At 56.6% G+C, this 66,065-nt stretch overlaps 6 protein-coding genes across 8 annotated transcripts; 3 read left to right on the top strand and 3 right to left on the bottom strand.

Annotated features, from left to right (window-relative positions):
• Positions 1-7,376: 7,376 nt before the first annotated feature.
• On the top strand, positions 7,377-11,578 carry LOC126643242 (homeobox protein not2-like). The gene is made up of 3 exons (XM_050321499.1): positions 7,377-7,662; positions 10,417-10,625; positions 11,420-11,578. Exons 1-3 carry the CDS (start codon positions 7,377-7,379, stop codon positions 11,576-11,578), a joined length of 654 nt encoding a protein of 217 aa, XP_050177456.1.
• A 3,263-nt stretch (positions 11,579-14,841) lies between these two features.
• On the top strand, positions 14,842-20,803 carry SMYD5 (SMYD family member 5). Its single transcript, XM_050321067.1, has 13 exons — positions 14,842-14,979; positions 15,142-15,250; positions 15,680-15,819; positions 16,015-16,136; positions 16,731-16,800; positions 16,979-17,083; positions 17,477-17,539; positions 17,691-17,761; positions 18,070-18,176; positions 18,429-18,485; positions 18,829-18,923; positions 19,147-19,217; positions 19,452-20,803. Exons 1-13 carry the CDS (start codon positions 14,914-14,916, stop codon positions 19,588-19,590), a joined length of 1,215 nt encoding a protein of 404 aa, XP_050177024.1. The 5' UTR covers positions 14,842-14,913; the 3' UTR covers positions 19,591-20,803.
• Positions 20,804-21,117: 314 nt separating this feature from the next.
• On the bottom strand, positions 21,118-24,562 carry PRADC1 (protease associated domain containing 1). Its single transcript, XM_050321082.1, has 5 exons — positions 24,498-24,562; positions 23,507-23,607; positions 22,719-22,828; positions 21,897-22,064; positions 21,118-21,616 (listed from the first exon to the last, which is right to left on the bottom strand). Exons 1-5 carry the CDS (start codon positions 24,547-24,549, stop codon positions 21,496-21,498), a joined length of 552 nt encoding a protein of 183 aa, XP_050177039.1. The 5' UTR covers positions 24,550-24,562; the 3' UTR covers positions 21,118-21,495.
• A 198-nt stretch (positions 24,563-24,760) lies between these two features.
• Positions 24,761-36,439, top strand: CCT7 (chaperonin containing TCP1 subunit 7). Its single transcript, XM_050321055.1, has 12 exons — positions 24,761-24,807; positions 26,339-26,492; positions 27,337-27,443; positions 27,908-28,033; positions 28,581-28,633; positions 30,137-30,308; positions 31,404-31,568; positions 31,890-32,078; positions 32,625-32,722; positions 33,393-33,525; positions 34,480-34,686; positions 35,867-36,439. The coding sequence occupies exons 1-12, from the start codon at positions 24,802-24,804 to the stop codon at positions 36,089-36,091; spliced, it is 1,635 nt and encodes a 544-aa protein (XP_050177012.1). The 5' UTR covers positions 24,761-24,801; the 3' UTR covers positions 36,092-36,439.
• A 1,923-nt stretch (positions 36,440-38,362) lies between these two features.
• Positions 38,363-58,867, bottom strand: FBXO41 (F-box protein 41). 3 transcript variants are annotated; one of them, XM_050321043.1, is made up of 13 exons: positions 58,246-58,863; positions 54,992-55,889; positions 51,292-51,520; positions 50,887-50,966; positions 50,087-50,397; positions 48,325-48,593; positions 47,991-48,106; positions 47,290-47,442; positions 45,355-45,450; positions 43,997-44,115; positions 43,483-43,641; positions 42,693-42,808; positions 38,363-42,048 (listed from the first exon to the last, which is right to left on the bottom strand). In XM_050321043.1, exons 2-13 carry the CDS (start codon positions 55,705-55,707, stop codon positions 41,986-41,988), a joined length of 2,427 nt encoding a protein of 808 aa, XP_050177000.1. In that variant the 5' UTR covers positions 55,708-55,889; positions 58,246-58,863; the 3' UTR covers positions 38,363-41,985. The 3 variants fall into 3 exon arrangements, with proteins under 3 accessions (XP_050177000.1, XP_050177001.1, XP_050177002.1); XM_050321044.1 differs by having other exon boundaries at positions 51,310-51,520; XM_050321045.1 differs by lacking the exons at positions 43,483-43,641; positions 43,997-44,115 and having other exon boundaries at positions 58,246-58,867.
• Positions 58,868-61,893: 3,026 nt separating this feature from the next.
• On the bottom strand, positions 61,894-64,834 carry EGR4 (early growth response 4). The gene is given in 5 exon segments (XM_050321050.1): positions 61,894-63,844; positions 64,157-64,405; positions 64,408-64,552; positions 64,554-64,804; positions 64,807-64,834. Coding segments are annotated over 5 exon segments (2,010 nt in total). The 3' UTR covers positions 61,894-62,507.
• Positions 64,835-66,065: the final 1,231 nt, after the last annotated feature.

Genomic DNA, 66,065 nt, shown 5'->3' with positions numbered 1-66,065 from the left:
CCAAAGGTGCAGCGCTGAGCCCTTCCCGGCAAATCTCCTCCCTGCTCCATAGATTAAGTAGGAGTCTCCTAGGACAGGTAGGATGCGGGATGGGTGTGTGGATGGATCAGGGAGAAGTGTTTCCCCAGAGGAACAGCCCGCAAAGCGGATAAGATGGATGGGTGGAGGGCTGGGGATGAACGCAGGGAGCTGCTGAAGAGGTGCAAATGAGCGTCTGGCTAAATGCGATGGGATATGGATGGAGATACAGGAGAAGGGATAACCAGGTGGAGCTGTAGCCCGCAGGTCCTTCGGGTCCCCCTCCCCGCTCTCCTTCCTGCCAGGATTATTCCTGCTGAGCACATGGCGACGGATTTGTTTGCAGGATGGGGCGTTTGGACGCGGGACCCCTCCAGCCCCACAATGACAGTGATCCAGCCCCTTTCCCAGGCACCTTCCCGGAGCTGGGAGCCCCATCCCGGAGCTGGGAGCCCCATCCCCTCGGCCGATTGCCCCTGTTTGGAGTGTGTGGGGGTTGTTAAATGGGATTACTGTGTGGAAGGGCCGGGATTTTGGGAAGGACAGCGTGCCGCTGGCAGAGGTTCAAGGCAAAGCCGGGACACACGGGATGCCGGGGTCGCTCCCGTGCATGTTTCCAGGCTCCATCCCCTCGTGTAATCTTGTTAAATGGTCAGGGAGCATTTCCCCTGCTTCTCCCTCCCTTTTAATTCCCGATTGAAACATCAAATAAGTTTCCCGAGGCTGCTTTGAGTGGTTTCAGTGGAAATTAAAAAGGCATCACTGGCAAGGGGAGGAAATACCACCACATTCCATATTTTGCAGGCTCTCTGGGATGAATTTGCCCCACGTTGCCTCGCACACAGAGCAAAGGCATCAAATTTTTACATTAAATTCTCTTCTGGATCCATGAAAATAAGGATGGAATGGGATGACCTGCCTGGAAATGCAGCAGGAAAACCGGGAAACTAAGGACACCCCTCTTATGGGGTGAGCATTCCAGTGGCCAAAATCTCGGGGTTTAAAAATCGTGGATCTCAACCAGTTCTGGTGACATGAGCTGTTACAAAAAAAGAGGTGAAAAGAAGATGAAAATTGCACCATTTCCCTCTTTGCAAATGGTTTGTGGCACAAAATGCCTTGTCCGCCTGTCATCTCAGTATGGACAGGTTGGAATTTCACTGGAGGTGCGGCTCTGGCACCTCTGAACGGCGTGATTTTATTTTAGGAGTTGATTAAATCGTTAACTCGAGCAATGCAGGGATGCTGATGGGAGGTGTGGGATCGGCAGTCAGATAAACCCAGCTCTGCCGAAACCTCCTCCCGGGGGGTTATTTAGGCTGGGACACTCCCGTGCCTCAGTTTCCCCGGCCGCAGGAGCTGGGCGAGCAAATCCTTGGATAACACACGTGGCGCTGAGCAGGTCTGATCCCGCTCCCACCCTGCACCCCCGCGGAGATTCGAGCCGGATCCAACCCTCGGATCTGCCCCGTCCTTCCCCCACTCCATCTCTATTGATTTAATAAGATGGAGGGGAATTAACGGGGCCGGAGCATTGGAATAATGAAAGATGAACAAAGGGGCAGCGCTAGCAAAGATGCTGCCAGCTTTTAATGATGAGGCCGGGCAGATCCCCCGCCAGTTGTCCCTTTGGAGTGGCGATTAAGAACATACTGTTATTGTTAAGGCCGAGAGATAAATCCCCCACCGTTTCTGATGTGATCAGCCGGGGCTTCTCCCTGCAATTTGTGATCCTATTGTGGACGGTGTTTGCCCTGGGCAAGGAGAGTCTGGGAACCACTTATGAACCATCCTTTGGTCATTAGTCTCCTCATTAGGGGAGAACAATGTGGGAGAAAAAAGATAATTGAAGGGAGCAGCGGGCTGATGGTGCGCTCAGGCCCGGCCCAGCGCTGCCTCAATGCTTAGTTTGTTTATAATTCCCAATTAATTTCAAATGCGTGGGTTTGGGATGCTCATAATACCTGGAATTGCAACGTCTGTGAGCGGGGTCTGCGGGTCTGTCCGTGAAGGGAAGGCCACGGAGCATCCTCTGAGAACTTGGGCTTTGGTCGCTTTTGTGGGGGTCACCCAGGCTTTGCTGCCAGCTGGGTGTAGCCCCACGGAATCATGGAATTATAGGGTTGGGATGGACTTTGGAAGGTCGTTTAGTCCAACCACACCGTGGGCTCCACTCACGGGCTCAAGCCACGCTGTATTTGGAGGGACCCCGGGCAGGTGGATGAGCCCCCAGGAGCCGGGAAGGGTGAGGGTGGTGGGATGCAGCAGGTCCCGCTCCCCCATTTCACATCTGGCTGAGACGTGAGGCCAGATGTGACACCGGGGAACGGGACACCGAGGAACGACCCCGCTTGGATCGGGGATATCACCCCGTCGAAAGGCCCGGGCAGAATCCCGTCCTGCTGAGCCTCATTCCAGCGTGGCCTTCCTTGGGATCCTGCCTGGACATGCCAAGCCTGGGTGATAAATCAGCGCGGCCCGGGTGAAGGACTCCGTGCCCTGGGGAGGAGGAGGAGAAGGAAAAGCCGTAATTCCTCAGGATGCTCGATATTATCAAGTGCTAATGAGACCTGGATGGGGCTGAGGTGCTTTGCAGGCCATTATCCCAAATTAACCTGACAATGAAGCCGGGGAGCGGTGTCTGAAGGGCGGCCGGGGTGTGTATTGACTGTCTGGAGCCGGGAGAGAAGAGCAGGATGTCCTCTGCCTCCCCCCTGGAGCACAAAGCAAGGGCCTTGCCTTTTCCAGAGGTAGTTTTCCATTGCGTTAACACAGAAATATGGAATGGTTTGGGCTGGAAGGGACCTTAATGGTAATCCAGTCCCATCCCCTGCCATGGGCAGGGACACCTTCCACTAGCCCAGGTTGTTCCAAGCACCATCCAGCCTGGCCTTGGACATGTTGAATCAGCTCCTGGAGATGTTTGACAAGCAGGAGCCAAAATAAAGTGACAGGGGTGGAGAGAATCGGGACGGTCTCCTCTGCAGGCCAACCTTTGGGATAACACCCTTCTAGGAAATTCCTGTGTTTCCAAGTTCTCCTGTTCATCTCAGGCTTCTGCTGACACTGAGCTCTCGCAGGGCGATGTTTGAGGGTGGCCTTGCTCTTGTCACCTGCAGCCAGGTCTCCCCTTGCTCTGTGACACCCTCAGAGTGCAGGGTGGTGCCATCCCCCCTGTCCTCATCCCGGTTTGGGTCTGTCAATGGGACCCTGGGAGGTGCCAAGGATCCAGAAGGCAGCTTGGATCCCCCAGCAGAGAGGGCAGGCAGGGTTTTCCAAGAGCAAAGCACACCAGCACCTTGTTCTGGAGGTCCCTGAAGCTCCCTGAGACCTGGCTGAAGGTGGGAGAGCCAAGGCAGGGTGGCATCTTGGCACCCACTTCCAGGTGCTCCCTAGAAGCAGTGCAAGGAGAACCCACAGTAGCTTAGTGATAGCCAAAAAATTGTTTTCCAAGGAACGTGATCCATGATCCTCCTTGGAGAAACCCCGTGCTCCTCTTTTCACTGGTGAATCCTCATTCTCCTCCCCCTGGAAGATCCAGTGGGATCCAGCTTGGAAAGGGGCAAATGACCAGCTCGAGGAGCCACATTTGAAGACATTCCTAATTGCCTACTGCTGGTTTATGGATCATCATTTATTTTTACTATGGGTTATTATTTATTATTACTATGGATTATTGTTTATAATTACTATGGATTGTTTATTATTACTATGGATTGTTGTTTATTATTACTATGGATTATCACAGCAGAAACGGTTTAAAAAATATGACACGATGCCAAAAGCTAAATTTAGCGTTCAGAATCCCATTTTTAAGCGAATTTTTACTGTTTTAAGAATAAAAGACACGAGTTCATGATTTCAGCCTCCTCGGGTTGGCGATGCCGGCTTGTTATCCTAATGAGCGCGAGCAGACGCCTGTCTAATCACCACCCTGGATCCATCTTCTCCCGGATAGGATGCTCCCGACCCGGGAGACTCAGGAGGACTCACAGCCCGGGATTAGAGATGCACCAAATCCCCGTCACGTTTTCGCGTGTGCTCGCTGTGGGTTTTGGGCAAGTTTCCGCCCCCGCTGGGCCGGTTTTTGCGGCTGGAAGGAGGGATGGAAATGGAGCCGGGCTCTCCCCACCGACGGAGAGGAGAGGTGTGAAATTTCTCATGGGCAAACAAGTGAGAGCCGCGGGGTGCCCAGAGAAAGGGGGGACAGAAAAGATGAAGAGGGGGGGAGCGTGGAGGAGGAGGGGAAAGCAACAGCCAGGGAGGAACAAAAATCCCTAAAGCACCAACCTGGCTTGAAGAGCGGGGCGTTTTCTATGGGGGGATTGTAAAATGCGCTCTCTCTTTCCCCTTGGCAGGGGGGAAAAGGGCCCCCCCCTCTATCTGATAGTCATTAGCATCAATTAGCCCCGTTTGAAGTGGGCAACATCTTTGTCTCTTTGCAAAAAAAAGAAATAAAAAAACCTTTCAGGGAGCCCATAATAACATCTGGAGCGAGGGGAGGCTGAACTCAAGTTCCCCACTTTCATCTCTTGTCGAGGGACTTGGAATGTTAATGCAGCCTCATTCTTTAATGGAGTTATCAGGAAATGCTTTTCACCTCCTTCCCTTTGCTCAGGGGGGATGTTTACAAAGGGCTGGGGGCTTTTTTGGGGGGGCTTTTTGGGTTGTTGTTTTGTTGTTGGAATTTTTTTCTTTCTTTTTTTTTTTTTTTTTTTACCCCTTCCCTAAGAAACTCCCCCTCCCCACCACCTTCCCCTTTTCTTTTCTAGGCGCTCGAAAATCAAAACTGGAATAAAATATAACTAAGAGAATATAGTGAATTTTAAAAAAATAAATAAATAATTTAAAATAAAATGGAATAATTAAAATAACCACCACTAAACAAAAAAAAAAAACACACACACACAAAAAAAGGGAAAAAAAAGAGTATCAGATCCCATCCTTTCATCTCTCCACCTCGGAGGGGCTGGAGCTGGTGCGGGTGGAGGGGTGGGGGGGTTCTGCTGCTGGGTGCTACATTTCCCAAGTCATTACCAGCGAGTGAAAATTTCCAGCTTTCCCACCAAAATGCATTAGCTGAGCACACAGTACTAATGGGAAACAGGACGCGTCGTTAGGCAGCGGATTTGGCCGAGCGGCAGAAGGCGAAAGGGAAAAGTCAGCCCGTGGTTTTGCTGCTTGCCCATCCCGGTGGCTCCCCCTCCCTTCCTCCCTCCATCCATCCTGGATCATCACCCCACAGCTCTCGCAGGATCCTGAACGTGGATCTGCTCCTTTCATAACCGGGGCGGCTCCGACATCACCTCTCACGGGAATCACAGTCACGACTTATCATGAATTTATTATAATTTATTTAACAACCTTGTAATAAAACAACCCAAACCCCCGCCTAATGACACCCATATTCAATCCCACGCTCCCTCCGTGCCAGCAAAGCCGGGAGCTGTGAATCTCCATGGATTTTTTTTTTTTTTCCCCTCCCCGGTGGCTCTTTTTTTTTGGGGGGGGTGGGGGGAGAGGCTTCGGCACTTGCCCAACTTTGAACGTGTGATTCCAATTAAGGCCGTGGTTCCACGGCGGCGGGATCGGGGCTGCCTGTTTGGATAAGGAGCAATAAAGCAGCAGCTGTATTTATCCACTTATTTGGAAGCTCCTGTGGAAGACAGGATGCTAAAAGGCAGGGGGAAAAAAAAAAAAGTGTTTTAAAGGCAAACTTGATGGACTCTTTTGTCTCCTGCAGGCATCCTCTTCCCTGAGGATCCTGTAGCCATCACCAGGGTGCTTCCTCACAAGCGGGATAATCCTACCCCTGCATTCCCATCTTTTTCCATCTGCTTTGAAATGCTCAAAAATATGGAGATTTTCATAACAATTTCTATGGACTGGGCAGGGAAAAGAAATTTAAACGGCGTGAATCCCTCTCTAAGGCAGGATTTATGGAATATGGACTGGGAGCCTGTGCATGCAGAGATGGTTAATGCCGGGTTATTAAACCACGGGGGATTTTTGCTCCATGTTTATTAACCTGGAAGCTCTGGGATTTCTCCGTGTTTGTACATGGAGTGAATTTTCGGTGTGAATTTGGTGAGATCTGAGTGGGAATCACACCTGGGAGAGGTGTCTGTGCCATCCACGGCTCCCTGTTGGACCATGAGGGTGCACTTGGGGGTGTCAAGCAGGGATGGCACTGAAACCAGCTCAGTTTTCACAGCACAGTCACCTCATGTCCTGTGAGAGCTCCTGAGATGCTCATCCCACATCCTAGATATACTACACACTCCAGCATTCCTGGACAGGTACACACTGACACATTCCTCTGGGAACAGTGGCAGGATGGGCTGGCACTGCCGGTCCTGGGGTCTGTCCATGCCATGTGGGGTGAGTGCCCTGAGGACTGTGGCCAGGGGATGGGGTGGGTGCTCCTGGGAGGCCTGGGGATGTCACAGGGAATTGGGAAGTGGAGCAGGAGCTGTAGGTGTCCATGTGAGTGTCCATGGAGAAGGTGAGAGTCCCAGCAAGGCTTTGAGGTGGAAGGTTTGGGGCCATGAGGAAGGGAGGAGGTGGTGGAAGGAGCAAGTTTCCATGTGGGGGTCTATCCGGAGTGGGTATGGTGAGGGTGTCCATGGAGTAGAAGATGTCCATGGGGAAGGAGCAGGTGTCAGTGTGGGGGTCCATGAGGAGGGAGCACAGCTGTTTGTGGGGGAAGATACAGGCGGTCAGGTGGGTGACAGCAGAGGTGACAGCAGGGAAAGAGGGGTGTCCATGGGGGCATCAGTGTGGAACTGGGGGTGTCCGTGGAGGGGTTGGCAGGGAAGGAGAGAGGTGTCTGTGGGGTTGTTGGCACGGAATCCAGGGTGTCCGTGGGGCTGCCAGTGGGCAAGGAGGGCTGTCCATGGAGGAACCTGGTGGAAGGAGGGGTGTTGGTGGGGAAGGAGAGGTATCCCTAAGGATGTTGGTGTGGAAGGAGGGGTGTCCATGGGGAAGGAGGGGTGCCCATGGAGGAGCCTGAAGGTAGAAAGGAGTGTTGGTGGGGAAGCAGGGGTGTCTATGGGGATGTCCACGGAGGTGTTGTGGGTTAGAGAGGGTGCCTGTGGGAAGAAGGGGTGTCCATGTGGAAGGTGGGGTGTCCCTGGGGATATCGATGGGGAAGCAGGCATGTCGGTAGGGAAGCAGAGGTGTCGTGTGGGTGTCAGTAGGGAAGCAGGGGCGTCAGCGGAGGTGCCGCTGGAGGCCAGGGGGGTGTGGGCAGCGCCCTCCGCCCCCCCGGCGCCGCTTTGCATAGGAGCGCGGCTCGTCCCGGCCCCCCCGCCCTCCATAAAAGCCGGCGGGGCCGCGGTGGCCGCACCGGCCCGGCCATGCTGCAGAGCCCGCCGTGCCCCCGGCCCGGCCCGCCGCCCTCCAAGACCCCCTTCCACATCGAAGCGCTCCTCGCCCGGGACCCGCCGCGCCGCGGCCCCACCGCCTCCATCGCATCCATCCCGTCCATCACCTCCATCCCGTCCATCCCGCCGGCCCCGCGCTGGCCCGCGGCGGGACCCGCTCCGGGAGCGGCAGCGGGAGCGGCAGCAGGAGCCGGCCCGGGAGCGGGGCTGGGGCCGCTGCCCGGCGGGTGGGGCTGGGGCTGGGGCTGGGGCGGTGCAGGTGAGCGGAGGGGGCCCGGCTGGGGCGGGGGGTGCGTGTTCGGGATACGGAGCGGGGATGCTGCGGATGGAACGAGGATGTGGGGAGACCTTCGCGCAGGAGTCTCGGCTGGCAATGGGGAATAACGCGGTCTGGGTCACCCCAAATCGCTTTGTACCCCCCGCTGCGGTTGTATTTTAATTCCCCGCGGTCTCTGGACCAGCGCCGAGGTGAAGCGTTGAGCTGGGGCTGTGGGAAGTGGAGGAGGGAGAGGGAAAACTTTCCTCAGAGTTATTTTTCCCCGCTGTAAGTGATGGGTACAGCGAGAGCAGAAATGAACATTTTAATCTGTTGTTTTGTTTTGTTTTGTTTTTTTTTCTTTTATGCTGCAAGGCAATTTCTAACAAGCCTGATTTCTCTTGATAAAGAGCCTGTGCTTAATTCCTAAAAGACGCTACAGGATTTTACTAATCCATCGGCCAGCCCCGAGTCGGAAACCCGTGCAGAATATCCAAACGCACTGTTTACATTTGAAATGGAGACATAAACTTGGCAGAATTTTAATAATAAATATAAAATGACATAGCTGAAAAGAATATGTACCTGGACTAGTGGAAGGTGTCTCTGCCCATGGCAGGGGCTTGGAAGTGGATGATCCTTAAGGTCCCTTCCAACCCAAACCAGTCTGTGATTCTGTGATATTTCAATTTATCCCCAAGATTAAATGTTTGGGTGCAGTGAGACCCCAGAGACACCATTTACATCCCTCAGGCTTGGAAGGTTTCAGGTTGGGAACAGTCCTCCCGTGGCCACGTGTGCCCCCACCTGTATTTTATAAGAGTGGCTTTTATTTATCTTTCCACACCGGATTATATTTCTCTTTTCATATATCAGAAAGGCACTTCACTGCCTTTGTCTTCATCACACCTCCAAAAACCTGCTGTGATCTCCCAAAGCCTCACCCTCAAAATTCATTTCTCTACTTCTGTTGCTGCGTGGGTCCCCTTCTCCAAAAATCTGCCCTCATCCCTCCCTAAATTCGCTTTCCCTTCGATTTTTCAAGCACAGAAGTGAAAATGTAGAGTGTCTGGGAGCACCTGGCCCTAAAACTTCATATGTTTAGCACAAAAGTGTTTAAGGATACAGGTTTTATTGTTCTGTGGGTAAAATTTGCACAGTGGTGATGGGTAATACTCAGTGATCCATCAAGCTCTATTTTCACTGTAACTTTATAAGCAAAGTGACTATTTTAACAAAATACCTCTGTTCAGAATATTTTTCATGAAATTAATTAGGTTTTTTTAACATTCAGAGTGTAACCTTGCTGTTGTCCAGGTAAAACCTGCAGCCAGGCCTGCATTTTCTGTATATGGGGAACTCCTGATTTTGGTCTTGATTCTAAAATATTTAGACACCAAAAATATTTTAAATATTTTTTTTAACCTATTTAACAGAACTGTTTAATACATTATTTCTTTCACGAGGCAGCATGTGCACAACTGCATCAATCTCTATTATATCAAATATACAGGTATGAAAACACTGTTAAACAATCGGCAAAGCTATTTCCACACAGCATTTCAAGTTGGAAATTACACTTGCTATTATCCCAGTATGAAAATAGAGGGGGTAAAAAAACAAAAAAAAAAAAAAAAAGTGACGGGTGAAATGATTTTAATGATGAAAATAGTTTTAAGTGCAATTACAGCTGTTAAGCTGTCAGGTCTCCATCCCACAAATCCTTAAACACACGCAGAACTTGCACCTAATTAATGGAAATAAGTAGGTCAAGGTGCTGGTTTGTGCCTGGAGAACGTGACAATATCAGTCATTAAAGGAGAGATAAGTAGCAGGGTGTGAATTGGGATCATTATGTGTGCAGCATTTCCATAAAGGTTGAAGAAACTTGGCTTGCCACAATATTTGGAACAGCACTGATGGGGAGCATTAATGGCCCGATCCTGCCAATCGATCCGGTGCTTTCCACGTGGAAATTCCCCTTGGTTGTTACTCGGTGGGTTATTTTAAAGCTAATCCAGTGGAATCACCTGGGCAGGCAGGTCATGGGATCACAGAATGGTTCGGGTTGGAAGGGATTGGATCAACCCCTCTGCAGTGAGCAGGGACCTCAATTGGATCAGGATGAGGGAGTTAGAAAGGAGAGAAGCCACCGCTCTCAGTCAGGTGCCAGCTGGTCCCCTGGTGTTGTATTGTATGTTAATTTATGGTAATTATAATTATCCTCAGGCCACTGCTAGACAGGAGACGAGAGACCAGATCCACTAATTCCTCTGCACACTGGGAACTTTTCTGGGACCAGGGGGGCAGGATGTGGTCCTGCCTGAGAGCTGGTCCCTGGACACTGACTCCCTGTGCCAAGGGAAGGGTAAAAGCAGGGGCCAGTCTGGAGTAAATTCCCCCAAACTTCTGACCTTTGTGATTTGGGGCTTCTTGAGGCAGAGATGGGATTTTTGTCTTCTGCAGCTCTTGATGGATTTTACTATCCCGTTACAAAACTCCTCTGTGGGTGGAGGTCAAATCCTGCTCCCCTCATTGAGAGTTGATTTCTTTGGGTCTGGCTGCATGTCCAGGTGGTACCTGAGAGTAAAATCACAGGTCCCCAAAAGATCATCTGCTCCAACCTTTCATGGGAAAGGGAGCCCAGATGAAATTATTTGGGCTGGGACAGGGCAGGGACATCCCTGCTTTTTTTGGTGCTATTTTCTCCCAGTCCCTTCAGTGCAGATCCCTTCAATTTTCGCTGCTTTCTTGCAGGTCTGGAGTTGTCTCACTGTGTCGGGACCAACTCTCTTGGCCCTGTGGGGCCTTGGAGGTCGGGGGGGCCCTGCAAGATGAAGAGGGTCCGCACTGTCTTCAAACCAGAGCAGCTGGAGAGGCTGGAGCAGGAATTCCTCAAGCAGCAGTACATGGTGGGCACGGAGCGAGTGGACCTGGCTGCAACTCTGCACCTCACGGAGACGCAGGTGAGGAATGGGTGGCACCAATCCTGGGTCTGCTCTGTGATGGTTTTCCTGCTGGGAAGTGCAGCAGGGGGGAGGACATGATGCAAAGTGACCTGTGGGACTGCCTGCTGCAAGATGGCATGGAAGGGATGTGCCTGGAGGGATGGGTCTGGATGGTTTATGGATGAGATTTCTTAATCCATGAAGTGGAACAAAAACCACAAACCTGCATGGCTTTCGAGTTGGAGATGGGTTGGACTCTGTGGATCTGTGTTGTTTTAGTCCTCTGGGGACAATTTGTGCTTTGAGTGTCCTTTTATTTAGTATTATTATTATTATTTTCCTGCTCTTCCCAATAAGTTCCCACCCTTCCCAAAGCAAGCTGCTTGTTTATTGTGGAAAGAAAGAGGCAGGGGATCTTCTGTGGTGGGGTCTAAATTCAGCTGGGGAAAAGGGAGAGCAAAATAACGGCAATTCTGGGGGGACAGGGGATGTTTTGGGGTCTCATCATGCCCTCTGGCAGCTGCAGTCCCAGGTATGGGTTCAGTGGCTCCTTAGGGAGCTGCTTCCTTCACTCTTCTGGCCAGAATTTCCTCAGTGCAGCTGCATCCCCATCTCTCCTGATCCTTTTCCCAGCACTGCTCTGCCCTCCACAGTGTCACCTCCTCCTGTTCTCCCTCACTATTCCCTGAGCAGAGAAAGGGCATGTCCCCACTTTGAAGGAACTCTTTTTGGGGACATCTTCCTTGGAAGCACGTGGCATTGGGAACGTGCTCCTGGAGACCTCGGATTAAGCTGTTCCATGTCCCTGCCAGGTGAAAGTCTGGTTCCAGAACCGGAGGATCAAGTGGAGGAAGCAGAGCATGGAGCAGAAGGCGGCAAAGCTGTCCCAGTTTGGGGTGATCCAGCCCGCGAGCGCCGACTCCACGGACATCAAGGACCATGAGGAGGACACCGTGGACGTGGAGCTTTGAGCAGCTGAGGCTGAGCTGCCACTGTTGGGTTTTGATGTTGGGTTTCTGTGCTGCTTTGGCCCAAGAGAGACATTACCCTCTCGATCCGAGAGCTGGAGCTACAGGACTAAGATGCAGCTGTTGGGGAGGAACCCCTCCCAGATTTGTTTGGCTGCTCTTTGGTAGCCATTTGCAGTAATTCCTGGGGCTTCTTCACCAGGCTGGTTGTGCTTGATGGCAGGTGATCTCCTGTTTGTTCTTGGAGCACCAGGACACAGTTTCGAGCAGAGAGTGACAATCAGAGGGTGTCTCTGATGGTTGGGTGACAAATGGTGTCTCTGGTGTTGGGGTGACATTCCTCCCTGACGGCTCTTCCTGGTTAACTTGACTCCCCCGTTTGATGCTTAGATCATAACCAAAAATGGCCCCGAATTGGAAAGCCCTTTGCTCCCACCCACAATGCTCCTGCCATAAGATGATCAGGGTCTTTCCAGGGTCTTTCTACCCCTGGAGCAGAAGTGCCTCCTCTTGTCAGTGCCTTGGTGTACCTGTGCCTTTTTTTTGGCTTCCCAAACCCGGAGGGAGAACCCGGTGGTCTCTCCATCTCCTGGCACTGCCTTCCTTGGCCAAGGTGTCCGTGTGCTGCTGCAGCAGGGAATGAGGCACTGGAGCCCTGGCCAAGGTGTGGGGATGGAGGCTGCTGTAAAAAGCAGCTTTCCAACACCTCTGGTGCCTCAGACGACCCCCTGCCCCTCGTCCAGATGTGCTGACTCTGCCCAGACGGCAACTGCTCTGTTCTCTCCTCATTATCCACCCAGGTGCCATGGGAAACAGCACCTGGAGCGTTGGGTGAGCACATCTGTAAATGCCCGATGTAGTTAACAGCTGCATTTCTGTGGCTGGGAGGGCTTGGAGGGGTCAGGACTGAGGTCTGCCCAGGGTACCAACCACGTCCAGTCAGCTCAGGATAATTTATTCCTTCTCTTTCTGTCCCTGAACACTGTATATCACTTTACTCTTCTATTGTTATTTATAAAAGACTTTGTTTTTTCCCCTTTCCTTAATAAGTGCCATTTATTTATTTGCTTTGTTTCTTAATAAAAATCGAGCGTGTTTTAAAAAGAGAGATGGAAGGGGTGTCAAAAACCACATCTCCAACTACTCACTTTAATTTTCAACTGAAATTATTACCAAAAAAGTTAAAACCCAATGTATTTTCATCCTTCTCAGAAATGTTTGAGGGTTTTTTCCTTAATAAACTGTTTTGAACAAAACACATGGTAAAGAATTTTTTCTTTAATTGGGTGATGACCCCATATTATGGGTGAAAGTAATTAACATAAGTTATCACTTCTGGGCTAGTTCCTGCAGAGATGAAACTACATTTTCAGTAAGAAAGGTAGTGTTTGGTGAGCTTGGGGGCTCAGGTTGTAGCTGTGACTCCTGGAGAACAAGGACCCACGTCTGCAGATGGATGTGGTCAAACCTTCCCTGCAGCTCCTGCTCTGCTGAGGGGCTGGAGAATGTTCAGAGAAGGGCAGTGGAGCTGGAAAAAGGGTCTGGAGAACAAGAAGCAGCTGAAGGAGATGGAGGAGCTCAGCCTGGAGAAAAGGAGGCTCAGGAGGGACCTTCTTACTCTACAATTCCCTGTCAGGAAGGTGGAGCCCGGTGGGGGTTGGGCTCTGCTCCCAGGGAACAAGGGACAGGACAAGAGTAATCACAGAATTATTTAGGTTGGAAAAGACCTCCAAGATCATCGAGTCCAACTGGTGACTGATCCTTGTCAACTAGATCAGACCACTGAGTGCCACATTCCTTGAACCCTTCCACGATGGTGACTCGACCACATCCCTGGGCAGCCCCTTCCAATGCCTGACCATCCTTTCCATGAATAAATCACCGAGGAAACAGTCTCAGATTGTGCTAGGGAAGGTTTAGAGTGGATATTGAGGAAAATTCCTTCATGGAAAAGGTTGTCCATCCCTGGCACAGCTGCCCAGGGCAGTGACGAAGTCCCCATCTCTAGAGGGATTTAAAATCCCTACGGATGTGGCACTTGGAGACATGGGTTAGTGGCAGCCTTGGCAGTGCTGAGGGAATGACTGGACTCGACGATCTTAGAAGGCTTTTCCCACACAAATATCCTCTGATTCTATGAAAATATAATTACAGCAGGAATCAACAGCAGCACTGATCCACCCGTGGCTCGGTCCTTGTAGCCCGCTGCAATGGGCACTGTGAGAGGGAGCTGTGGCTGGCACAGCCCACCGCTGGCTTCACTGGGACCAGATCCCACACTACAGCCAGGAAAGGTGTCCCTGGCAGCCGGACTGTCCCTGTTTGTCCCTTGTCACCCGGCCGGGTGGCCGGAGCGGTGTCATGGGGACAACGGGACAGTGTCCAGCCCAGCTGCTGCCGTGCTGGGCAGGGAGGTGGCAGCTCCAGCCTTGCCACCCGCTGTCGTGTCCCGGCCACGAGCCGACAGTGACATCTAGTGACACGAAAACGCTCCAAAAAGCCCCGAGTATGGGTGGAATCATCCCAAATTCCCCGCCCGGTTCCCGCCACCCGGTCCTTGAGGAGCGGGGCAAAGCCTGAGCGGCGTGAATTAGTAAATACAACCAGACCCGCGTTTTTGTGGATTTTAGGCTTTGCAGACCACCAAGCAGGAGGCAGCAGGGGGAGAATGGCCACTTTAGCGTGTTTTGAAGGGGTTTTTTTTAGAGGAAAATCGTGCCAATTTTGGGTGCGCAGGGCAGTGGGCGATTCCTCCCCTCTCTATGAGAGGGCATCTCCTCCTGTGAGCGGGGACCTTGTGTTCCTGCCTGATAGAGCTGTGATGGCTATTCCTCTGCCATTAAATAATAATAATAATTAATAGAGGCGGCATTAAAGGTTTTTTTTGGGGGAAAGTCTGGTCAGTTCTGTGTGCGCAAAGCAGCGGGAGATTCCTTCTCTGCCTGTGAGGGGGCAACCTCCTCCTGTGAGGGGGCACCTCGCGTTCCCACCTGACAGAGCTACGATGGCTCTTCCTCTACCACTAAACATTAATAATTAATAAGGGAGAGGCAGCAAAACTCTTTTACGATTTGGGGTGGCTGTGGAAGCGCCCCGGCGCCGTTTCGGAGTGTTTTGGCGGTGTTTTTAGAGCGTGGCTGTGGGCTGAGGGAAGGGGAGGGGGGGACTAACATGGCCGCCGGCCCTCGCCCGCCCCGGGGCTGAGGCGGGCGATGGCGGGAGCGGACCCCTGAGGGGCGGAGGAGGAGAAGGAGGAGGAAGAGGAGGAGGAGGAAGAAGAGGAGGAAGAGGAAGAGGCGCTGCCCGGCGGGTCAGGGCGGGGAAGTCGCCGCCCGAAGATGGCGGCCGCGGCGGGGGGACACGCCGGGGCTGCGGCGGAGGCGCGGTTCATCAGCAGCGCCAAGGTGAGTCTCCCCTCCGTGGGGATCCTTCCCTTCCTTCCCAGTTTTAGGGGGGCAAAGGGGGCAGAAGCCCACAGGGTCCGCTTGGGATGGCGGGATACCCTCAGCCCCCGGGTATGACTCGGCTCCGGGCGCGTCCCTTGACCCACGGCTGTGCCTCGGCAGGGAAAGGGCTTGTTCGCCACCAAGAACATCCGCAAAGGGGAAACTGTCTTCGTGGAGAGGCCGGTGGTGTCTTCCCAGTTCCTCTGGAATGCCCTGTACAACTACCGAGGTGAGCGGCTGGTACTGGTGCCATGTCCCTGTCACTTATCCCAGTGATTACGGGATCCCAAAGGAGCTGCCCGGTGTCAGGGAAAGGTTTGGGTTTGCCTTTGCAACGCTATAAAGCCCCTGCTGCCTTTTCTGCCTCTGCACTGAACTGTTGGCAAGTTGAGGTGTCATTTGAGGGATGAGGTGACTTCCATCAGCTCCTGAGGGATGCACCAGGTGCCACTATGGAATCCCACAATGGTTTGTGTTGGAAGGGACCTTAAGAATCCACTCATTCCACCACCGTGCCGTGGGCAGGGACACCTTCCGCTAGCCCACTTTGCCCCAAGCTCCATCCCCTTGTTCATCTCTGATGGTGGTACCAGTGGCATTATCCTTCCCAAAGGCTTCCCTGTGCCATCTATCCGTCCATCCTTCTTCTCTCCCCCAGCCTGCGATCACTGCCTGCGGGCTCTGGAGACGGCGGAGGAGAATGCCCAGCGCCTGCTGGGGAAGAGCTCGCTGGTGCTGCCTCACCCGGAGCAGTGCAGCATCCGGAAAGACCTGCACCAGCAGTGCCCCCGATGCCAGGTACGGCACTGCCGGGAGGGAATGCCATCCTTCTGGGATCACCCAGTCCTTTACACCCAGCCAGGCGCCCGCCCTGCCCAAGATGGGTGTCTGCCTTTCCGCTGGTCAGGGAGGGGGCACAGCAGGCACAGCTGGATGTAGGATCCCGTTTTCCTGCTGCCAGAGCCAATGCTGGGCGCTGTCCCCCCGCTCTAGGTGACGTACTGCAGCGCAGAGTGCAGGCAGGCAGCCCTGGAGCAGTACCACCAGGTCCTCTGCCTCGGCCCGTCCCGGGATGACCCCACGCACCCCCTCAACAAGCTGCAGGAGGCATGGAGGTAGGGCACCCACCTGCCTGTTGCTCCACGGGCAAAGGAGGCGGTTCTCCTCGCTTTGCATCCCTGCATGGGGTGGCTGGAGGGTGGGAATGCCTGTGGGACGCTGCCTTGGTCTCCCTGCTGGTCGGGTGAGTTGGTGTGGGCAGTTGCACACAGCTGAGTAGTCCTTGGTTTTCTCCCTGTAAAATGCTACAGAGCTCACTCCTGCAGTTTTATAGCACTCCTGCAGATCTCCAGCCTCTGGGGATCCTCCGTGCAGGTCGATAAATTGCTGTCCCTGCTTGCAAAAAAAAAAAAAGTGGTCCCAGAGGGGAAAAGCGACATCCCTGACCCAAATCTTCTCCCAAACCCCAGCTGGACCAGTGGGACCCAGGGTGAACAGGATGGAAGGGGATTGTTTATCTGGTTGGAGCAGGAAGGTGGATGCAGGTTTCTCTGCTGGATCCCCACACAGTGATGCTGCAATGGCCACTTTGTTGTGATGGATTAATGCAGGCCTGACCACACAGACAGCAGCTGCCTCTGCCTCCTTCCAGCCTTTTATTTCCATACCAGCCCTGCTCTGCTCATCTCTTCCTTGTTTTTATTCCACAGGAACATGCATTATCCCCCAGAGACTTCCAGCATCATGTTGATGGCCAGGATGGTTGCTACCATCAAACAGGTACGTCAGCACTTTGGAGCTGCAGCTGCCCGTGTGTGGTTTCGTTATCCCACTGTGGATGTTATTCCCAAGGCTCTAGTTCTTTAGCCTGGCTTCCTCAGTGTTTTTTCTCTCTCTCTCTCTGGGCTGGGGAGGAGAGCAGGGTTGGTGCAATGCCTCTGCTTGATTCCTTTGTCAGGCTAAAGACAAGGAGTGGTGGATCAAGGCCTTCTCCCAGTTCTGCAGCAAGACAGCAAATGAAGAAGAGGAGATTGTGCACAAGCTGCTGGGGGACAAATTTAAGGTAAGACCCTGGCAGCTCTTGAATTCCCAAGCCTGCCCTCTCCCACCTGTGTCTGTGAGCCCACAGGTGCAGAAGCCCTGTGGAAATGAGTTGCTTAGAGGGCTTTGGGCTCGTGGTGCTTCCATGGGATGTGCTGCTCCTTCCTGTGGGGGAGATGCTTCTGCTGTGGGCTGGCCCAGGGTGATATTTAGCTGCTGAGTAGGTGGCTTTTGCTGCTAAAATGAGTGGCTTTTGCTGCTGTGAGGGCAGCAGCCTCCAGCCCTGCAGGGAGGGATGAGGAGCTTGAGTCCTTGCTGAGCCCTGTGGCCTGTGCTGGGCTGGGCCCTCAGCCTGGGGCTGGCAGGCAGTGACAGTGACACCTCCCCACCCTGACTGTGCCCCTTGTCCTGCCAGGGCCAGCTGGAGCTGCTGCGCTTGCTCTTCACCGAAGCCCTTTATGATGAGTATCTCAGCAGGGTGAGTGGATCTGCCTCCCAAACAGCCTGTGGGAATCTGCCCATCAATCCTTGCTTCCCCCAAAGCTCCCTGTGGGATCTGGGGCACTGCAGAATGGGGTGCTGCAGCAGGCTGGCCTGGACTCAGTTCCTTTCCCCTCTCCCTCCTGCAGTGGTTCACTCCAGAAGGCTTTCGATCCCTCTTTGCCCTCGTTGGGACCAATGGCCAGGGCATAGGAACCAGGTAATTGGGCTTTGTGGAACTGGGTAGTGGGTGTTCCTTGCAGGGCAGCAGAGATGTGGAATGTAAATCCACACTCTCCCGGGTAAGGCTGGGTTTAAGAGAGGGGAATGGAGGGGGAGACTTGAAAACTTTGTCTTGGCTGTGTCCAACCCTTCTGCATCCCTCTCCCACCTTGGCCGCTCAGAGCCACCTTGGATCCCCCCTGTGAGGTCCCACTGTGTGCTGACAGCACTGTGGGACTGTTAACAGTGTCCCTGTGCTTCCTGACAGCACCGTGGGATGTAACAGTGTCCCCCTCTTCCCCACAGCTCCCTGAGCCAGTGGGTGCACGCGTGTGACGCGCTGGATCTGCCGATGCTGCAGCGGGAGGAGCTGGACGCCTTCATCGACCAGCTCTACAAGGACATCGAGAAGGGTGAGGATCTGTGGGAGTGCAGGGGCAGGGCAGGGAGCCTGGGGATGCAAATTTTCCTGCCCTCCATCCCCTCCCATGGGGAGGGAAGGGTGCTTGGGAAATCACCCTCCCACACCCGGCCCCAAAGCAGCGCTGGCTGGGTCTTAAAACCAAGACAGTGCATTCCGTGTTGCTGCAAATCCCTCTGTGCTCCCATGTGGGAGAGCTGGAATGGTCTGTGTAAAGCTCTAACGCCACCTCTCTGTGCTGCAGAGTCTGGAGAGTTCCTCAACTGCGAGGGATCAGGGCTCTACGTGCTCCAGAGCTGCTGTAAGTGACACAAGGACTGGGAGGAAAACTGGGAGTGAGGAGGGAAATGTCCCGTGCTAGGCTGGATCACCTCTTCCTAAAAGCCTCTGGAGAAGGGGGCTTGTGCTTTCCAGCCTTGGGATGGGATGGGATGGGATGGGATGGGATGGGATGGGATGGGATGGGATGGGATGGGATGGGATGGGATGGGATGGGATGGGATGGGATGGGATGGGTGCTGCCCTGGGGCCTCTCAGGGGGTCCTGGCACCTTGCCTAGCTGTGGAATGGTCAGTCCTGGCTTGGATGGACTTGGATATGATGCAGTTTCCAGGAGCCACTTGAAGAGACTGTCTTGCCCCCAGGTAACCACAGCTGCATCCCCAATGCCGAGACATCCTTCCCAGAAAACAACTTCCTCCTGCATCTCACTGCTCTGGAGGACATCGAAGCAGGAGAGGTGAGACAGCAGGGCCTGGGTGGTGACATCACACCTTGGCATCATCCCTGCGTCCCCAACATGTCCCATGTTGTGTCCCAGCAGAGGAATTCGATTCCTGTCCTGTGTAGGGGCTGCCAGACCCTGTTTCTGTCTGACTCTGAGAGAGGGCCTGGCACGAGTCGTGCTGCTTTGGGATCATGGGAAGCCATCCTGAGCCCAACCTGTTTCTCTTTGCTCCCAGGAAATCTGCATCAGTTACTTAGACTGCTGTCAGAGGGAGCGGAGCAGACACAGCCGCAACAAGATACTCAGGTAGGGGCTGCCTGGAGGTACCTGGGGGGGAGAACCCACACCCCTTTGCACCCCCAAACTGAGGATTTGGGCTCCCTCCTCTCCTGGAGGTTGGAACCCCCAACCTCCTCTGGATTTAACATCTTTAGCCTCTTTCCTGGCTGCTCTGTTCCCGACCCCTGCCCAGCAGCAGCATGTGCTTGTGCCTGTCTCAACACCATTTGTCTTTTTCCTCCTTCTTTCCCATTTTTCCAGGGAGAACTACTTGTTTACCTGCTCGTGTCCCAAGTGCCTGGCGCAAGCCGACGACGCCGACGTGACGTCGGACGAGGAGGAGGAGGGCGAGGGAGAGACGGACGATGCCGAGCTGGAGGATGAGATGACCGATGTTTGATCCTGGCGAGAGGACAGGGAAGGGACGGGAAGGGAAGGGACTGGGGGTTCCTCCCAGAGGCAGCAGCTTTAATCCAAGGAGCAGGGTTGTGTTGTGGGGTCGGGTGGGCGGCCGTGTGGAGGTGCTGGAGCGGGGCAGCCGGAGGCAGGTTCTGCTCCCGCTTGTCCCGTGTTGTCCCTGTGTGTGCGTGTCAGGCTGTCCCCGTCCTCCCTGTGAGGACAAGCTGTGAGCTGGTGTCCCTCTGCCACATCCCGCTTCCCGGAGGGGCTGGCTGGTGCTTGCAGAGGAAGCTGGAAGAGAGCAGGATCCAGCCAGCCCCTCCTTGTGGCCACCTGCAAGGCTGCTCCATGTCTGTGCCGGCCGTGGATGCGGAGCTCGTCCTTCCCGCCCCCCAGGGATGAGGGAATGTGTGTGTGTGTGTGTGTTTGTGCACGAGGGAACTATTTAATGTCTATATAAGCACTGTCTACACACTACAGAGCTGGGGTCCTTCTGTATCCTCCATTCCATGCCTTGGTGAGCAGTGAGGGGATTTTGCAGGGACAGGGACACCTTAGGTGGGGCTCAGATCCTGAGTCCAGGAGGGAGAGCGGAGCCACTCCTGGAGGCACCTCCTGCCTGACTCAGCCCGTCCTTCCAACAGCACAGCCCCAGGCAGTGATTCCAGGACCATTTGGGGATGGAGAATGGCCAGGCTGACACCATCCCAGAGCTGACATGTGGTGGCATCCAAAACCCCAAAGACATTGGGAGTTTTCCCTCTGTCCGGCAGCAGGACGAGGATGTGCCTGAGCGGGAGCTGCCGTGTGCTTCCCCACCCCAAATTCCCACATGGAGACATCCCAGCACCGAGTGGCCCCACAAAGAGATGTCCTGGCACCGAGTGGTCCTACATGGATGTCCCCTTGTCACCCACGCTGCCAGCGACAAGGCCACACCACGTGCTGCAGTGTCCCTGTCTGTGGACAACACGGCTCCCAGCGATGGACAGGCAGCAGGCTGGGGGTGCACTCCAGAGTTATTCCCTCTCCTCGTGGATTTTGGGGAGCTGTTTTCCTGTCGCTGTGTCCGTGGCAGATGGACTGTGGGACTGAGGGTGACACATCCCTGACACTGCCATCACCGCTAGCCCTGACCCCGCTGCTTGTCCCCAACCGTCCCGGGGCCGCGGCCCCTTCAGTGTTCGTAATAAACCGAGACTGGTGAGAACTGGGACCCTGTGGTTTGTACTGGTAAACTGGAGGGTGGTGGCTGACCCAGGGGCTGGTCCTGTGGGGACACAGGTGTGGGGATGAGGCAATAGGCACCTGTGGGAGTGGGGGCTCTGGATTTGTGACCAGGGACACACAGCCTGGGGACAAGTGCTGGAGGCTCTGCCGTGCTGCTGCTTCACCCCATGGCTGGGGTCTGGCCTGAGCACTGGCCCAGCTGCAGGAGGCACCTTGGGAATTTGACTAGGGAAAATATTAGGGGATGAGATTTGTCCCTTCATCCTCTGACTGCTGAAAGAAAAAACGAGAAACTTCATTTTCTCTAAAACATTCAGATTTCATTAGCTCAGACAAAAATATACAGACGTGGGGCGAGCCCTGCTGGTCCAGACCAGCTCTCCCTCCCATCCCTGCCAGTCCTGCATCCCTCCAAATCAGCAGCACAAGTTAAAATGTTTCCTGGGAAGCGCTGGCCTGCTCTGGGCCATCACCTCCCTCCCACAAAGTCACAGCAAAGGGTGCTCAGTGCCAGGCTCAAGATTCCCACCTGGCACTTGGCCAGCAGGAAGATCTCCCGGTTGCCGAATCCGGTGGGATCTCCGGAGCACGTTGGGACTCCTTCCTCAAACCTGGTGCTTAGGGCAAAATCCTGGGATCCACTGGGAAGTCCACGATCCACCACAGCCTCCTGCTGCTACCAGAAGGTCCAGGGGGGCTGCATCATCTCGTAGGTGGGGATGCTGGTGACGTTGACGGGGATGGAGATGACGGCCCAGGGGAGCCCGTGCTGCTCCAGGGAGCGCCTGATCATGTACCTGGGAAGGATAAAGAGGTGACAGGTGTTCCAGAGCCGCTGGATTTGGGAGAGTTGAAGCCCAGCCTTGAGCATAAACCACAACTCGAACCGTAACAGCTCAAACTCAGCCACAAAGCTCCAACTGTGGATTAATCATAACTGAATCCACTCCAAAGCTCTCCCGCAAAGCCCAGGAGGGACACGCTGATCGCCGGCACCCCATTCTGTGGGGACAAGGCATGGCTCTGCCCTTCCCATGAGCTGTCCCACCCCTTGGGGAGATGTGCCAGGGCACCCACCCGTCCCTGCCCAGCAGGAAGAGCGCAGGAATGTCGGCTGTGCGCCGGGAGCTGTCCTGCACCATCTCGATGTAGAAGCTGTCGTTGTCGTAGGCGTTGTCGGCGATGATCACGGCCCGCCCGCCGTGCTCCTGGATCACTCGGGTCTTGGACAGGAACGAGCAGCCCCTGGGGCACAGAGGGACAAAAAGGTTGGTGCCCACAGGTAGGTGCAAAGCCTGGAAGTGCCAGGGCCGTGCCTGGAGACACCCAGCCCAGGGGTTGTCTCCCTGATCCCGCGCCTCGCCCAAACTGCGCTCCTCCGAGTCTCTATTTTAGGCACGAGCCACCCACACTCCTAAGGAAAAATAAAATAGAATCATACAATCATGGAATGGTTTGGGTTGGAAGGGACTTGGAAGATTTTACAGTTCCAACCACCCTGCCATGGGCAGGGACACCTTCCACTAGCCCAGGTTGCTCCAGGCCCCGTCCAGCCTGGCCTTGGACACTTCCAGGGATCCAGGGGCAGCCACAGCTTCTCTGCCCAACTAGGGCCAGGGCCTCCCCACCCTCACAGGAAGGAATTTCTTCCCAATATCCCATCTAAAACCTCTTTCAATGTGAACCCAGATGGTTTTTTTCCCACCCTAGCACAGGCTAAAAGACACAAGATGAAATGCTTTGGGGTAGGAACACCCTTGTGTTTTCCTCATTCACCCACATGGAGAAGAAGCTGGAGGTGATGGGGAGATGTGTCCATGGCAATCTCACCCTCAGTTCCATGAGCATCTCCCCTCCTGCCCAAGAGTCCCCCCAAGCCCCCTGTGATGCCAGACCTACCCCCTCTCCACCAGGGCGATCTGGTCCTGGATGAAGACCCCATTGTTCAGCTCTCCACAGGCCTCCGGGGGATCCGCCGGCACCAGGTGGATCTGGTCGTACCTTGTGTTCTTCAGGAGGGAAACAGGCAGGGATGAGGCATCGGAGCTGCTTCCCATTCCAAGCCCTTCTCCAGCTGGCCCTGCACTGCCCAGCACTGCCAAGGCCACCACTGACCCCTGTCCCCAAGTGCCACATCCACAGGGATTTTAAATCCCTCCAGGGATGGGGACTCCACCACTGCCCTGGGCAGCTGTGCCAGGGATGGACAACCCTTTCCAGGAAGGAATTTTCCCAATATCCAACCTGAACTTCCCTGGCAAAACTTGAGGTCATTTTTCCTCTTGTTATCTGGGAGCAGAGCCCAACATCCCCAGCTCCCCCCTCCTGTCAGGGATTTGCAGAGCCAGAAGGTCCCCCCTGAGCCTCCTTTTCTCCAGGCTGAGCCCCCCCAGCTCCCTCAGCTGCTCCAGTCCCTTTCCCAGCTCCATTTCCTTCCCTGGACAAGCTCCAGCCCCTCTATGTCCCATATCCTACTCATATAGGGAGATTTTAAGCTTCCAGGTGCCCCATTCCAAGTCCTGCAGAGCCAGCCCAATCCCTGCCTCTGGAAACCTGCTGAGGCCAAGGATGCTCATGGAAGAGCAATTAGCTCCGTTTTTATCAAAAATCCAAATCACTGAGCCCCACAAAGGAGAAATATTGGGATGGAGGGACCCAGAGCCACAAATTTAGTTTTAAATACTTACAAACACGCCACCAAAATCCTTGGCTGGAGTGGCAGTGAAGATGTAACGGATGTCCCCGGGACTCAGCACTTGGAAGTACAAGTATTCATGGATGCGCAGACCTGGAGGTGAAGGGAGAGGTGTGAGAGGCAGGGAAAACCATAGGGAAAATCCCTGAAAAAAATGGGAGAAATCTCAGTTATCACTCCTGAACCACGGGGGAGGTTTTGGGATGCTCCAAGGGGAGATACAACAGTTCCCAGGAGCTGAAAAGGGATGGAGGGGAGAGGCACTGGGATTGGGGTGGATTGGGGTGCACAAGGGGAAGAGGAAAATTCAAATGGACCACGGAGGGGATAAGGATTGAGCTGAACAGAGGGGAAATTCACTTGGATTGGGGTGCAGGAGCGGAAACGCCGTGGAACTGGGATGCAGTGGTGGGAAATCCACCCACATCACAGGGCACGGAGGGGAAATGCAACGGGGTCAGGATGCAGTGAAGGGACGTGCACCTGGATTGGGATTCAGGAGGGGAAATGCAACGGGCTCGGGGTGCACCAAGGGGGGAACGCAGCTGGATTGGCGTGCTGGACGGGGAAAAGCAATTAGGTCAGGGTGCACCGAGGGAAATGCACCCGGATTGAGATACAGGAGGGGAAACGTAGCTGGATTGAGATACAGGAGGGGAAATGCACCCAGACCGGGATGCAGGAGGGGAAATGCACCCAGACCGGGATGCAGGAGGGGAAATGCACCCAGACCGGGATGCAGGAGGGGAATGCACCCAGACCGGGATGCAGGAGGGGAAATGCACCCAGACCGGGATGCAGGAGGACAAACGCAATTCGGTCGGGGCGCAGCGAGCAGGGAAATGCCCCCGCATCCCTCCACGGGAACAGGAGGGGAAATCGCACCGGGGCCGGGGATGCGGGGAGCGGAAGCACCGCGGGATCGCGGGGTCCGGGGGGGGTTCGGTGCCGTGCGGGGCCCGTGCCGAGCCCCCCTCACTCACCGCGGGCCGTCCCGCAGCAGCCGCAGAGCCAGAGCCACAGCCAGGCCAGCATGGCTGCGCCGCGCCCCGCCCACCGCCGCGCCCCGCGCCCGCCATTGGCCCAGCGCCCTTCTCGCCTCGCTCCTATTGGCCCACGCGGCCGTCCATCACCCGCTGTCACCGCGGCGCCGCGCTGCTAAATAGTGAGCTACCAGTTTTGTCACGGCGCGCTGCCCCCCCCTCCCCGGTGCCAAATAGTGATCCGTGCGCGGCCCCGCCCCGGGGAAGGTTCTGGTGGCGCGCGGGGCACTGTGGGGCCGCCGCGATGATGGTGAGTGGGCACCCCGGGCCGTCCGGGGCCATCCAGGGCCATCCGCCCGAATTCTCGCCGGGAACGACCCCGCGGGGCCACCGCTGCCCTCCGGGGAACGCGCCCCGAGCGGCTGCGGCGCGATGGGGAGCGGCGGTTTGGGCCTGGGGTACCCGGGATGGGATGGGATGGATGGGGTGGGATAGGGTGGGATAGGGTGGGATGGGATGGGGCAGGACGGCGGCGCTTCCCGGGCTGATCCCGCTGCTCCATCCCGCGCCGTCCCCTCCGCTCCGGCCCCGGGTCCCTCCGGTTTTTGTGCCTCTGCGCTCGTTCCCCCCCGGGATAAAGGGTTCCCTTTATTCCATTGAGAGCTCCGCGCGTTTCCGTCCACAAAGCCTTCCCAGGATTTCGGGTTGCGGAATAGGGTTGGAAGGGGCCTCTGGAAGTCCCCCAGTCCGACCCCCCTGCCCGGGCAGGGTCACCTGGGGCAGGTGACGCAGGAACTCGTCCGGGTGGGTCTGGGATGTCTCCAGAGGGGGAGATTCCACGCCCTCCCTGGGCAGCTGTTCCAGGGCTCTGCCCCCTCCAGGGAAAGAAGTTCTTCTTCATGTTGAGCCGGAACTTGGTGTGTTTTAGTTTGTGTTCTGTTGCTGGGCACCACCAAAACGAGTCTGGGACCATCCTCTGACAGCCCTTGGAGATATTTATGTGGATTGATGAGATCCCTCTCCAGTAGCACCTTGTGTTTCTTGTTCTTGCCACAGCCATGGTTTAATTTTCCTCTCCGTTCCAAACTGTTGCCTCCCAAATTTTGGCTGTGTTCAGGCTTTGTCTGGCCTCTGTCTGTGAGACAGCTGCATCGCTCATGGAATAGTTTGGATTGCAAGGGACCTTAAAGACTCATCTATTCCAAGCAGGGACATCTTCCACTATCCCAGGTTGCCCCAAGCCCCATCCAGCCTGGCCTTGGACACTTCCAGGGATCCAGGGGCAGCCACAGCTTCTCTGCCCAACTGTGCCAGGGCCTCCCCACCTTCATAGCCAGGAATTCCTTCCCAATATCCATCTATCCCTGCCCTCTGGCAGTGGGAAGCCGTTCCCTATGTCCTGTCCCTCCATGCCTTGTCCTCAGTCCCTCTCCAGCTCTCCTGGAGCCCCTTCAGCCCTGCAAGGGGCTCTCAGGTGTCCCTGGAGCCTTCTCTACTCCAGGTGAACACCTTTCCACCACCCAAATTTGTTCAGTTCCTCACTGTCTCAGTAATAATTCCACGTTCTGTCTTCTCCGACTCCAGCATCAGGACCAGAACCTCACTGAGCAAAACACCACCAAAAAAACCCCGCTTATTTTTGGGACAGTTCCTCTGCAGTCCCAGAGTGGAAGCAGTTGGGTGAATTCCCAGCACAGTGGGAGGTGGGAAGCAGGGGAACTGAACTCCAGGGAGTCTGCAGGGTTTGCTCCTGGTCCTGTGTGAGCCGCGGGCTGCGCGAGGAGTTCGCTCCGGGTGGTTTGGGACGGGAGTGACGGCTCTGCCGCGGGTTCTCTCCGCAGCCAACACCGGTTATCCTGCTGAAGGAGGGCACGGACACCTCCCAGGGAATCCCCCAGCTGGTCAGCAACATCAATGCCTGCCAGGTGATCGCCGAGGCCGTGCGCACCACGCTGGGGCCGCGCGGCATGGACAAGCTCATCGTGGATGACCGGGGTAAGGATCGTACAGTCACGGAATCCTGGAATCACATGGGTTGGAAGGGAGACCTCTGAGATCATCAAGTCCAACCCTTGATCCAATACCACCACAGTTACCAGACTGTGGCACTGATGCCACATCCAGTCTCACCTTAAGCACCTCCAGGGACGGAGAATCCACCCCCACCTCCCTGGGCAGCCCATTCCAATGCCTGATCACCCTCTTTGTAAAGAATTTCTCCCTAATCTGACCTAAACCTCCCCTGGCAGAGCTTGAGACTGAGCCCTCTAGTCTTATTGATAGTTGCCTGGGAGAAGAGACCAACCCCCACCTGGCTACAATCTCCTGTCAGGGAGTTGTAGAGAGTGATGAGGTCTCCCCTGAGCCTCCTCTTTAATCTTTTTTTGGAGTGTGGTTTAGGGGTGAGCCTCATCCATGCTCTGAGAGGAACAGTATGAAGTCACCAAACTAATTATTGTGTGTTATTTTTGCTTACTCAGAGGGCAGGGTAGAAAGTCTTAGTGTTGTCTTTAAATAGTTTTTACAAATAGGGAGTGCAATAACTTAATTAAAAGGTATAATTGGATTTAAATTTATCTTACAGCTTGTATGATTTCTAGACTATTTTTCCATGTGAGTGTCAGACCAGAATATGTTTTTATCTGTCTGGGGAGTCTCTTGAGAAGTAAGAGGGAAATTTAAGCCCCTCTTAATTGGTGTGGAGAGTTGTTTTGCGCTCTGAACCCGAGGAGACATTATGGAGATGGAACAGAGGAACCTGCTGAGACCCCCTGAGACACAGGGCTGAGGGCTTTATCCTGGTGGTGAAGCTTGGCTTCCTTTTCTCCATCAATCCCAGGCAAAGCCACGATCTCCAACGATGGTGCCACCATCCTGAAGCTCCTCGACGTCGTCCATCCGGCCGCCAAGACCTTGGTGGACATCGCCAAATCCCAGGATGCAGAGGTGGGATGGGAACCCGTGGGCTTTGGGGATTGCTCATGGGGTGCTGGGGTTTGTCCTGGTTTCTTTACTGATCCCTCTCTTTTGTGATGACTTCCCAGTGCTTTGAGCTGTTCTGCTGTTAAGCTGATGGAGGGGAGTTTGGGTGGGAAGGAATTCCTGTCTGTGAAGATGGGGAGGCCCTGGCCCAGGTTGGGCAGAGAAGCTGTGGCTGCCCCTGGATCCCTGGAAGTGTCCAAGGCTGGAGGGGCCTTGGAGCAACCTGGGCTAGTGGAAAGGGGGTGGAACTGGATGACCCTTAAGGCTCTTTCCAACCCAAACCATTCCATGATTCCACAAATCACCGAGGAATCCGCCCACAAATCCATGGGGAGAGATAACCCTGAAATCTGCTTTCCCTGGAAGCCCTCTGTGGTTCTGCAGGTGCTGTCACAGCCTGTGGGTGACACTGTCCCCCCTCCTTGCAGGTTGGTGATGGCACCACGTCGGTGACTCTGCTGGCAGCCGAGTTCCTGAAGCAGGTGAAGCCCTACGTGGAGGAAGGGCTGCACCCCCAGATCATCATCCGTGCCTTCCGCACGGCCACGCAGCTGGTGAGCCTTTGGGAGCGCCTGGGGACGGGAGTTCTGTGCCAGAGGGGGATAATGCCACACTTCCAGGGCGTGGGGAGTGTCACTGGTGATCTCCTGGTGTCTTCCTGCCAACGTGAGCTGCCTTTCTGCTGTCAGGGAGCTGTCGTTACCAGTCGCTCCCTCTGGGGTGCGGTCTCTCCCTTTGTGTTTTTTTTCCAAGGAAAAATGAGTAAACTCCTGATCTCTGCTGCTCTTTAGTAAACCTTGCATCTAATCAAGCTCTTGGTCCCATTAAGCTGAGTTTTTGCAGGTGCAGTCCCTCAAAAGCCCTGTGTTTTCCCAGATCTCCACTGAAAACAGCGGAGCAGGCTCTTCCCACTCCCCTTAAATTGCTGCATTCCTTGAATTTCTGTGCTGGAAGGGGTGGAATGGCTTCAATCCTTGAAACTTCAGTGATGTTGAAGCAGGGAATAAAAGATTAACTTAAAAAGTCAGAGAAAAAACTTGGAGATCTGATGAGTTCAGGAGCATAAATCATTAATCCAGCTGTTGCCCCGTGTCTTGGCAGGCTGTGAACAAGATCAAAGACATCGCTGTTTCCGTGAAGAAGGAAGATAAAGAGTAAGTTTTCCATGGAGATGACCTGGTTGTGTTCCTTGGGCTTCAGCTGAGCTGTTGGTGTGAGGGTGTTCCTGAATTCTCCCGTGCCTCTTGGTGAGGTCTCGAGGTCGGACTGAACAGCTGCGGCCCCACACTGGGGTTATTCCCAAATTATTTGGAATTTCCTACTCCTCTGGGAGCTGTGCCTTGCTCTCGCTTGGCTGCAGGGAATAATTAGGGCAGTGTCTTCCCAGTGCACAGGGAGGGAGCTGGGCACTAAAATAAGTGGCCTGATTTCTTTTTTGCAGCAGTGGAGACTCGCAGCTCCTGCTGCAGTCAGTGCCAGTGTTAAATCTCAGCAATTCCCTGAGGATCAGATCCCTTTTTAGCTGTTGCACAGAGGAAGGTAGAGAGTTCATAGCAGTAAGGAAAGGACCCCTTCAGATGAGGTGAGAATACTGGAGTTCATTTTCTTCCTGGATGTTTTAAGTTCTTGTCCACATGACCTTGCTAATACCTGGAGTAAATCTGAAGTGTTACAATTGAATAACCCATCTTAAATTGAATAACCCATCTTAAATGAAGCAAAATGAGTTGTCCAGATGGTGAAAAAATGCTGAAAAAAAAAACCAAGCCAAATGCTGTCCTGGGATGGGAAATACAGTGGTTCCCATGGGCAGCAGGGACTGGAGGGAGAGATCCTGCAGTTGGCTCCACATTTCCCTGGTGTCTCTTTATCACCCACTCTGTTACACATAATTAACCTGAGTTAATGCCTCAGAGAATGTGCTGCCCTTAGAGAGTTTTAGAAGCATCTTCCTGCCTTTGGATGAGGGAAAGGACCTGCTGTTTTCCTGTTTTTAGGTGTTTAAAAGCCAGTCAACGTGGTCAGTGCTGGGCTGATGCTCAGGTTCTAAAAGGGATTTTGGGATTTGCATGTGGGCCTTGTTCTCCCCATTGACAGGAGGGAGCTGATCTTTGGCTCTGTCAGAGAGGAGTTTGGGCCCCTCATGCCAAGAGCTGGAGCGTGTGCAGGGAAGGGAATGGAGCTGGGAAGGGGCTGGAGCAGCAGGAGCGGCTGAGGGAGCTGGGGGGGCTCAGCCTGGAGAAAAGGAGGCTCAGGGGGGACCTTCTGGCTCTGCAACTCCCTGACAGGAGGGGGGAGCCGGGGGGGGTCGGGCTCTGCTCCCAGGGAACAGGGACAGGAGGAGAGGGAATGGCCTTAAATTGCACCAGAAGAGGTTTCAGTTGGATATTAGGGAAAATTCCTTCATGGAAGGGGTTGTCCATCCCTGGCACAGCTGCCCAGGGCAGTGGTGGATCCCCATCCCTGGAGGGATTTAAAATCCCTGTGGATGTGGCACTTGGGGACAGGGGTCAGTGCTGACCTTGGCAGTGCTGGACTAAATGATCTTAAAGATCTTTTCCAACCAAAACCAGTTCTCTGATTAATGAAGCCAAACAGCCTTTTGGGCTTGTGAAAAGATCTGTCAGGTGACAAGCCCTTGCTTTTCCTCTTTGCAGTGAGCAGAGGAGCCTCCTGGAGAAGTGTGCAGCCACAGCCCTGAGCTCCAAGCTGATCTCCCAGAGCAAGGAGTTCTTCTCCAAGATGGTTGTCGATGCTGTCATGATGTTGGATGACTTGTTACAGCTCAAAATGATTGGAATAAAGAAGGTGCAAGGAGGAGCTCTGGAAGTAAGTTCTGTCAGAGCGTGTCGTGAAGGGGATGGGAGGGACAGGAATCACTTGGCTCGAGGTTAAATGCAGCCTGGCTTGATAATGCCTGTTTGGGAGTTCCCAAAATAAGACAAAGGTGTGGTTGTGAGGAAAAGAGCTTGGGAAATAGGACTGGATTTCTTTTCCATAGGTAGAGAATCTGGTTTTTGAGCCAAATACACTCTCACCTCAGTGTCTTCTGCAGCAAATATTACTGATACAAATTAATATAAATCCTAAATTCCATTTATATTTTTGCAAATAATTAAATGTTTGGGTTGGGGTTTGTTTGTTTGTTTGTTGGTGGTGTGTTGTGTTTTTTTTTGGTTTGGTTTGGTTTGGGTTTTTTTTTGTTGTGGTTTTTTTGTTTGTTTGTTTGGGTTTTTTGTGGGTTTTGTTGTTGTTGTTGTTGTTTGTTTTTTTGATGGGAAGTTGTTTTACTTCTGTATCTAAAAGTCCTGGTTGTATGTAGGATTACTGGGTTGGGAAAAAGGCATGGAAAACCTCATGAAGGAGCTGATCTAGTGGTGGGCAGGATGGGTGGGATGTGTGGTTTATGCCCTAGAGCTGGAATACCTGTCCTGGCTGTGGAGTAGGAGAGTTAGATCCTGATTTCTCTCCCAGCCATGGAGTCAAGGAGATCCCTTCAGGTTGGGCAGGGCTGTCCTGCTGGCAAAACAATCCCACAGGTGGTGAAGGAGCTTGGAAAAACAAGCCAGAGCAAAAAGAACCAGCACAGAGTGTGGATTAGAAGTATCCACGTTCAAAGGGTAGGAATGGGAAAGAGATCAAGGAGAGAACTGATTGCTCCACGCCTTGATCTCCAGGTTGTGTGTGCAGCATTTTTGGCTGTGGTGTCTTGAGGGGTGGAGAGGAAGCGATTGAAGCTGCTTTTGTGAGCACAGAGAAATCCCTGCTGCTTCTTCCCTCTAAAAAGTGGGTTAATCAAAGGAGACAGCGTTGGGAAGGCTTTGTAAATGAGGCCTCTGGAAGCAGGGAGTCTCCTGTGGGAGTTATTAACCCTGTGGAGAGAACCCTGGGAGGCTGAGCCTGACACAAATCCCTGCCTTCAAGGACTCGCAGCTGGTGGCCGGAGTTGCCTTCAAGAAGACCTTCTCCTACGCTGGGTTTGAGATGCAGCCCAAGAAGTACCAGTCCCCCAAAATTGCCCTCCTGAACGTGGAGCTGGAGCTCAAAGCTGAGAAGGACAACGCTGAAATCAGAGTCAACACGGTGGAGGTGAGAGCCAAAGGGGAGCCTGCCCTGCTGCCTCATCCCTGTGGGATGTGGTGGCTGCTTGTCCAATGGGATAAGAGGTGGGAGATGCTCCCAGGACTGGGACGTGTCTGCTCTGGAGCCAGGCTGGGAGAGCTGGAGGGGTTCATCTGGAGAAGAGAAGGCTCCAGGGAGACCTGAGAGCCCCTGGAGAGGGACTTGGGACAAGGGATGGAGGGACAGGACAAGGGGGGATGGATTAAGCTGAAGGAGGGTGTTGAAAGCTGGCGCTGCAAGAGCAACGTTCCCAATCCATCGGGATTGTCCCTCTCTCCACCCTGCCAGGATTACCAGGCCATCGTGGATGCCGAGTGGAACATCCTGTATGACAAACTAGACAAAATCCACAAGTCAGGAGCCAAAGTTGTCCTGTCCAAACTTCCCATCGGGGACGTGGCCACGCAGTACTTCGCAGACAGGGACATGTTCTGTGCCGGCCGCGTCCCGGAGGAGGATCTCAAACGGACTATGATGGTGAGCTCCTTGATTCCATTTTAGCACTGCCAGGCTGGGGATTCCCAAACCAGGGCAGCAGGCTGTGCCTGAACATGCTGTTCCCTTGCAAAGATGAAAATCACGTTGTTTTTGCCCGTGTGGTTGTTATTTAAACTTGCCATAGACAGACAAGGCTGTTCCTTGACGGAACGAACAATCACACACTAATTGCATCTGCACTGCTCTTTTGTTTCTCTGATTAAGGTCTGCTCATTGCATCAGTAGCGGTTTATTTTCCCTAGTTCTTGCCTGTTCCATCATGAGTGGTTTTTTTTTTTTCCCCTGAGCTCTGTATTTCCTGGACTGTGGAGCCCGTGAGTCAGCGCTTCGAAGCCGCGTAATCTTATTTTGCTGTCGAGGATTTTGAGATGGCAGGGAAATTAAAGGGTTTTCCTGACTTTGGCCTGCAGGATGGATTTGCATCAGCTAAACAGCTGGGCTGTCCCTAAAGAATGGGACCCTGCTGGGAAATCAGTTTGGATTGTCAGTGTCGGTAATTGCTCGCTTTGTCTCCGTTCCACGCAGGCCTGTGGTGGATCCATCCAGACCAGTGTCAATGCCCTGACAGATGATGTTCTGGGCCGGTGTGAACTCTTTGAGGAGACTCAGATTGGGGGAGAGAGGTAAATACACCAGCTGTATTTATTGTGTGTATTTATTGCCAGCCCTCTAAAAGCAGTTTGGGTCAAAGCACTGGCAGGTTGGAGCATCATTCAAGGTGTTCCTGTGAAAACAAGGTTGTTAAAACCCAATTATTTTGTTGTATACAAAAGCTGCTTTTTGAGGTTGAGCTTTCCTCTAATCTTACCCCTTTTTTATGCTTTTAAAATATATGTATTTATTCTGCAGTGTCTTGTAGAAAGCACAGTGGTGTTGCTTCATTTGTAATGGAAAAGCAGCACATTTGGGGGTTGATGGTGGCATTTATCTGATATTCCATAGTGCCACTTCAGTGGCAGGTGAAGTTGGGGACAGTACACTGGGGTCCTTCCTGTTGCTGGAGGAGAATTCCTGTTTGGAGCTGGCTGCTGACTCCTGCCAGGTGAAGGTTGGAGCACCAGTTCAGCAAATCCCTGGCAACAGGAAGAGAGTGGATTTTCCTGGATTCCCTGTGTTTATTGCTCAGCTCTGCTCCTTCCATGCCCAAGATCCGATGGGGCGCTGTGAGGGTGACACGGCTTCGGTCACGGATCTGGCCTGTCCAGGATCCCTGATTGTTGCTGTGGATCCTTTCCAGCAGCAGCACCACCACTCCTCCATGCCCTAACCCTTCTTGCCCTGTGCCTTTGGCAGGTACAACTTCTTCACAGGCTGCCCCAAGGCCAAGACCTGCACGATAATCCTGCGGGGGGGAGCGGAGCAGTTCATGGAGGAGACGGAGCGGTCCCTGCACGATGCCATCATGATCGTCAGGAGGGCCATCAAGGTGAGCCCCAGGGGAGCTGCCTCCCTGCTGGGCTGCTCCTCGGACTTGGCACAGCCTTCCCAACTCCTTCTGGGAACCTTCTCACACGCCAGAGGTTGGCTGAGGTCTCTGGAGAGACCTGGAGTGAGGAGCATCCAGTTGATTAACTCAAGTGCCGTTCCTTGGCCAACTCAGCGCTGCTTTGGCAGCGTTTCCAAGTGCTCTCCAGGTTTTCCTTTCCTTTCTGCACAGCTGTAACTTGTGGTTGCTCCACCCCCATCCTGAAGGAGCACAATCCTGGGTGTGCTGGGTGGATCTTGAGGAGCTTTGGACAGGATTAATGTCGTGTGTGTGTCCATGCCTGTAAATCCACTTGTTCCCTCTTTTAGTGACCAATCTGAGGGGGTGACAGGCCCCTGCCTTTGAAGGCAAGTTGGGAGCACCAAGAGAAGTCCAGGGCCTCTCTGGATGTGTCCTGAGGATGCTGCCAAGCTGTGGGTGTTTCTGGGTTACACCTAATACAGTTTCTGGTTAAAAACAGCTTTGAATGCTCTATGTCCTGAGGGGCTGGGAAGAAGCACATCAAGGTTTTGGGAACTGTTGCGTTTTAGAAACAAGATCCTGATCTCTCGCCTGAAAAAACAGCAGAACTTGGCTCCAAGGTGCTGCTGCCAGTATCTTTAGCTTTGGGAGCTTTATGGAAGTGAGGGAAGTGGGTTTCCTGGCCCGGGTGGGCTGTGAGCTGCCATCCCTCCCAGAAATCCCCTTTTATCCCATGCACAGCTGGGATGAGCTGCTGGGAGCTGCCCCTGGAGGTTCTTGGCGTGTTCCTGAAGCTCCCAGCAGTGCTGCCAGGCAATCCCAGGGCTGGCAGCAGGCTGGACTGTGGATTCCCACGGGCTGGCATTGCCCTGACACGGAGCCTTTCCCGCTCTCCCCCTGCTTGGAATGAGGGTGTTTCCCTTTTCCCTTCAGAACGACTCGGTTGTCGCCGGCGGTGGCGCGATAGAGATGGAGCTTTCCAAGTACCTCCGGGACTATTCCAGGACCATTCCAGGGAAGCAGCAGCTGCTGATCGGCGCTTACGCCAAGGCCCTCGAGATCATTCCCCGCCAGCTCTGTGACAACGCCGGCTTTGATGCCACCAACATCCTGAACAAGCTCCGAGCCAAGCACGCGCAGGTAGGGCCACCTGGGAGCCCAGGGCACAGCCAGGGGTGGGTGGCATTCCCTTCTCCCTGATGTTTTCCTCCTGGAGCTGTCGGATCTGGGGTAACTGAGCTGAGCCCGTGTTAGACTTGTCCTCTTTGATTAAACGCTGTGTTTGTTCCCAGATCGAGTGTGGGCTCGGCACACGTTGCTATAAAAGGAAAGGATCTGTTTTCCCTTTGATCCCAGCTGTTGGGTGACTCCCAGAGCTGGGAGTCCCGGTTTGCTCCTTGGAAGTGCATCATTTGTCAGGAGGGAGCTGCTGTGTTAGACAGTAAAGGAATCAGTAGAAGTTGGCTGAGGAGCTGCAAGCTGGAGGTCCCAATTGCTGATATTGTGGGAATCCTAATCCCGGTGTCTGGAAGTTGCCCCTTGGCTTTGGTGACTCCCATCACGGTCCATCCTGCTCCTGATGGTGGGATTAGCAGGAATGCCCTGAAATGAGGGGGTGCAAAACCTGGGGCTGTGGGCTGGGGAGTGAGGCAGCAGTGGAGTGGGAATCAGTCCCGGGAGGCTTTAGAGCTTCATGGAATGGGCTCTCCAGGATGGTGGTGGAGTCACCATCCCTGCTCAAGGAAAGCCTGGGTGTGGATGGTGTAGTTGGCACGGTGGGGATGTGGCACTCGGTGCCGTGGTCTGGTTGACACGGTGGTGTTGGGTCTTAGGTTGGACTCTGATCTCAGAGGTCTTTCCCAACCTGATTCTGTGACTCTAAAATGGAACGAGCCTCCTGTTTTATGAGGCATTGCTGGCACTGTGGGAACACGTTGAGCCAGCAGCTCCTGCATTCAGGTAGTCAGAATCCAGAGGGAGCGTTCGGGTCTTGGAGTGCGTGAGTCAAAACCTGGAGTTTGCAGGGAGTCCTGGGAATTCTGTTTAACTGAAGGACGACACCAGGTGCTGTTCACCAGAGGAACCCTAATGAAAGGGGAGTGCAGAGAGAGCTCTGTGGAGAATCCCAACAGAGACTGGGCACAGGCATTGCCACAGGCACCACCAAAACCAGGGACGTGGTGGCTGGGATTTGTGCTCCCCTCAACCATCCTCCTTTCCCACGGCGAGTCCCACCTTCTGCCTCTCTCCCTGCCCCTTTGCCTGCCTTTCCTTCCATCCCAAAGCCCCCGTGCTGACCCGACCTGTCGTGTCCCCTCAGGGCGGGATGTGGTACGGGGTGGACGTGAACAACGAGGACATCGCGGACAACTTCGAGGCGTGCGTGTGGGAGCCGGCCGTGGTGCGCATCAACGCGCTCACCGCCGCCTCCGAGGCCGCCTGTCTCATCGTGTCCGTGGACGAGACCATCAAGAACCCCCGCTCCACCGTGGATGCCGCTCCCGGAGGCCGCGGCCGGGGCCGGGGCCGCCCCCACAACCACTGAGACCCCTCCCTCTCTCCCTGCCGCGACGGCGGCGACTCCCGCGATGAATCCCCGCGTTAATTAACGGGCTCGTCGGCAGATGGTCAGCTTCGGGCTGTGTTAATTAGAGTCACGTCTTGGCCGGGGCAGCCACAGCCCCCTGTGGGCTGCCCTGCCCCGAACGTTTCCCACACAGCACTGATCCCCTCGGGCTCGCCTCGGCGTTCCGCTCGGGAATGCCTTCCCTCTCCCGGTGCGGCGAGGATGGGCTCTGCTCCTATTTATACTGGTTTATCATCCTGCCTGCTGGGGAGGGGCTTGGGCCCGGCCCCCAACACAATAAAAGGATGAGTTTGTCTCGGTGGCAAACCGGGCTGTCGTCTGTTCCCTGCTCTGTTCCGCTCGGTGGTGGATCGTGTTTGGAGTTAAAAAATAAACCTCTCACAGTGGTTTTTGCCCCGTTGCGAAGCAGGACAGACTCTGAGCACGTCCCAGGAGTGTTTCCAGGGTGGATTCTTTCTCTTGGAGCTCTCTGATGTCGCTCAGTGACGATTTTATTGGCTTTTGCCATTTACATCTTGCCCTTGGCTTTGTGGAGGGAGGTTCAGGGAGGTGACAGCTCTGGGGCTGTGGGGAGGGAATGTGTGGGTGCTTCAGGGATGGATCCAGGTGTTTGGAGCGACTGGCAGGAAAATCCTCTTGGGGGAGTACAGGGAGACTTGGATCTGGTGGGTTGGAAGTGTTAAGGGGGGGCAAGGGAAGAAATTTCATAGAATCACAGGATGGTTTGGGTTGGAAGGGGCCTTAAAGACCATCTCATTCCATGGGCAGGGACACGTTCCACAGGTTGCTCCAAGCCCTGTCCAACATGCTCTGGGACATTCCCAGGGATGGAGCAGCCACAGCCTCTCTGGGAAAGCTGTGCCAGTGTTTTCCCACCCTCCCAGTGCTCCCCCAGTATCCCACTTTGTCCTGGTGCCCCGTGGAGCTGGACCAAAGGAGATCATGGACCTGCAGGGAGAGGGAGGTGTGAGGATACTCCCAGTAAGCCCCAAACAGCAACTGGTCTCACTGGTTTGCTGCTGGTCTGGCTTTGGTGTGGCCCCGGGGAGAGTGAAAACCTCACCTCAATCTCCAGAGTCTTTATTCAACACTGAATCATAAAATAGCTCTTTACACACTTTTTTTTTTTTTTTTTTTTTGGGGGGGGGGAGTGGAGAGGGAATTGGGATTTTTTTTTTTGTTGGTTTTTTTTGTTTTGTTTTTGTTAATTCCTTAAATACACATTGTTTACACTCGCCAAAGTTTCAAAGCAACAACATCAAAGTGCGTCTACAGGTGATAGTTCCAACCAAAGTGCTAAAAACACGGTCTCCTGGCCGGAGTCGGACCCTGCTTCCCACCAAACCCACCTGGAACCTGCACCCTGATCCCACCGCTCCCCCCTCCCTCCTCCAGGACAACATCCTCTCCGGTGGATTCACACCCAGGACCCACTTCAGCATCAAAGGGACCACGGGGATGAGGGGGACGAGGGGGTGGAGAGAAATAAAAAGGGGCTGTTTGGTTCTCCAGACACTGGCACATCGCTGCGAAAAGACTAAAATAGACCTAAACTTTTATATAGAGTTAAAAAAATAACTTGGGAGGCAACTGGCTACCTTTGGGGAGGGGGGAGGTCGCTGTACAGGGCCCCTCGGAATCCGCTGGCGGAGCAGACCGAGGGCTCTCCAGGGAAAGGATCCCAGTTCCTGTATTTGCAGGTCTCTCGTTTTCCCTGCTCTGATTATCTCCTCTGATTATCTCGAAGCAAAAGCCACCCCACACCATTGCACCCACTTGTCCCCGGCCCCAACCTGCCTCGTTGCCCCCTCCACGGGGCTCAATCCCGAGGCTGGATCAGAAAAATCCCATTTTTTTTTATCCCCTGCTCTCGGGCAGCTTTTCCTCCTCTCCTCGCTGCTGCAGCAGCTTTTCCTCTGTTCTCCCACCCTCCACTGAGAGGGGATTATTTCGCCTCCCACGGGTGAGGAAGGTCCATCACCACCTTCCAACAAACCATCTCCGGTTCCTAAAATCTCCCTGCTTACTCCCTGCTTTTTATTTTTCCCCCCTCTTTAAAGCATTTTCCCACTTCCCAAATGCTTCTGCTCCATCCTGACCTGCAGTTTTCCCCCCTCTCCCAAAACGAGAGGCTGAGGTGATGCACCAGCTCTCAGGAGGGGCTCCTCTAAGGGCTGGGAGAAAACGTTTGTGAACCACTTTAGGAGCCTTTAGCAACAGTTTTCCTGGTTTTTGTTTTTTGGGTTTTTTTGGTTCTGTTTTCCCTAAATTCAGAGTGTTTTGGAGGATCCAAGCAAGCTGTGGCAGCTGGGACCAGGACACGTGGCATAAAAAAGCGGGATAAAGATTAAAATCCTCCTTGGGACAGAACCAACCTGGGAATTCCCATCGAGCCCTGCCATCCCAGATCTCCCAAACTGGGGGCACAGGGATAAGGCAGGAGGAGGCAGCTGGTCCCTGGAGCATTCCCAGCTCCTGGGGGCTCGGATGGGTGGATAGCAAGCAAAACCCAACCAAGAAAAGCATGGATTTGGGATAAACTTGGCCCCTGAGCTGGCTTTGGTGATGTTGTTCCTCTTGAAATCCCTGACCAGCACCCAAATTCAAGGGAAGGGGAATGCTGGGAATGTCAGCCACGGGGAAACTTTGGGAAAACTCCTTAGAAAAGGAATAAATCTCCCCAGAACTGGTCCTGCAGGAGCCAGGTCTGGAAGCACCACCCATCCAGCCCCTGCCAGCTCTGGCCATCACTGTGATCCCCAATTCTCACCCCGGATCCATGGATTTTGCTGGGGATTGTCATCGCAGAGCTCCTCTGGGGCTCCTCTAGGATCTGGAATGGGGCTGAAGTCCTGGATACACTGCCTGATTCAAGGCTTTTCCCAGGGAATTTGGTATTTCTGTTGTGTCTCCATCATTTCCAGAGGAAATGGGGTTGAAACTCCGTGAGCCGGGCGGTGAATCCCACGGCCACGAGCATCCCGTAGGGATGGGGGTTTGGGAAAGGGGAAAAACGGCAGGATGGGGAGGGAAAGCAGCAGGGAAAGGATCAATGTGACATTTCAGTGGAAGAAAACACAGAGCTGTTAATGAGCTCGTTAACAAGCTGGGCAATTAGGAGCCACCAGGAGGGCTGGGAGACACAGGGCCCTCATCACCACCTGTGTCCTTGTGCCATCCACCCTTCATCCCAAGATGAGGAGGGAGAGGGATCCATTCCAGCCCAAGGAAAGTGGGAGAACCCCCCCACTTCCCATCTTCTAATCCTTGAACCTGCTCAAGGCCTTGTGTCATCAGAGGATTTCTGTGGAAACGTGGCTTTGCCGAGTTGGATTTTTCGGGAATGCCCCGAGGGGAGGCCGATGGTTTGGTTCTGCTCTCGGTGACACTTCGAAGCACCAAATTCCAGCGGGGGTTGTCCTGCCGTGAATTCCAAACCCTGGTGGCCCCGACACCACTACAGACACGGCCATTGACACACCACTGGCGAGCACAGAAGGTTTCTCCACGAATCCTCAACATCTCCCCCTTTTTTCCATTGCCTTTGCCTTCCCAACAGCCTGGAGGGGCCGGGAGAGGGTCACAAAAACCCGGAGCAAACCCGGAGCAGCCGCCCTCAGTCTTCAGACACGACTCTCCACCACGATAGTCTTTAAGCATAGAGTGTATAAACATGCTGAGTATATAATTTTCCTTTAAAATCTTTGTGTGTTTTGTTTTTTTTTCTTTTCCTTCTTTATAGAAATAAATACTTACTTTGTTTGTTTGTTTGTTTGTTTGTTTGTTTTAAGGAAATTTCCCAAGTCTCTGACAGCTCCCTTGGGACACATTCCCGGGATAAGGGCTGGATGTTCCCCGGAGGGGTTGTAGCTTTGCTGGGTGGTGTTTTGTTTTTTTTGCTGGTCGGGGCATCCCTTGCTCCTCTTGCCCCTGGAATTTGTGTCCCAGTCTTCCCCAGGTAGAGGTAAAGCCACGGTGGGCACTGCAGGGAGCTGCTCCCGGTGCCGGGGAGCTCATCCGTGGGGATATCGTGGGACACGGGAGTTTCTCGCGGGTGTTTTTTTTTGGGGGGGGGCTCTCCCACATTTTGTGCAGACAGGGAACAGCCTTCTCCTGGAAAAGCTGCAGTGGGAGGGGGAGCAGAGGTGCTTCAAAGGGGGGTTATGGCCAAAAATCCCTTACCCTGTTTCAGGAGACAGCGTGGATGGGATGAAGAGTGGATGAAGGCTCTCCTGAGGTGGGGTTGGAGATCCAGGAGGTTCCTCCAGCCCCCCACCAGCTTCAGCGATTTGGGATTGGTGTTATTTTCTCTCAGGATCCCCATGGATTGTTGTCATGCTGGCAGCCCCGGTTGAGCTCTGCCATGGACAAAGGAATGTGGTCCCAGATGGATCTGCAGCCTCCTCCCTCCTGGAGGGATGTTCCCTGTCAGCCCCTCGCCCTGGGAGGGCTGGGAAGGGGAGGTGCTCTGGGAAAGGCTCTCTCCTCACAGCCACGCTGGCCAACAGGCATCAAAAACCTCCAACACTGGTCCAAATCAGAGAAAAAACCCCCAAATCTGCTTTTCCCAGTGGGATTCTCTTGGCTCAGCCCAATCCAAGGGCACCTGGGTGGGGATTGGGATGACCAGGGGCTGTGGTTAAGGCCGGTGCGTCCCCACTGCTGGCAGTGCTGTGATGGGTGTCCCCAATTCCACGGGCACCTCCTGGTCCCTTCTCCCCGGGGTGGAACATGGAGATGCCTGGCCCCGCTGGATGCCTTTCCAAAGCCTTTTTCCCCCCGTGGAAAAAGGGTATTTTGGGGATGATGACCTCCTTGGAGACACCCAGGAAGGAAAAAAAGCGGAGTTAAAAAACCAGCCGTGGCCACGGAGGAGGGGCCAGCCAGGGCTGTGGGGTGGTGCTCTCAGCAGCAGCTTTGGATTTCAGGGTAGTTTGCCCAGGGTTCCTCCTCCAGGCTGCTCGGGAAGGCGATGAGATGGCAAACACGGGTGTCCCACTCCAGTCCTTTCTCTCCACATGGGACAGCTCGCTCCGGATGGAGCCTGAACGGGTGCTGGGTGGTGGGGACCGGAGCCTGACCCGTGTTTCCTGGTGGACGAGGATTTTGGAGATGGTTTATTGCCTTGGCAGGAAGGTTTCGGTGGGAGAAGAAGCGAGGCTTGGAGACCTCTGGAAGAGCATCCATCTCTCCTGGTGTCCTCTGGCTCCTGCAGCCCCCCGGGATGCAGCTCTGCCCCCCCTCCCCGGGTTTGTGCTGTGGTGGCTGCTGCTCTCTGGGCAGCGTTCCCCCAGGTTTGGGAGCCCCTCTGTCAAACAAAGGAAACGGAGACCCCGCAGCAACTCCGGGAATCGCTCCCTCAGGAGGAACAGCCCCTTCCCACCCCACGGAGAGGACGGGGACGCAGCAGCGCCGCGAGGAGCCGGTGGGGTGGGGCCGGGAGATCCTCGAACAGGCAAAAGAAATAAAATAAAATAAACAAACCCTCCAAGAAACAAGAGTCCGAAGGGAAAAGACATCCCCCAAAGGCGGATCCTTGGCAATGAGCGGCCGCGGGGGTTCCGAGCCATCTCCCCTCCCGGCAAGGAGCGCTGCCCTGGCTCCTGGGGGCAGCCAAAAAAAAAAACTAAAAAAAAAAACCACGTCCTGAAGTAGCACCTTCTCGCCCGCGAGCCGGCCCTGGGATGAGCTCCGGCCGCCAGTCACTAAGGCCTGCAAGAGTTTGGGGTTTTTTCCTGGTGCAGGAGCCGGCGGATCCGCGCTCCGGCTGCGGCCGCGGGGGGAGCGGCGGGCGCTGGGTTTGGTTTCGCTCCCGGCACAGGAGGGGATGTGCTTTGTGCTTCCCTGAAGGTCTAACAGCCTCCCTCCACTTTGATGTGTAAAATCTTGGAGAAGCCGGGTCTTTTCCTCAGGGCCTGCAAGAGGAGCAGGGAGTGAGGTTTGGGGAGGGGGCTGGGTTTAGCATTCCCGCTGTTCCCAGTGGGGAGGGAGGGAGAGGTGGGAATATCTCAAATCCCTGCCATGGGAAGGATACAAAGGCAGGGAAAGGGGAATCCCTGCCATGGGAAGGACACAGGGATAGAGAGAGGTGGGAGAATCTCAAATCCTTGCTCAGGGAAGGACACGGGGAAAGAGAAGGAAATAGGGGAAAATCCCTGCTAAAAGAAGGACATGGGGTGAGGGAGGGAGAGGGAAAAACATCTCAAATCCCTGCCAGGGGAAGGACAGGAGGAAAGGGAGGGAGAGGAGAATCCCTGCCAGGGGAAGGACACGGGGAAAAGGAGAGAAAGGGGAATCCCTGCCACGGGAAGGACACAGGACGAGGGAGGAAGAAAGGGGAACATCTCAAATCCCTGCCATGGGAAGGACATGGGTGAGGGAGAGGAGGGAACACCTCAAATCCTTGCTGTAGGAAGGACACCAGGCAAGGAAGGGAGAGGAGGGAACAACTCAAATCCCTGCCATGGGAGGGAAACGGGGTGAGGGAGAGGGGGAAACATCTCAAATCCTTGCCGTGGATCTGGTGATATTTGTGTTGCCTGGGACTGGGACCCTTTACCTGGAGTTTGTTCACCATTTCTTCAAACATCTTCTTGGCTTCAGGGCTGTGGGGCTCCTTGAAATAGTCCACGATTCCCACCTGCACCACGATGGACTTGAGGTTCCGGCACACACCTGAGGGGCAAGGAAACCACCTGAATTCTCCATACCTGGGGGCAAACAGCCTCCCCCCGGCCAGCACGGACCCCAGATCCCACCCAATGCTCCTCAAGGCCTTGTGCACATGGGGAAACCTCACCCTGAAGCTGGAGGGGACCTGCTCGTGGTGGCCGAGACCAATGCTGGGCTACGAGATGGTCCCTGATTGTCCTGACTGTCCCAAATCAGCCTCCTGCCACTCCCTTGGGAAACCCTCGGCCTTCTATCCAGAGGGTTGGGTTCCCAGCAAGTCCCACCACAGTCCCATGAGCCATGGCCACCAGGACAGACCCTGCTGATGGCTGTGGACCTCCTGTCCTGGGAAATGACTTCAGCAACCCCAAACTCAGACACACCACGGTGAACCTCAGGTGTGTCACAGACGCTGAGGTCTGGATTGCATCGTGGGGAGCAGCGAGGGAGCATCTCCATCCTCCCTGTGGCCCAAGGCAAGATCAGCTCTCCTGACCCACCCTTGGCAAGGGGATGTTGGATCCCCTCTTAGGGACCTCCCACCATGGAGCTCCCAGCCCCTCCCAGCGCCAACAGGTTCCTGTGGGTGGGGCTGGAAGGAAGGATCTGCTCCAGGGGATCTGGATATCTGGCGGCCTCGTGGTGAAGGGGTGATGCCCCCTGGCATCGCTACTCACTGTTGAAGTGCAGCAGGGCTTTGGGGGTGACCGGGGTGGACGTCAGCACCAGCATCTCCAGCCCCTTCAGCCCCTCCCGACACACCTCGGCTGCCACCTCCTGGTTGATCTCGGCCACGTGGTCCAGCTCCAGGACCTGGAGCCTCATGCAGTTTCGGGCTGGAGGGACAGAGCACCCCCTGTCAGCGTCCCACGGGGGAGGGATGAGCACAACCGATGGCAAAAGGGGGTGGGTGGCAGCGAGGGGTGGTGGGGTGCACCCAGGGACCTGGATCTCCACTGAGATTCCCAAGGGGACCTGCAAGGTACCCTTATCCTTATGCCACCAGGGGAGAAGGAGGGAGGTGGTGCCCAGGGAGGTGGTGGAGTCCCCGTCCCCGGAGGTGTTCGGGGAAAGGCTGGACATGGCACTCAGAGCCACGGGCTGTGTGACGCGGTGGCGTCGGGCCAGGGGTTGGACTCGGTGGCCTCAGAGGTCCTTTCCAGCCTTACGGATTCCTAGAGAGGTGCCTACCTAAGGATGCCAGTCCCTGGACGCCGCAGCCGGCGCCTCCGACGCCCAGCGCCCGCAGGTGGGGCCAGCACCGCCCGATCATCTGCAGGCAGCGGTTGCTGAACCGAGTCGGCTGCTGGCTGGGGAGAGGGAGGAGAAACAGCTGGGCAGGGCTGCCAGCAAAGCTCAGGCCTCTCTCCACGAGCGCTCCTGGAAGTGGAGTGGGACTGGAGCAGCGCCCACCCCACCCACCCCGTGGTGGTCGTGCTGTGAGGGGATGGCTGTGCTGCCACCAGGACAGGGCAGCTCAGTGCCCCAAACCCTCCATCCTGCCCGGGGAATTTGTGGGTACCCCATCCCTGAGAGTGTCTAAGCCCAGGTTGGACGGGGCTTGGAGCAACCTGGGCTAGTGGAAGGTGTCCCTGCCCGTGGCAGGGGGTTGGAACGAGACAATCATTAAGTTCCCCTCCAACCCACACCATTCCATGATTCCATGACTCTCCCTTCTCTGGAGACCTGAATCAGGCTCTGGAATTGTTTCCTGCACAGATCAAAGCGTCAGCAGGAGCCTGGAGCTCCGGCTCAGGTGGAGAAGCTGACATGCCATGTGCTGCTTCCCCCCAGGGAAGACACAAGCCACCAGGACCTGACATCCAGCTTCTCCTGCTAAGTGACATCCCCTGTGTGCTCCTCCATCCGTGCTGACGGGGATGTGACATGTGACATCACAACAGACCTCCCAGGCAAGGAGAAACGCCCTGGGGGCATTCCCGTGGCACAGAGTGACCTGCCCTGCGAGCCACGAGCTCCTGAGCACCCAGACCTTGTGGGGTGGAGACCCACCAGCATCATCACGCCCCCAAAATGCTTTTCCAAAAGTGGGAGTCGTCTCCCCAAGCAGTGACACCCTTTCAACAACCTCCCGGCCCTTCAGGGCTGCTCTTACGTGAGCACCGAGGAGCTCAGACAAGCGTTTGATGTTCAGTGTCACCAACCGGAGCCATCACGGCTTCCCTTTCATCTCCAGGGTGAGCAGCCTCCATGGAAACATTCCTGGCTCAGCAGGGAGGTGTCTAAACCAACCAGCTCCCAGCCTCCACAGGGAGGGATGGGGCTGAGCTCCTGGTCTCCCAAACCTGCCTCCAGGATTGCTGCTCATCCTCCATGGAGACCTTCTCGAAGCAAATCCGGCACCCAGTTTCTTTCCAGGCCATCACACTCAGCCTCCACCTAACACAGTTCCATCCCTGGAAGTGTCCAAGGCCAGGCTGAGCAACCTGGAGCAACCTGCTCTAGTGGAAGGTGTCCCTGCCCGTGGCACTGGATGATCCTTAAGGTCCCTTCCAACCCAAACCATTCCACCATTCCATGATTCTTACCAGGGGTGCAGAGGTGCGACCTGGAGGGAGATGATGTCCCTGCAACCTGCTCCAAGGGCCCAGATGACCTCATGACCCACGGGGTCCGTGGAGCTCCTGGAACAACACAGAGGACACGTGGTGGCCCCACCGGCAGCGGCGCCGCTCCGGGGGCTCAATCTGCAGCCTCTGAGCTGCTCCCTGGAGCACCTGGAGGTGCAAATCTCATCCTTATTTATAACCTGCAACCTGCCCGTGGACCAGGCAGTCCCCACACCGCCTGTGTTGGAAGGCTGAAGGCATTCCTGTCTGGAATTGTGCCTATGGATGTGCAACGTCGAGAGCGACGGAAGAAGGTGAGGCTGAAGGTGAGGTGGAGGATGAGGCAAAGCTGAAGGGGGGGGTGAAGGTTGAAGGGGAGGTTGAAGGGGCATCTTGCAGATGCAAAGGTGACAGAGGTGATTGGCTGAGACTGCCAGGCCATGTACCCTCGAAGAGCAGATCCCTGCAGATCCCACGGGGTTTGCCTCGGGGATGGGGAAGGTGCCAGCAGGTGGGAAGGACATTCCAGCCGGGGCAGTGGCTGCTCTGTGGCCTCCGTCCCAGCTCTGTGGTGGCTCTTGGCCAAATGCCACTGCAGGTGTTTTCACTGTGGGCTCCTCCCTGGTGTTTTTGGAGCTATCAAAACCTCATGGGGTGCCGCTGGACTCGTGCAGGGGGTGGTGGAGGTGTGGGTTTACCACGAGTCAGGGCGGAGCCACTGGGTTGGCTCAGAGGAGCTTCTGCTGATGCTCCCAGCGCCAGGGAGAGATGTCAGAGAGCACCATCCTGATGCCACCAGCCCAGACAGAGGCCTCCCTGGCTGTTCCACCACACCAGGATGTCTCCTGGAGACCGGGGCCGTGCTTCCTAACTCCAAATGACCTACTTCAAAACTTCAGGCGAGCCTAAAAATAAGCGAGGGGCGTTATCTCGAGCGCTTCTCGCATCTCCACCGGAGCAGGTTGCCAAGAGCAGCAGGTTAATTAGAGCATGAGTCAGAGTCACAGGTTAGAGATGTGCCAGGAGTGCTTGGACCTGCTCTGCTGCCCTTGGAGGAGCCGATGGAGGAGGCTTTGGGTCAAGCCCAGCAGCTTTGAGCTGCCTCATGGGGCAGGACCCCCCGACCAGAGCCGTGTCTGAGCTCATAAGATCCATACCAGAGAAGTGGCTGGATGTGATCTCCCCACCTGAAGGTTCCTCCATCCTGGGCTGGGTGAGGACACACGTCAGCTGCAGGGAAAATGGATTCCCAGGCTGAAGTGATCGTCTGCAGGGTGCAGTGGGAGCAAGGATCATCCTCCTGCAGTGTACAGGGAAGGTAAATCCTGCCTCCACAGCAGGCAGAGCCTCTTTGGAAGGTGGCCAAGACCAAGGAGAGGTCAGTGATCTCCTCCAGGACCTGTGACCTCCTCCAGGACCTACATCAGAGACTTGTATCCTTGATCTTGGGCGAGGTCTCCAAGCTGGATCTTAGCTATCCCATGGCAGAGCTGTTCCTCCCTCCCAGGAGAGAGGACCCTGAGCCTCTCCTCCCTCTCAGAAGCCTTCACCAGGGGGTGACAGTCAGGTGGGACCTTCCTCAGCACCTCTTCCTCACCCTTCTCTAACACAAAGCAGTGTTCCCCCACCAAGGCCCTGGTCAGGCCTCCAGCTGGGATGAGATGGTAACAGGATGCTGGGAATGGAGCTGGAAGGGAAAACACACCAGAAGAGGATGGGAGTTGAAAGGACAGCTGGAGGACACTGAGGGTGCTGCTGGGCTGGGGACATGGAGAGGTGGGTCCTTCACACCTGGACAGCGTTTGGGTGGGGGGTGGGGATGGGCATCAGCAGAGCCCCAGCACATCCCATGGGTGTTCCCAGATTTCTCCCAGCCCCGTGGCCGAGCAGGGGGTTGTGGGTGGCCATCCTTACCGGTAGGTGACAGCCTGCAGGGCCCGGCAGTAGCAGCTGGCCAGCCAGAGCGAGCGGTCCGTCAGCACGTTGGGGCAGTGCGAGATGCGCAGGATCAGCAGGTTGCTGCCCGTGGCCTTCAGCAGCGACTCCAGACCAGCTTCCAGGCAGCCCCTGCCAGGGATGGAGGCAGGATCAGGCACGGGAAGCCATGTTTACATTCCCCATGGCCACCCCATGGCTCTGGGATGGTCGAAACCCACAGCAGGGAGCAGTGCCCCTCGGTGGAAATGGGATCACAGGATCACATAAATGCTGAGCTGGAAGGGACCCACCAGGATCATCCAGTCCAACCCTCAGGGGTGCACAGGCCCATCCACAAGAATCCCACCCTGTGCCCCAGAGGATCATCCCAACCCTCCTGGAGCTCTGGCAGCCTTGGGGCTGTGCCCACTGCCCTGGGGAGCCTGGGCAGTGCCAACCACCCTCTGGGCTGAGGGCACTTGGTGTGTTCAGCTGGAGAAGAGGAGACTGAGGGGAGACCTCACTGCAGCTACAACATCCTGGGCAGGGGCAGAGGAGGGGCAGGACTGAGCTCTGCTCTGGGGGGACAGCTCCCAGGGAGTGGCTGGAGCTGAGTCAGGGGAAGGCTCATGGAGCACCAGCATCATCCCTGAGGACCAGTGACTCCAGCTGTGGGTGATCAGGGCACAGGGACTCACCGTGTGCTCTTCATGTAGTCCTCCTTGCTCTCCTTCTTCCCCCGCTGGCGCGGCTTGAGGTTTTGGAGGGTGAGGGAGTGCATCTGGGTGCACCACTGCGACAGCATGGCCAGGAACTGGGGGGACAGGGGTGGTCATCACCGAGGTGGGCACCCTCAGCGTGTCCCTCCCCACCCATCCCTGGCTGTCTTTGGGCAGGTCTGTGCACACACACGCACCCCCGTGACCACAGAGCCACGACCACCAACACGCCCCATCAATGAGATGCTGGCACAGCTTCACCCCACCCCTGGCAGGAAGGTCTCCCCCCCCAGGGCAGTGCCACCCCCAGTACCTTGGAGGACACCCTGGCGTTCTCCAGCAGCACCCGCGTCCACACGGCCGGGTGCCGGGCCACGAACTTCCAGTCCTTGCACACCTCGGCCGCCCGCAGCAGGGTCTTGGTGTCCAGGTAGGTGAAGATGCAGAACAGAGCCGCCCTCATCTTGAGGATCTCGGGGCTGATCACCTCGCTGGAGTGGCCTGGGCTGCCCCTCTCCAGCCGGCACACCTTGCCCCCGGCCCCCTCAGTCCTGGCCGGGGGACACCCGGCGTCCGTGGCCACTGGTGGACAGGGAGAAGGGCAGGTGAGGGCAGCTCCATCCCTGTCCCCCAGCTCCCACCCTCCCACCCTCCCCTTCCTCCCTCTTGGTGAGTTATATCAATCTCAGCTTAATGATTTTGCTGGGTTTGGTACAATTGCTTTAAATAACTGCTTTGGTACAGTGCACTACACTACTTTATGCCACATTAGACCCTACTGGTAGGTTTTTAGCTTTTACACTGTGTAGTAAACAATTCTGATTAAGATATATTGTCTTTTCATTTGGCTGTTTGTTTGTCATAATAAATAATTGGTTTTATGCAATTAAACACTTTTGCCACCATGAAAACCTGCAGGACAAAGTGGTTTCATCACACCTCTATAATTCCTTCAATTTAAACCGTTGACACGGGCCTGAGGCTAAGACAGGATTCAGCCTCAACTAAACCCTTCTCTGAGGAGGAGTTTAGAAAGCCAGGGAGTCCTTCCTGCACCTCGAGACTCAAGGCTTGTGTAATAAATTTGTCCAAGCCTTCCACCCTCTCCCGTGACACCCCCACCTGTTTGACACCAGATCAGTGATTCTTGGGTCAGAATCACCTTATGGGGAGTGTGTGTGTGTGTGTCTGTGTGTGTGTGGAGGGGGAAGGGATGGGTGGAACCTCACAGAGGTGGGGTGGGGTTGTGTCCCCCATGGCAGCCCCAGGAGCCCACATAGAGAAGCCCTGGAGCAGCTGCCAGTCCCAAACAGCCTGGGAAAACTGGAATACAAGAGTCCTGCAGCCTCTGAGCCAGCTCAGACTGGGACAGTGGGGACACTACCCTAGAACACCCCACAGCTCATATGGGGACAGTGGGGACACTGCCCTAGAACACCCCAGAAATCACAGGGACAGTGGAGACACTGCCCTAGAACACCCCACAGCTCCTGCAGCCCCTCCCCCAGCTCAGACTGGCAGGGACAGTGGGGACACTGCCCCTCACCCTGGCCTGGAGCCTCAGAGTGGCCGGTGGGTCACACACCCCTCCTGGGGGGTGGCCAGAGGGACCAAAACCAAAGACCACGTGTTCCCGCCATTTGGACATGGGATTGGTCTTCTACAAGGTCCCAATGGCAGCTCCAGGATCTGTCTCTCCCTCTTTCTCCTTCTCTCTTCCTGCTTCCTCTGCTCCTCTTTCTCTGCCCCTCTTGATGCTCTGGGTGGCTTTGGGAGCTGCAGGGGTTGGATTGTGACTCCAGGTGTTGTGGATTAGTCTGTGCTGGGTTGATATTGTGGTGGAACACTCTGTCCAGCTTGTGTGGCGCCCTTTTTGAACTTTGGCCAAGTCCTCTTAATTTCTCCCCTAAATTAACAAAGAAACCCCTTGGGAACAAGCCCGTGGCTTATTCTCTTGATGTTTTCTCGGGGTGTTAAAGAACCCCAGATCCATATTTTAAAGCGAAACCCCTGGCTGAGCCCGTGGGCTGCATCTCGCAGGGCTGGAGCGTTGCCCCACCCGCGGTCCCTCTCACCCGTCAGCCGGCAGCTCGCCGTGGGCCGGGGCGCGGCAGATCCGGGCGCGTCCTGCTCCCAGCCCTCGGCCTCCGACTCGGTGGTGCGGGACCCCACGTCGGACACGTCGCCCTCCTCCCCCTCGGTGCTGTTGCGGTAGGGCCGGCGGTGCCAGTTCTGGATGGCCTGGCGGCGCAGCCCCGAGCCGCGGGTCCCGTCCCGCGCCGCGTAGGGATGCCCGTCGGCCGTGTCGTCCGTGGGACACGGCTCGGCGCTGTCGCTGTCGTAGCACCCCGAGCTCTGCGACACGGCCTTGGCCCGGCTGGACGCCCTGGGAGGGGATGGCGGGGGGGAGAAGGGGGGAGAGGGATGCCCGACCTCAGGTCTCTCTGGGACGGGCATCCCCTCCCCGTCAGCTCCGCGAATGGTGCGGGGCTCGCAGCCTCTTTCCCGTGAGGTATTTCCCGTCGTGCGTCTCCTGCTATCCCATCGCTGAAATAAAACCCACCGGCCGGTTCCTGTCACTGCAAAAATCCCCTCCGTGCGCTCGGTGGCGTCTGTTTTTCTTTTGCAAAATTACGCCGAGCTCGTGAACGTTTGGAAGGCTGAACGCCGCCTCCCCTCCCCTTCTCTCCCGGGATCTTTGCCCCCTGGAATAGGTGCTGTGTGGAAATCGCGACGTGCGGGCAAAGATAGCCCTCAGGTTAGAATTGTCAGCACCCAGGTGTTCAGACCCTGATTTAAAGCCACACAGGCAACCTGCAGATCGAAGCCCGCGTCCCGTGAAAATCCCGGGGAGGCAGCAGGGGCGGGGACTCACCCGGTGCTGGAGGAGGAGCGCTGGTTGGACACGCCGTAGGGACCGTGCACGGCCACGCACGGCCCTGGGTGACGGTCTCTCTGCAGGGAGATGGGACAAGAGGAGCCAACGTGGCAGACCCCAACGTGTGGGTGGTGCACCCCGAAGAGACGACCCCAAAAACCCCACCCAGTGCCACCTGCGTTGCGGGGAGAGGCCCATACCCAGCGGGATGCCGAAGAGCATCTCCAACGTCCCCACGGAAACACAGGTCCACCGAGAAGCATCTTCTCTTCGGGATCTTTGGGATCCTCCCCCCCTCGAATTATCCACTTCCCCGTGGGAATGAGAAGGGGGCCCCTACACCTCCCCGCTCCACCCTTGGCAGCCCCCAGAGGAGTTCCCGGTGCCGCCGGCTGGCCGTGCCTGTGCCCGTGGAGGTACCGGTCGGCAGATGGCCTTGGCCCCGGGGGTCCCGCAGCGTCCCAGGCTGCCGTTTGGGGTAGTCCCGCAGCTGCTGCTGATGATCTGGAGCTGCTTCTCGGCCCGATCCGCCCGGTCCAGCAGCTCCTCGATGAAGTGCTGGAGCCGGACCTTGGCGTTGGCCTCGCGCGCCGCCGTCTCCTTCAGGAACTGGTCGATCTGCAGCACCTCCCTGCGTGGAGGGGCCAGTGGGTGACACCCCAGTCCTTCCCCACCCATCCCCGGAGAGCACCTCCGGGCTGGGCTGGGGGGGTCAAGGGTGCTCGTGCGCATCCGGGTTGTTCCGTCATCAGCCTGGTCCGGGTCTGTGCCAGCCCAGACGCTTTGGGGCAGAGCAGGGACCAAGGGGTGCTCCCACCATGCAGGGTGGATGTTGGCACCTTGTTCTGGGGAGAGGTGACACCCCCAGCGCCTCGTGTGTCATTTCCAGGACTGGAATGAGGCTCCTGAGCTCGATGGAGCAGAGGGAGGAGGAGGAGGATGGTGCAGTGGGGTGAGGGAGGAGGATGGAGGTGGAACCCTGCCTTCTTTGGGGCAGACTTAGGAAAGACCTCAGGAGTAGCCTGGTTTCCCTAAACCCCCTCAGGCCTGTACCCTGTTAAGCCCAGTGGCTGCAGAGCCCTGTCTGTCTCATTTACACATTAATTAGCAGGTTCTCTGAGCCTGGAGATGGGCTGGTTTCACCCCAAAATGTGGCCAGCTCTGGGGGGCAGCAGCTCAGCCAACCCAGCTGGCCCCATCCCACCCCCCCACAGACACCCACACAAGTGTGTCCAGGCACGAACATCCACTGGCCTCATCCACTTCCCAAAACTGCATGGAATTACACTCAGACAGAGCACACCAGTGAGCAGCTGTGGAGCTGTAGCCATCCCAGCCCTGCAGATGGAGGTGCCACACGTGTGCACACCCAGGGACACAGACACCAGAGCTGTCCTGCACACTCACGAGGGCACCACACACACCAGGGAAACACAGACCCAATGTACACCCTGACATGGACACGGACACACAGAGGGTGGGGAGGCACCAGCACAGGTTGGGCAGAGAAGCTGTGGCTGCCCCTGGATCCCTGGCAGTGTCCAAGGCCAGGTTGGAGCAACCTGGGATAGTGGAAGGTGTCCCTGCCCATGGCAGGGGGTGGAACTGGATGGGCTTTAAGGTCTCTTCCAACCCAAACCATTCCATGAGCACACACACCCCAGGCATTGGTACAGCTGGTCACACACACCCCTGGCACCAAACACACTTGTTGCACACACACACAGACACAGGCACAACCACCTCACACTCTCCCTCAGCAGCCAGGAGCCCCCAGGGTGCACAGACACAGCTTGGCACGTCTAACCACGCACACCTGAACCTTGGGTGCCTGACTGTGCACACCTGACCACAGAAACCTGACCTGGGACACCTGACCACACAGCCAACCATCACACCTAGCCCTGGACACCCACCTGACCACAGAAACCTGACCTGGGACACCTGACCACACAGCCAACCATCACACCCAGCCCTGGACACCCACCTGACCACAGAAACCTGACCACACACCCCCACCCTGCACCCCTGACCATGCTGACCTGGACACACCAGTCTACTCAGAAGCCCAAAGGAAAAGGAAGGGACAGCCCTCAGTGACATAATTCCCATTGCTGGCCATTAATTACCATTTAATTACCAATTAATCACCATTTAATGCCCCCCTCTTCCCCCCCCCACCTGCCAGCTGCAGGCTGTGCCTTGGAGCTCCTGCTGATGCCCTGGGAAGGCTCCTGGCGAGGGGCCTCCAGAGATTTGGAAGGCAAATGGGGCACTGGGCAGCAGGTGTAAGGTGATGCTGATGGTTATCACCTGCTGCTCTCTCATTCCCATGGACTGGGTGGAAAAACACCCCTGGCAAAGCAAACGGAGCCCAGGAGCAAAAAGCCTCCCGTGGGGACAACGGCTGCGGGAATGTGTGGGAGCTGGCAGGGCTGGGAAGTGTCCCCAGAATGGTTTTGGCACTGAAAATGATTTCTGAGGACTTCCCCAAGCCTGGGAGAAAACCATCTCTGACCATCAGCTCTTCTCTGCAACCTGGCAAGGGATTTGGTCCCACTGGTGGGTGGAGGAGTTTGGGGACTGATGGGGACAGTGGAGGGGCAGGAGGGTTTGTCTAAAGAAAGGGAGATCCAGGAGATTGTTTTGGGGCACAAACCCAGGTTTTTAGGTGGTAACAGCGTCCAGGCTCCACCATGGACCGACCAAGACACATTTGACCCATTGGTCATCCTCTGGTTACCCTGTCTGCATGTCTGCAGGCTCTGCTCCAGTTGGAATTGTGTCCCTCATTCCATCACCATGTATCCCCAAAATGCCCCTGGACAGCACCCAAAAAAACCCCCATACGTCCCCAAACTAAGAGGTGGTGTCCTTATCCAGCCCCAGCATCATCCCATCATCACCCCAGGACCATCCCCACCACCACCACATCCTGTGATGCCTCTTTCTGAGCCACAGTTGTTATTTTGGAGCAGAAGTCATTAAACAAACGTGCTGAGGATGGTGGGGGTGAAGACAAATCCTTGAGGAATCCCACCAGTGCTGCCAGCCCAGCCCAGCCATGACTGTCCCTCACTAACCTGCTCCTCACTGACTTTCTGGACCCTGTGGTGGCCCTGGGATTTGACAAGAAACTCCTGAGGAACAAGGCCTGGTTTGCTGAGGCAACAAAACAACCCAGTGTTTGGCTGGAGGGAGATCTGGGAGCAGTGTTGGGGTGGGGAGGGGGTGCTGAGTGGGAAATATGGGATGAAAATTAGGATGGCAGGGCCGTGGTCCTACCAGCAAGTGGAGGTCACGGTGCTTGGGCTGTCCCACCCTCTGTCTGGGAGAAACCCCCTGAATTTGGCACAGCCAGGGTGGCCCCTCTCAGGTTTCTGACAGTGGGACAGGTCGATGGGATGCTCAGGTTGGATAGGGATGGATAATTTGGCTGTGGAGGCAGAGGGGATGAGCCAGTCTTGGGTTTAGGGGGACATCCTCTGGGACTAGAGATGGGCTGCAGCACCATGGCCCTCACCACGTTCCTGGGCAGGACAGCAGGATGGCCATGTGCATCCAGTGGGAGGTGTCCCTGCCCACGGCAGGGGTTTGGGATGAGATGGGATTTGAGGTCCCTTCCAACCCAATGCATTCCATGATTCCATGATCTCCAGCCTGGCCTTGTCCTGGCAGCACTGCTGGCTCTGGGACAAGGTCTGGCACGACGTGATCCAGGCTGGACTCACTCGTGGAGGGGCTGAGGACTATGTGGACACTGACCACGTGGGAAAAGATGCAAAACCTGATGGGGGCTGATGCCGAGGGGCATTGCCAAGGGAACTGAACTGTGCCTGAGCACTCGGTCTGAGGGTTTGGTGACCGTGTCGGGCTCCTCAGCACTCACAGAACCACGGAATGGTTTGGGTTGGACTGGACCTGAAACACCATCCTGTTCTACAGACAAGGACACCTTCCACTAGGCCAGGTTGCTCAGAGCTGCCTCCTGCCCGGCCTTGAGCACCTCCAGGGGTGGAACATCCACAATTTCCCTGGGATTCACCACCGGGGACCCCTTTCCCCCCACCCTGCAGCCGGCGAGGCGGGGCAAAGGACTCACTGTTGCTTGCGGGTGAGCTCCTGCTCCTTCTGCACCAGGTCCTGCTTGAGGGAGGCCAACATCTCCACGCTGACATCCACCTGGCGCGACAGCTCCGACGCCCGGTCCTCCAGCTCCTGCTTCTCTCTGCTCAGCCGCAGGCTCTCCTGCTTGGCCTTCTCCAGCTCCGAGCTCTTGCGGTCCAGCTCCACCTGGAGCCGGCCCACCTGCGAGGCGATCTTCTGCTCCACCTCCTCCGTCAGCTTCTCCAGCCGCTTGTCCACCTCCAGCTTCTCGAAGGCGCGGATCTTCAGCCGCGCCAGCCCCTCCTCGTAGGCCGCGTCCATCGCGGCGGGCGGCGCCGGCGCCACGGCCTTGCCGCGGGTGAAGATCTCGGTCAGCGGGATCTCGATCTCGTGGACGTAGCGGGGCGAGGGCGAAGAGGGCGGCGCCGGCTCCAGCTCCTCGGCGGGCACCAGGTCGCAGGAGAAGCGCTGGTCCTTGCCCTGGAAGGAGGTGCTCTCGAAGTAGTCCCTGCGCGCCGCCGGCGCCAGCAGCGCCCCGTCGGCGGCCAGCGGGAAGACGGCGGCATCGCAGATGCTGTTGGTCTTGGAGAGGACGTAGAGGGTCTCGTAGGTGTGGTTGTACTCCAGGTGGGCCCGCAGCGAGGACAGGCTGCGGAAGCGCTTGTGCTCCCCGCAGCGCGGGCACCGGTAGGGCAGGTCCAGCGAGGCCATCCCTCAGCGCGGCGCCCCGGCGCTCACGGCGCGGCACGGGGGGACACGGCCGGCATGGGGCACGAGCCCCGGGACGTGGGGTGGCGGCTCCGCTGGGGCATGGCCGGGGCTAGGGCTCTGGGGTGGAGGTGGCGGGGTCTGGGGGTTCTCGGGGGGGTGTCAGCATCGGCCGGTGACGGGCGCTGGAAGAGACGGGTGGGGTGAGTGATACGGGGGTGATGGGTCCCCAAAAATCCCTCCTTGGTCCTTCTTCTTGGTGCCCTCTCTGCCTCCACCCCACCCTCCCCTGTTCCTCCCACTCTCTCTTGGGAAGAGCCACAGCCTTTGGGAACTCCAGAAGCCTTGGGAAGCTCCAGAAGCCTTGGGAAGCTCCAGAAGCCTTGGGAAGATCCACAAGCCTTGGGAAGCTCCACAAGCCTTGGGAAGAATCACAAGCCTTGGGAAGAATCACAAGCCTTGGGAAGAATCACAAGCCTTGGGAAGCTCCACAACCCTTGGGAAGCTCCACAACCCTTGGGAAGCTCCACAACCCTTGGGAAGCTCCATAGCCTTTGGACTCGATGATCTTAGAGGTCCTTTCCAACCTAAATGATTCTATGAACGCCTTGGGAAGATCCATAACCGTTGGGAAGGTCCCCCACCCCTTGGAAAGGTGCCCAACCATCGGGAAGGTTTACAAGAATTCCGGAGGAGTGCAGCCATCAGGAAGGTGGACAACCCATGGGAAACCTCCCTCCATCCACCCTGAGTTTGCCACAGGAGGTGGAAGAGGTGACCCAAGAGTATCCTGCAGTATCAGAGGTCTCCCAGCCCCAGGATCATCCCTGTGTCTGACACTGGGCTGCTGGGATCCACCTTCTCCAAGCAAAGGGTGACCCAATCCTATTGGATCCGCCCGTGCAGCCTCACAACAGGATTTATCTCCAAGAGTTCTCAGCAATCCATGGAACCCTCCACACTGTCTGATGCAGAGGACATGGTGGCTTCCCATGCCTGGGCAAGTGAGGCTCTCTGTGGGACCTGGTTTATCCCTCACTCCCAAAATCCTCCAAGACATCAGGGCCAGGAAGCCCCCACCCTTTTGAAATGGGATAAGGCAGGAAAAACCCAGCCTGGGAGGCACAAACACAAATCAGGGTATGATGTTTTCATTTTTTCATTCATTTTTTCATTCAGTAGTGAAAATGGTGAAGCTTTCACTCCAAAACTCTGAGAGCACCCCTGGGTGGGAGCATCCCTGGCTCATCCCGCTGCAATATCCCACAAAGGGCTCTTCCCAGCACCTTAAAAACCCCTCTGAGCCCTCCTGCATCCCATAACCAGCAGTTGGTGAGCACTGATCCACCACTCCATCCATGCTGGTCCCCAGAGCAACATCCCTGGTGGCTCAGCATCCCCCTCGGGGGGGCACAACCAGGCCACGAGGTTGGGAAACCATTTTTGAAGGGAAAAGAAATCAGTAAAAGGCAAGAAATCCATGAGGGAAAAAAAGCAACAAAACCCCAAGATGAGCTGGGAGGGTTTCTGGAGCTGTTTGGGGTCATCACAAATCACCCCCCTGCATGTTAAACCCCCACCTCAGGCGAGCACAAAGCACATCCCGCAACTCCGGTGGGATGAGAAAGCTCTTTTCCAGCACAGGGATGAAGCCACAGCATCGTGTCCCCGGCATCTCAGGCCTGGATCCCTGCCCGTGGCTCCTGGAATACCCAACCACCCCCATCCCGTATTTTCCAGCCTTAAAGCAAGGCGGGATCCGGCCCAGGTGGATCGGGAAGCACATATCGCCCGATCCTTCTGCCGGGCAGGTCTCGCCGCGACCACAAAACCTCCCTTCCCTCCCATCTCCCTGGCAACAAGCGGGGATTTAAGGAAATTATTCGTGGAGTCATTACTACGGCGGCGGCCACGCTAATAAAGCCCCCGAGGCATCCGGAGCCGGGAAGCGCTCCCGACCGCCGGGGGATTGCAGCATCCCCGGGCTGCTCCGGCGCCGCTACCTGCGGTTCATCATGGAGCCTTTCTTCGCATTGTTTAACATTTTTCCTGCCCACCCTCCCCACCCCCCGCCAAAAAAAAAATATAATTATATATATATATATATTCCAGCAGGCAGCTCCACTGCCTGGTTAAAGAGGGAAGCGGGGGATGGAGAAAAGAGGTGGCGGTGGAGGAGGGTGCTGGGGTGGCGGATGATGCCCGGGCGGTGGGTGCTGCCGATCCACGTCCATTCCCGGCACTCCGGAGGGATGGGAAGGAGCAGGGTGGGAGCGCCCTGGTGGGCGCGGGAGGCCGGGGGTGAGGCACAGGGGGGCCTGGGGGCAGCTGGGCGTGAAAATCCGGGGTGCATTTATCCCTCCCAAGCCCCCGGAGCGGGGAGCGGCGGGTCCCCCCTCACCGCCTGCCAGTGGCTTTGTCCCCGCTGCGTCCCCCCCCCTACCCCGCTCCCGGGGGCCCTGGGTGAGGAGCATCCTGGGGCTGAACCGCCACCTCCCAGCGCAGCATCCCCGCTCCAAACCAGCCCGTTTCACCCCATACCTGCTTCTGGCCGCCGACCTCCCGCGCTGGGCTCCTCCGGCGAGGGCAGCATCGCTCCCGCTCGCCCGCCGGCCACCCCCGAGCCGGGGCTGCGGGCTTGGGGGGGGGTGAGGAGTGGGGGGGACACGGAGCCCGCACAGCCGCTCCGCTGCACAAAGGAGGCGGCTGCCGAGCGGCTCAGGGATGTGCCAGGGCGGAGGGATGCGGGGCAGGAGGGATGCAGCCACGGGGACGCGGGGAAGGAGGGATGCAGCCACAGGGGATGCGGGGAAGGAGGGATGCAGCCCGCGGGAAGCATCCGGCTCCCCGTGGCCAGCACCTCCATGCCAGGCAGGCCCTGGGGAAGGAGGGAGGGTGGTGGCTGCGGGGGGTGGTGGGGGGAGGGAAGGAGGAGGGGAGGAGGAGGAAGGAAGGAAGGAAGCAGAGGCTGAAGGCCCCGGCGGGGTGGCGGGAGCCCTGCTGGGCACCCTGGGGATGGCGGGTCCCCCGGGCGCTGGGGGCTCAGGGGGGGCTCTGCATGGCGAAGGAGGGATGCAGGGATGGAGGAAGGAGGAGGGCGAGCGCCGGCAGCCGCCTCCTCCTCCTCCTCCTCCTCCTCCTCCTCCTCCTCTGCAGCCGGAGCCCGGCTCGTCTCACTGCCGCGTTGCTCCCGCACAGCTCCCTCTGCCTGTGTCCCCACGAACACCGCGGGCCTGGCTGCCACGGCAGCCTGCTGGCCCCCCTGCTCCCCCTCTGCCCCCCAAGCCCCTCCTCGCCCCCACCGGTGAAGCCCCTGCCCCTGGCAGCTCCCGGCCGGGATCACCCCGAGCATCCTCCCCCGGGGGAGTGTGTGGTACAGCCTGGGCACCTGAGTTGTTCCTTCCCTGTCCCGGGCTGGACCCACAGGTGCCAGGACAGAGCCTTGGTCTTGAGACAGTCCTTGACCATCCTCCCTCCATCCCTGCCTTGATCCTGATTGAGTCCCTGAGTATTCTTACCTCAGTCCTGACTGAGTGCCTGAGCACCCTAGCTTTGTCCCCACCTTGGTCCTGATCCAGCCCCTGAGTACCCTGATTTGGTCCTTGGCTTAGTCCTGAGCTGGTACCTCAGCAGTCTGACTTAATCCCTGGCTTGATCCTGCCCTGGTTTGATTCCCAAATTGGTCTTGATCTGGTCCCTGAACCCTGTTTAGTCACTGTCTTAGTCCCCAGATGGTCCCCAAGCACCCTGGTTTTGTCCTGATCCAGTCCCTGGGCACCCTGTCTTGGTCCTTGGCTTGGTTCCCAGCTGGTCCTGAAGAACCCTGGCTTGGTCCTAGTCCAGTCACCGAGTTCCCTGGGCTGCTTCCCAGCTGATCCTGATCTGGTCCATGATTGCCCTGGCTTAATCCTTGTCTTGGTCCTGATTGAGTTCAGGTGCACCCTGATTTGGTTCCCAGCTGATCCCTAAACACCCCAGCTGGGTCCTCAGCTTGACCCTCATCACCTTGGCTTAATTCCTGGTTTGCTCCTGATCCAGGCCTGAAGTATCCTGGGCTTGCTCCCCAGCTTGGTCTTGATCCAGTGTTTGTGCCCATCCCCTGGGATTTGGGATGTCATTGATCCTCCCGTCCAGGATCCTGGCTTGTTCCCCAGCTGGTCCCTGAGCACCCTGGCTTAATCCTTGACTTGGTCCTGATCCAGTCCCTGATCATCCCAGTTTAATCCCTGACTGGGTCCTCATCCAGTCCCCAACCACCTCAGATTGTTCCCCTCGCCAAAGGCATCCGGCACTGCCGTGTTTTCCTCTCCCTAGACACGTGGGAAGAAGGGCAGGTTGGGCCCAGGATGGTGCTGACATGGGGTCAGGTGTTTGTCCCCATCCCCTGGGATTTGGGGTGTCCCTGATCCTCCCTTCCCACCAACACAATCACATTCCCTCAATCCCATCCCTCCCAGAGGCAGCTGCTCCAGGGGATGTCCCATCCCTGCCATCCCTCCCACCCCTTCCCACCTTCCCCTGGCAGCGCTGGCCGGAGGGAGCAGAGGGCCAAGGCTGGAGCTGGTGCCTCTGCAGAGCTTCCAGGCTCGGCATCAATTATGGATGCACTTCCAGAGGGTATTAATAAAGGCCTCATGCATCATTCATGACCAGTGGCACGGGAAAGCTTGGCTCTTGGGCCCGGAGAGATCCGACATCCCGCCCCAAACCAGCCCCTTCCCGAGGGAACCCTGGGGTCTGAGGTCCCCATTAATCCTGTCTGGGGTGTCCCCACAGAAAAAGGGTTTTTCCTGCTGTCTGGGGCCATCCTCAGGACTGAGCTCCCACATTCCTGGGGTGGTTCATCCCCAGGTCAGGAGCACCCTTGGGGTCATCAGGAGGGTGAGACTTTAGGGACAGCCCCGAGGGGACTTTTAGGATTTCCCCCTCCACCAGGTTTCCTTCTGGCCCTTTCTCACATCCCATCTCTGCTCTCAGCCCCCACATCCCCTGCCCAACCTCCCACCCCAACCCCACAGGTTCCTTGCACCCCGTGGTGAGCTCGGGTTTTGCCAGGATAACTGGGACAGTGGATTTTGCCAGGATAACTGGGACAGTGGGTTTTCTGGGATAACTGGTGTTTAGCCCCGGAATGCTCCTGTCCACGTGTTGGCAAAGGGCTGTGGGGACATGAGGGAATAAGACAGGGAGCCCCCTCTTTCCTTCCTAACACAGTCTGGGGGCAGATCCCCCTCTCCAGTGGACAAAATCCGCTGGAGAGAGCAGCTTTCCAGCCATCTCTCTTCCCTGCCTCAGTTTCCCGCTCTCCAAGGAAAGGATGATCATCCCTAAAACACCTGAGCATCCATGACAACTGCCCTGTTCCTGCTCCCTCCATTCCCACAGGAATCTTCTCCTGATCAGCTGAAACCAAAAACCAAAGCTCAGCGTGCCCCATCCAAGTATCTCCCAGCAGAAGGACGGGATTTGGGGATTTCATGGCTTTAACTGATTTTTAGCCACCAGAGGAGGGAAGTTCTGCTGTGGGAGGTGCATTCCCTGGCTGCAGCGTCATCTCCAGTGTCATCCAGGCACTGGTATTCCCAGGAGAATGGAACCAGTGTCTCTCCAGCATTTAAAGTGCCAAAAGGAGGGAAGAGACCCCCCAGTCTCACAGAGCTCCACAGTCCTGCCTGCCTGGGGGTGCCTGGATCTTCTCCACCCCTATGGATGAGCCAGGCTGAAAATGGGGGAGTGGGGATGGCATCTCATCCCATTTTTTGTGGGTAAAGCCAAGGGCACACAGGGCATCCACATCCCACTTGGGACCAGGAACATGGAATGGGGGCTCTGGGCTGGGTTTGGGGTCCCCAGAGGAGAGGAGCAGATCCCTCCAGGACTCAGCCCCATTGGAACAAACCTGGAGCCACATCCTTTTTTTTTTCGGAGGGAGGCCCAGCAGCAAGGAGCAGGGATCCTGCTCTGTCCCAGGACAAGACCCTTCTCCCAGGATAAGCTCCCACCTGGGAAATTTGGGAATGCTGAGGACGAGTGTCACCAAGCCCCTCCCCGATGCTGCACCGATGGATTTTTCTCTCCCTGCTGATTATCAAACCACCTTTTTTTCCCCCTCAAAATACAGCAGCAAGAGGTTCAAAAACCCAGTGGAAACATGGGATGGAAAAGGCAGGAAGCAACCCCAGCGAGGGCTTGGATCAGCTCAAACCTTTAATTAGAAAAATAGACACAAATCTGGAATATTCCTGATAGAGGATTTGGCTTTTTTTTACAAACAGGATAATAATAATAGTAATAATAATAATAATAATAATAATAATAATAATAATAATGGTATCACCTTTCCAAAGGGCCTGTTAGGCACTGGTTTCCAGAGCCTGGTGGCATCTCTCTCCTTGGGGAGAAAGGACCCGGTGCAGCCACGGCTCCGACTGTGCCATCCGGAAATCTCCGGTCGGGAACATCCTGCAAAGTCCTGGCAGGAGAAACCACGGCTACAAACACGGAGTGTCTGCAGGTTTGGGGATTAAAAAAACCCCCACCTCTCCGTGCATTTCTTTCTGTCCGTGTTTTTTTTCCTTTCCTTTCCCCCTCCTCGGAACGGGAGCTGTAAACACAGGATTTGGAGATGGCTCCACGTCCCAACCTCCGCCTCCCGCGTGCCCTTCTCCTTCCCGGGCATGGCTCATCCTCGCCTCGTCTCCGGGGGGCCGCCCCAGGAGGGAATTCCCACCCCGGCTCTCCCGTGAGACGCTCGGGGGGAACCTCGGCAAACGCCGCGCGTCCCGGCGCTCACGGGGGAGGCCTCACAGTGTCCCGAAGGAGAGGCCCACGGAGAAGAACCCCAGCCCCTTGAGCTTCTCCTCGGTCCGGGCCTTCTGCTTCAGGTGCACTTTGCTGTGGCGCTTCTTCTCGTCGGAGCGGGCGAAGCGGCGCCCGCAGGTGTCGCAGGAGAAGGGCTTCTCGCCCGTGTGGGTGCGGATGTGGGTGGTGAGGTGGTCGCTGCGGCTGAAGTTGCGCAGGCAGATGCGGCACTGGAAGGGCTTGTGGCCCGTGTGGATGCGGAGGTGGCGGTTGAGCTCGTCGGAGCGGGCGAAGCTGCGCACGCAGCTCTCCACGGGGCAGGCGAAGGCCTTCTCGTGGGGCTTGGGGCAGAAGCACTTGGAGGAGCACTTGGAGCGCCGGGTTTTCCTCTTGGGCTCCTGGGCCGAGGCGGGAGGGTTGGCGGGAAGCAGGGAAGGCAACGAGGAGGAGGCGGCGGCGTGGCCCAAAAAGTCCGTGGGGGGCACGGAGGGCGAGGGGTGAGGGTGGAGGAGCTCGGCCGAGCTCATCAGCCCCGGCAGCACCTCGGGCTGGGCCAAGGCGGCCTCGAATTCCGGCATCAGCGGAGGGGGGATGTTGTGGATCTTGGCGTCGGTGAAGTCCTCGCGGGCCGGGAAGTTTTCTGGCTCGCAGCCGAATCCCAGATGGGCTCCGAAGCAGGCGGCGTCCTCTGCCAGGCTGCCCAGCTCCGACTGGCAGCTCACGGACAGGACGCTCTCCATCTTGGAGCCCAGCGGGTGGAACAGCCCCTGGCTGCTCTCTCCGGCCGGGAATGCTTCGGGAGAAGGGTATCCGGTGGGCAAGTAGGCCTGGTGCTGGGTGAGGGGCTCCCACTGGGCACAGGGGGCTTTGAACTTGTCCAGGGGTGGGGAGCCAGAGGACAGCTTGATGTCCTGCTTGTTGTCCAGGAGCTTGGGCTGGAAGAAGCACTGGGAGGTGTTTCCCAAGGCGGGCTGCGCCTGCAGGGGCTGAGCCCCCTCGGCCGTGGGGAATCCGCCGTATCCCTGCTCCGGGAAGGGGGCCTGGGTGGATCCGCTCATTTCGGGCTGGCAGGCGGGGTAAAGGTCCAGCTGGCCCTGAGCCACCTCGGGACAGGGGTAAAGAGCATCCAGGTGCCTCTGGTGGCTGTCGGAGGAGGAGAAGAAGGGGGAGATGCCCAGGATGCCCGACATCAGGTTGAACAGGGATTCCTGGTCCTGGGGATGCTCCGGTACCGCCTTGATGAAGAAGCTGCCGGTGTAGCTGAGGGAAGGGGAGGGTTGGCTGCCCAGCAGGGAATAATCCACGGCCCCGCCGCTCGCCGGGGCGCCCACCAGCTCACCTGGGAAACAGAGGAGACGGTGGTTAGAGGGATGGAAGGCTGCGGGGCTGGGGGGGGCGGGATACGGGCGAGCAGCGGGAGGCTGGTGTTGCGTCACTGCGAGGTCTCCGTCCCTGAAGCCGCACGGGGAGCTCTGGGATTCACCTCCCTTCTCCAGCAGGACCCCCCGCCCTGAGATGGCAGGGGGCTGTTGAACCCACAGCCCGGGGCTGGGAGCAGGGGAGGGGAAGATTCCCGATTTCTGGCTGCAGCGTTCACTCCCAGCGGGGTCCCTCATCCCTGCCCGGCTGCCTCCCCCTCCTCCATCCTTACCTCCAAGGAAATCGGCCTCTGACAGAAGTTGCTGCTCAGGCTGCCCCAAGCCCTGCAGGTCTCCGGTTTTCATCTCGCAGCTCTCCTCGTACTTGGAGTAAAGCGGATCCGGGCAGGAGAAATCCATAACGTTGAGCATCTTCCCTGGAGACACGGCCGGAGCACGGGGGGCGGGCTGGGACGAGCCGGGAATGCTCGGGGAGAGCCGGGAGATGTTCGGGATGAGCCGGGAGATGCTCGGGATGAGTCAGGAGATGCTCGGGGCGAGCCCGGGGATGCTCGGGGCGAGCCCGGGATACTCAGGATGAGCCGGGAACGCTCGGAGTGCCCGGACCGATCCGAGGGATGCTCAGCGGGGAGCCGAGGGATGCTCGGAGTGCCGAGACCGATCCGAGGGATGCTCGGGGCGGATGACAAGGACCCTCCGGGTGATGCTCCGGGACGCTTGGGGCAATCCGGGGGGTGCTGCAGGGTGCTTGGGGCAATCCTGGGAATGCTGGGGCTGGGTGCCGGGATGCTGCGGGGGTGCTGCGCCCGGGGGTGGGCGGGGGTCCGGTGGCGGTGATGGGGGGCAGGCGGGGCCCGGCAGCAGCGCAGCCCGTGCGGACACCCGGCTCTGCCTCCCCGCCGTCCCCTTTATAGCTGGAGGGGGCTGCTCCGACCTTCCGCCGCAGCCATTTCTGGAGTCCCCAGTGAGGCTGCCGTGACGTAAATGCCCATATATGGACTCAGGATGTAGGCTAGGGAGTCCCAATAAGGAAATCTCTCCCGTGACGCGCTGCCCCCTCCCTCCCCCTCCCCCTCTTCCCCTCCCCTTTTCTCTCCCTCTGTGTTTTTCATTTTGCTCCCCCCTTCCTTCTCTCTTTTTAACTAATAATCGCGATATTTTTATCGAGCCTCTGTTCTGTGTGTGTGTGCGCGTGCACAGCATCCCCTTCCGCACCCCATCGCTTCCTCATCCCCCATCAGCCCTGCATCCCCCATCAGCCCCCTGCATCCCCCATCGCCCCCTGCATCCCCATCACCTGCATCCTCAGCATCCCCTAGCCCCACGCGCGTGTGCCAGAACAGGGGGTGTGCAAGAACAACCCCGTGCACCAAACCTTTGCCTCCCTCCAGGTTCAGCTTTGCCCCTGCGGGTCCCACATTTTTTTTTTGGGGGTGGGAAGGGAGGGGTGCGGGGCATCCCCGCCGGCTCTGGCTCTTGCTCCGCAGCCTTGGCTCCCCTCCCACCGTGGGCTGCCGCTCTCCCAGATTTACATCTCCCCAAGGCTCTTATTTGCCCTCTGCTATTTTTTTTTCCCCGTGAATGCCTTTTGTTGCTCTTGTTCCTTCTAGAAGCGTGAAAGGTGCGGGGTTTATTTTCCCCCTTTCCACCACCCCACCCCACCCCCCCTCCTCCTTTCCCTGCCCGATTTTGCAAGACTTTCTTGCCGGCGTTTCGCGGTCGCTGGGATCGGGAGCCGGGAGGTGGATGCCGGGATTTGGACGCCGGGATTTGCTCCTGCGATGGAGCGAGCGGCCAAAAAGAGAAGGCAAAGGCTTCGTCCAGCTCCCTCCCTGGCCGGGATTCAGTCATCCCAGTTCATGGCTCCCACCCAGGCACGGATTTGGGCCGGGAGAGGGCAGATCCATATGCAAACCCCAGCGGCTCCAAGGGGGATGTTCGAAGAGCGGGCTCAAGACAAGCAGGGCTTAGGAGGGATCCTGGCAGCGCTTCTGCACCCTCTGAGCATCCTCCCGACTCCCTCAAGCCCTGCCGGGGGTGAATTCCCTGTACGAAGCAAAGCTGGAGGGTGTTGCTTTCCCTGCTTGGTTGTTTGGAGATTTCCAAATTTCCAGCCTGGATAAACAGAGATGCTTTTGGGGAGTGGATCAGCACCAGCACTACCAAACAGGCAGTTTGGAT

Source organism: Myiozetetes cayanensis, unplaced genomic scaffold (genome assembly GCF_022539395.1).
Source record: "Myiozetetes cayanensis isolate MyiCay16 unplaced genomic scaffold, myiCay2020 scf26, whole genome shotgun sequence".
In the NCBI taxonomy this organism is placed as follows: Eukaryota; Metazoa; Chordata; class Aves; order Passeriformes; family Tyrannidae; genus Myiozetetes; species Myiozetetes cayanensis.
Note: the sequence above shows the minus strand (reverse complement) of the source record. Positions and strands in the feature narration are given on the sequence as shown.

What these genes read in the sequence shown, in the direction of transcription:
- LOC126643242 (XM_050321499.1), top strand. Translation starts at nt 7,377, where the DNA reads ATGCTGCAGAGCCCGCCGTGCCCCCGGCCCGGCCCGCCGCCCTCCAAG. An exon ending in CTGGGGCTGGGGCGGTGCAG is followed by an intron (nt 7,663 to 10,416) that starts GTGAGCGGAGGG and finishes GCTTTCTTGCAG; the next exon opens with GTCTGGAGTTGTCTCACTGT. An exon ending in TGCACCTCACGGAGACGCAG is followed by an intron (nt 10,626 to 11,419) that starts GTGAGGAATGGG and finishes TGTCCCTGCCAG; the next exon opens with GTGAAAGTCTGGTTCCAGAA.
- SMYD5 (XM_050321067.1), top strand. Translation starts at nt 14,914, where the DNA reads ATGGCGGCCGCGGCGGGGGGACACGCCGGGGCTGCGGCGGAGGCGCGG. An exon ending in AAGCTGCAGGAGGCATGGAG is followed by an intron (nt 16,137 to 16,730) that starts GTAGGGCACCCA and finishes TTTATTCCACAG; the next exon opens with GAACATGCATTATCCCCCAG. An exon ending in ATGATGAGTATCTCAGCAGG is followed by an intron (nt 17,540 to 17,690) that starts GTGAGTGGATCT and finishes TCCCTCCTGCAG; the next exon opens with TGGTTCACTCCAGAAGGCTT.
- PRADC1 (XM_050321082.1), bottom strand. Translation starts at nt 24,549, where the DNA reads ATGCTGGCCTGGCTGTGGCTCTGGCTCTGCGGCTGCTGCGGGACGGCC. An exon ending in CTGCTGCGGGACGGCCCGCG is followed by an intron (nt 23,608 to 24,497) that starts GTGAGTGAGGGG and finishes CTTCACCTCCAG; the next exon opens with GTCTGCGCATCCATGAATAC. An exon ending in ATCGCCCTGGTGGAGAGGGG is followed by an intron (nt 22,065 to 22,718) that starts GTAGGTCTGGCA and finishes TCTGTGCCCCAG; the next exon opens with GGGCTGCTCGTTCCTGTCCA.
- CCT7 (XM_050321055.1), top strand. An exon ending in CCAAATCCCAGGATGCAGAG is followed by an intron (nt 27,444 to 27,907) that starts GTGGGATGGGAA and finishes CCCTCCTTGCAG; the next exon opens with GTTGGTGATGGCACCACGTC. An exon ending in TCAGAGTCAACACGGTGGAG is followed by an intron (nt 31,569 to 31,889) that starts GTGAGAGCCAAA and finishes CCACCCTGCCAG; the next exon opens with GATTACCAGGCCATCGTGGA.
- FBXO41 (XM_050321043.1), bottom strand. Translation starts at nt 55,707, where the DNA reads ATGGCCTCGCTGGACCTGCCCTACCGGTGCCCGCGCTGCGGGGAGCAC. An exon ending in GGCGAGCTGCCGGCTGACGG is followed by an intron (nt 48,594 to 50,086) that starts GTGAGAGGGACC and finishes CCTGTCCACCAG; the next exon opens with TGGCCACGGACGCCGGGTGT. An exon ending in ACGCCAGGGTGTCCTCCAAG is followed by an intron (nt 48,107 to 48,324) that starts GTACTGGGGGTG and finishes CTGTCCCCCCAG; the next exon opens with TTCCTGGCCATGCTGTCGCA.